Below are 52,371 nucleotides of genomic sequence, written 5' to 3' on the forward strand. Positions count from 1 at the left end.
TTTCGTTGATAATCCTCGGATTATCCTTGATCAAATTTCCGAAGTCATCATCATGTGCAAGTGCAATGAAATTGGCATGGTCGAAAAATACCAAAGTATCTTTAATGTGATGGATAACAGAAATAAAGTCTTTGTGATCGCATAAAAGGAACATATTTGAACTTTGACATATTACAGTCTGTTGTGACGTCATAATGAGTGATACTCGATTACTCGACTCGAATCATTTTACGTGATCGAATCACTCAGGTACTCGATTTCGCCAGTCCTACTCGCGACCCAAGTCTCGCACATCAAAAAGAATTCAATTTTACTATTAGTAATTAGAAAGGGATTTCAAATCGGGAGGCATTCTTTCCTCTGGGAGTTACATTTGTACTGCGTGTCTACACTCAGATTGTAAGGGTGAGACTATTCGGTGCCGATAGTGTCGATCGGACATATCAATATCGAAATTTTGGCCGACGAGTGACGATTTTGGTCAAGGTTTTATCGCCCCCGATCTTTTTGGCACTGGACTTTGCCCAGCCGTGTATTGGCCAAAACATCATGTCTTCAAGTTTGCCAGCGCGGGAAGGATTGGGCTTGAAATAAGTGTGTATCATATTTCCGCACCCACTCGTTGCACATCCCTACATTAACGCATCCCAACGGTCTCAGAGGGTGTTTTCCAGAGAAACCAAGGTCGGACAAATCTTATCATTAATTCAAACCAATTTGTGTATCACTAAAGTTTGCGTATTTTCATTATCAAGCCATATTGTAGTAACGACTTCTATACGTATCGCGCTTATTGGCTATAAGTACCCAACACAGTGACCTCGAATATGTACAAACCAACCACAGGATATCGCGCGATGCGAGACGATTTTTTTTTTGTTGCAAGAAATTCAACAAATACTGCATACATTATTACGTATTACATACTATTACTGGCTGGTGCCGTCGGGACCCAAAATTATACCCTTCGCGACCCATGATTGGGTGGCTACCCATATACTTTGACAAACCCCGGTTATATAGGACTCAGCTTACATAGAACTATGGACAAAACGCGTCATCATTATTGCTTGTATATTTAAAAGTCCTGACACAACGCAAACTCTGTGACGTATGAAAGCGTTCGATAAGAAACTCGCCACCAAAGTAATTGTTTGCATTAAGCTTCTAAGTTCGGAAAGTTGTGTGCGAGACAAACAAAAACTCGTGGCAGCATCAGACAAAAATACCTTGGTAAATTTGGTGAAGGATATACAGACATCGAATATACTATTGAACACTTGTATATTGTACTATACATTTGTACATCAGTTCTCTGTATCCTAAATGTACATTTTCTGTGAGCGGAATGGATTCTGTATACGCTGCGGCAGAAATCGATGGAAAGTCGGAAAGTCGGAAGAAAGATATAATCTGCCTTTCCCAGAAGTCATGTATGGTGATACACACATATATATACACACAAATATACATTCTGAGAGAGAGAGGGGTGACAGAGAGATACTGTGGCGGTATGTTTGCTTACGGTATCGGTCTCCTCATTGCCTTGTCGTGAGAAAGGTGGCGCAACGGGTACTTGGAACGTTAATGGAAAAATTTAGGCTTTAATAACATGTATATGATAAAATATGAATACCAAATCTGGTACAATCTAACATAGAAACCTTGGTTTTCCCACGGTAACATTTTTCTGGATTACCATGTCGATCCAAGATTGCTTATTAAAATCCAGCCCTGGAGCATACGAACAAGCTATTAGCAAGTACGCAAACAATACACTCTCATCAAACACACGTTTATCAGATTAAATGATAGCGACAATGTATAGCTATACACATCAAGATTTCGTCTTTGCTTAGTCCCATGAAACGTCTCTTCGCAAATAGAAATAGTACCCATCGCCGAAATTTCCACACTTAACCCCAGCGTTCATCCTGCATTTTGCAGGAAAAGGAATTCAACTTCCTCATACCATATAACTTAAAATTATAGCTATTATTATTTCCTTGAACTTGTTTCGCACAATTTTTACAGTTCAATATAGTCGGTTCATTCTTGCGCAAACATATTTGGCGCCAAGATGCATTGACATGCGTCACTTGTTAATTCGGTAGGAAAACAAAGAAATTATCTTTTCAGGAATCGGATATACCAATACAGAAACATGTGTTCATTCCCTCATAAGTTAATCAATGTATATAACATAAATTGTAAGGAGCCGGATCCGAGAGCCACTGATAAGGAATATATAGAATATAGATTAGAGGGGCGGATTTTTTTCTTCTAAAATTGGATATACTTCACTACATGAGTGGGAAACGTGAACTAACTTTGGCATTGTTGCATCACCATTACGAAGTTTAGCTTCTACAATCGCAGTCAAGGAGGTCTATGAGGAAATTTTTGTTCTTAAAAACTGGATGTTCATAATAAGTGTATAGCACGAGATCATTACTTTGATTTTGCGCCTATATAGGATTAGTGTTAAGCTCTGTGAAAGTTTCCCGACAATTGTATCAAATATATAAAATTTATATATATACGCTTCTTCAGCTTCATATTAATTCTCGAGTTGATCAATGTGATGTACAATTGTGCAATGTGCATCGCGCATGTGTGAAATCGAGATAGGCTCATGAAAATATGAATTGTCGTTAACAACATCGCGTTTTCACAGCCTACTTAATGAGCACCTGGACAGGACAGTCATGAGTGAAGAACTAAACCTGCTACCTTCTCTCTCATCGTGGGCTTACAAAACAATGCCAGATCCCGAACCGGTAGTCTATTCGCCGGCAATAGACTATATCCAAGGTGACGGCGGCCCAAATTATGCAGAGCGTCTGCAACCGCCTGTTTACACCGGCAACTTCTACGCTGTGAACTCCCGAGCTGCAGATGTAATCAGATATGACGAATACGCTGAGAATACGAGATGCAAAGAATTTATATGCCTGCCATCTTCTTGCGCCGAAGGTAATCTCAAAGTTGGCTATTTGTGATTGGTCAGAGATTCGGCATTACTCGCGAAGGTGTAGGCTTAGGCTACATTATTTTCAAAGTCACTGTTTGCCGGAGGCGTAGGCCTAACCCACTGCGTTAAGGCAAGAAGTATGGCAAGAGGAATATAGATATTTGAGGTTGGATAAAACTGATCAAAACAAAAAATATTGGTTAGGTCAGAATAGTTTAGCTACTATATCTCTGCGAGCAAAACCCTAAGCCCAAGATGTGCCAGGCTGAAACTTTTGCGGGCCATAATGTTTGAATAATGTCGTGACCTCACGAATTTCCGTTGTGTCGCAGTTAAAACGAGTGACGACTCGGTCATTTGTCTACCAATGTAATATAATTTTCAGGAAATGCTTATGGCTTCAGTCAATATACCGATCACAATCACGAGGAATGTATTTTGGATCCAAAGTACAATGATGACAATTCATGGGACGCAGAGTATCAACATCTTCCGATGGAGGACGCGCTCTTTGATAACTGTGAGTGTGAGTGAACGAAAACAGGGCACCGTACAATGCACTGCATCGTGGGCATGGGCATTCTCACCAAATCGCCTGTTCTGAATGCGCAATACATACAGGCCGTTGAGCTTTCGACCGCCGGAATTGATTAAGTCGCTCCAATACCCCATAATTTTTTGCTTGTGTTTTTTCTATCCATGATTCGACTTTTATCGTGACTTTATCGTATTATGTATGTTTCAGCATATTGGCAATCCAGCATTGCAACGAATGAAGACGATTTGCATTCGCTCTCAGATGATCATGACCGGGCAAAAAAATTGACAGGCCAACAAAGAATCGCCGCAAACAGGCGAGAACGTCGAAGGATGAATACTATAAATCAAGCATTCGAAGCCCTGCGCTTGCATTTACCTATACTTGAATGTGAACGAAAGCTGTCAAAGGTAGGTTTCGCAAAGGCAGTATTGAGCTATGTTTCAATGTCTGCCAACGTAAATACTGGTTAGGTTATGGATATATTCATGAACGTCATCGATCGAGAAACTCGTGGAACTCGATTCCCATTTGATATATACCGTGCAGGGTAGGGTAAGCTATACCGATCGCCATTTAGCAATTCTCAATCCAGGGCTTCATTATGCGTGCGCAATAAATTATGAACTTGATTATTAATATCTTTATTTGCCTCGCCAATAGGCTTGTGATTGGCTAGAATAAAGCCATAGATAGCCAGGGAGGGACATCTAGATATCCCTGGTCAAAATGACAGTCAACACTCAGCAGCGTCCGCTGATTTGTCCGTTCACTATAGGCTGAGGTCACTGTAGTCATATTTGATGGCTCCGTTATTACGACGCTTTTCACTGAAGCTCAGAGAAGAACCCCGCATAATGGCATGTAAATCGAAAGCGAGATATAGGAAAGAAGACAGTAATCTCTTTTTGAAATATATCCATGATGGGATTAGATCAGTGTGGATTCTATATTGTTAGATCGCACGTGGTCGTTTCGGCATCTCTTTTTATTTCTATCTCGTCTTGTCTATCGTGTTGTATATCAAAGCGTCTTGAGCTATGAACATAATTATCGCTGGTTGTAACAACATTAATTGCTAGTTCCACTTCGAAATCCTAATGAATAGTATATTCATATTGAAATGAACCCGAATTGGAAAGAACATTTTTGTTTGCAATTCCCCACTAGTTACTGACGGTTACACCTGACGAGTGTCAGCCGAAAATATTCCGGTTCATTTCAATGTGAACATACTATGCAATTGTATATTCAAGTTCTGCACCTCCAAGAACCTCTTCGAAATCGGGAGCGTGTATAATCTAGTATTTAACGTATTGACTTAACTTAGGGCTGGGCAAAATTGAGTACCTGAGTGATTCGATTCTGAATAACGTAATATGCTTCGAGTCGAGTAATCGAGTATCACTCATTATGACGTCATAAAGAATGTAAATACGTCAAAGTTCAAGTATGTACCATTTATGCTATCGCAAAGAATAAAATGCCTGTCATTCATCTAATAAATGACACTATGATATTTTTTCGACCATACCGATTTCATTCCACTTGGTGACCATGTTTTGGGATAATCATGACTTCGGAAATGTGCTACGTCCAGTAACCTTCGTAGCTTTGTACCCTATGTTTCGTATGCTAAGATACCATCAATCAAGGTTTCAAGGCTTAACAGTGAAAATAGTATCGACACTATGATTCTCGTTGATAAATCAACTTTCAGTGGCGAGAAGCGTATAATTTCAGTACTCGAAAAAAACAACTTTTACTACTCGACTCGAATTATTAAAATTGATACTCGATTCAGATTCGAGTACTCGAATCATTGTGCCAAGCCCTTCTTATTACCACATCCGTTGCAACAGTGGCGGGATAGCGCAGTGGTATTAATCCGCAGCCGCAACACCAATGGGTTGCGGGTTCGAGTCCGCCCGGGTCGACTCCAGAATTCCTACCTGCGTGTTGGAGGTTTATCTAGGCTACTCCTCGCCATCTCTTCTGCGCAATCGATGTCTCACAAAAAGCCTGGAAGTGGGCCGTGCTAGAAGTCGGCAGATACGGAATCAAAAATGCAGATAATCGACCTGGTGTAAATGACCATTGTAGTAGACAAACACCATGAATACCCCAAAGAAACAAACATCCGGCACACATCATCTGAAACGATTATTCGTATCCTCCATATCATCCTTTCTGTATAGGAGGTTTCAACAACGTCTGACTAGTATTTTGAAAATAATATAAGCACACAGCGGTCCTTTTAACAGAACTGAGGCGTTGAATAGCATCTTGATTTACAAATAGTCGATAATTCACCTCTGGCCGCAGCCTGCAACCGATATCAAGCGTTTATTGTATTGTAGGCTGACACTCTGAGAGTAGCTGCTGACTACATCAAATTCATGTCGCACATTCTGGCTACTACTGCACCCAAACCACCAGAACATGGCGGAAGAGGTGACATGCTCCGAATAATTTCAAAAACTAGATCAGGTAACTTTGGATTTACTTGTTATAGTAGCTGAAATATAACTCTACAATCGGATGGCAATAATGACGAATGACTTTGACCTTCTGTTAAGTTAAAGGCGAGGAGGGCGCACAAGACCCGGACGGCGATGCCGAAACCGGTTCCGTGCTTCTAACCTGGTCGCGAATCTGCAAACAAGACAACTCCGTCAATAGGAATGGAAAAAGGAAAATTCGAGCACGAATATGGAGGCCCGAATTTCCCTCGAGAGACCACGAATACCGCGATATCCTCCAGTCACAATCCTATTCACTTGGACAGAGGTTCGTGGCTGATACATGCGAAGAACCGCCCAATAAAATTCTGCGTTTGCAGAACATTGCTGTCATTGATGATCGTTATGCTCTCCACACAGACCATGTTGAAGACAAAATCAATTTCATTCCGTCGCAAATACCGATTTCACAAAATGAAAAATATTCTTCAACTGTTTTGTTAGAACAACTGCGGTCTCCGTGTCATGCAGATTATCAACATCGTCTACCGGGATCTTCCCATCTCGAGGATTCATCGTATTTATGTTACAGTCCCAGTTCAATTCAACCCACGAATGTGTGTTCTCAAGATGTATATTGGCCTGTCACTTCATGTCACACACAGCTCGGTGGCGCTGATATGATTCCAAATATAATTTCCACCCAAACAAATATATTTCCTGCAGAAGATCAAGATTGCTTTAGCAGTAGCACAATTAATGCTGATGTTCTCCCACAATTCGTGTACCATGGTTCTCAACCTCTATGTCATCCTACTCAGACTACCAATGTTCACGAAATGAATATTACAGCATTGTAATTTGAAACGGTTACAAGCTTTGTTATAATATATGATATTTTTATGATTTTTGTCTGTTATAAAATCATGATTTGAATTTGAATTGTTATTGCTTGGTGGATTTCTTGGCTCAGATGTTTTTGTGCTTTCACAAAACAGCCTTCGGTTGTTTCCGGCTTGGCGCAGAGGCTGCACTCCTGGCTGACACGATAGCGAATCAGATGCCCATTGTCCAATTGTCCAATCATTCAAATGAATCATTTGAAATGATTTAAGTTTTATCGATGCATACATTTCAAAATTAAGACATTATGAAAAGGCGGAGAGGTGTAAAATGGAGAACGGCCAATAGTCCAGTTTCGAAACAACTATGCGGACTGCAAAGGTGCAGTGCTATCGGTACGTGCCAGATCTTGGACTGTGAGTCATGGCCGGGAAGCATACGTAGTTTCGTACGGGGCGTCCTCCAGCATATCTGTTGTCCACCCGCACGTGTAAATTCAAGGAGTTAATAGATACTATAGTGTTTACTGAGATCGTCTGTCTGAGGTCGCTGCGTACAACTATAGATAACTAACCTACGGATAGATACGCAACACCCGTCGTCACGCTTGCTTGCTCGAAGGTCATTATCGCTCAGCAATCTGAACGCAACATAATGACTCATCCCATAACTGACTACCCGAGCGCCCAACATATGTAAAGTTGATCTTATTTGAAAGCTAACGTCGCGCTGTTTCTGAAAATATACAATAAAATTTCATCAAGGCAATGGAATCACCCCTAAATAGCCTTCAAAGTCTGAAAATCGGCATTGTTCTAGCTAGACCAGAGGCGGGCAACTTCTCCGGTCGGCGGGCCTGATATGGGAAAATGAAGTGCTTAGCGAGCCGGATTATAGAATCGATACATCAATCGCGTATCTATCCACCTATACAAGGAATAAATCGTATTCAATGTAAACGTCAAGTTTAAAGCATAGAGATCAAAAACAATATATATATTGACTATAACAGGGGCGGGCAACTTCTCCAGCCGGCGGGCCGGATATAGGAAAATTATGTACTCGGCGGGCCGGATTGCTGAATCGATGCATTATTCGCCCATTTATCCACACATACAAGGTGTAAAGAGAGAGAGAGATATATGATATTCTTTTTCGCCTGCACCATCGAGATGCTTTGACGACGGAGTTGCGATACGGCCCCATGAGGTCATCTAGTCTGCGCCCCCGTTTTTTTTCTCCTCCATGCTATCCGTGATTGCTGAGCGCCTAGCAGGATAGCTGCGGATACCAATTTTCGAGTCTTTGGTATGACCCGGCCGGGGATCGAACCCACGACCTACCGCTCGAGAAGCCGGACGCATAACCGGACGCATAACGCACTATCTCGCTCGCATTTAATGAATGTATTTAACGACAGCAATGTCACTTCGAAGCCATTTCTCGCCGATAATGACGAAAACAATGTGAATTTGAGAACAGCATCGTCATACAAGCGCCGCCATGTCTGCTTCTCTCTGATTAATCAACACACGCAGCAATCACTAATTAAGATTTCAAGGCGTTCGATAAGCCCAGCACCCCAAATGTACCAAGATATCAATTCATTAGAGCTGAATAGATGACGTGATAGCGTCGTTGTTCAACTGTGGGGCCTATTTTATCTCGATATTGAATTCATGCGGATCGCGGCTTCTACGACATTTGAAAAGTGGCCCGTACATCGTAAATGCCGATAATGCAACTCTTTCCGTTTCGACGAACTTACGCGTAAGCTCCATTCTCGCACGCTGCGCATAGTGCGCAGCGCATACATGTATTGTATATAATAACATACAGTCACTAAAATTTGACGTAGTAATCAAGTAGCGGGGAATCTCGGCAGACTGTAGCCGCGGGCCGCATTATCATATAAGACGGAAAACTGTCCGCGGGCCGGACAAAATCCCTTTGCGGGCCGGATCCGGCCCGCGGGCCGTATGTTGCCCGCCCCTGGACTATAATAACCTAATGTAGGGGAGATGTGGTATTATTATTATTATTAATGAGGAGTTTTAAGTGGCGCGTGTCGCCGTTTCCGGCCTTGTGCACCACGGACAAAATATGTAATCAAGGATCGAGTTTTCGTGCTCTGGGACATAGTGTTAAATTTCAAACTATTTAAACTTTCAAACTATATATACAAGTTACATGAAATAATAAACTCGGCGACCGGCGTAAATAATTGCGGCATAGTAAGTAAATTGGTTAAAGTAAACGGTACATTGAGCGTAGTACATGCGTCGGCGGGAAATGTTCGGTGAAAGTCATATTTTTCGCAATGCAAGAGTATGTGGTCAACCGTGTCGGGGACGTAACACACATTACAAAGGGGGGAGTCGGCGCAACCTATTTTGAATAGGTGTGCCGCCAGGCGACAGTGACCGGTTTGGAGGCGAAACAGGATTTTTTCAAATAGGCGATTTCGGCAGGAATCTGGCGCCTCTGTTGCTATAGATGGTCGCAACATCCGGTAGTGGTGCCCTCTCTCCTCTGCAGTGAACTCGGCCAGCCATTTTTGGTCTCTGCAGAGCTGACGGGTGACCGCTTTTGCCTCTGATAATGTTACGGTTGGGATATCGATACCGGGTTCCCGCGATTGACTTGATGCAGCCCGAGCTAGTTGGTCAGCCTTCTCGTTGCCGTCTATTCCGGCGTGACCTGGTATCCAGGCAAATGTTACCATGCTACCCGTGGTCTTTATCTGTGAAAGAATTTCAAATGAGAGAGATATTTCCTTATGCGGCTTACGGGTATGCGGGGATGACAACGCCCTCAGGGCCGCCAGGCAGTCGGAAAAGATCACATAGCGTCGATTTGTGGAACTGCTGTGTTGTAATATCCACATCAGCGCGAAGACTATAGCTTTCAATTCGGCTGAGAATGAGGAAGATATAGTTGGGCAAGCCCGATTATAGCAATACGAATATTCTGGGATGAAGACCCCAAGTCCAGCACCATATTCAGTCTTTGAACCATCAGTAAATATATGGACGTGTTCGCCGAATCTTTCAAAGATAAAGTCTAGACATCTACATTTGATGTACTGGGGTACATCCTGTTTCGAGACTAACCTAGATAGGTCGATATCAACGCATGGGATCGGTAAATCCCACGGAGGGGAAGGGGAATCGAATCGCTCGATCGCCATGTTTTCAAAACAAGCTGACTTCGTTAGCGTGTTAAAAGTATTGAATCTCGGATTTATAACACGATATATTTCATGCCACGAGTCTTCGATAATGTGCCGAGATGAGTGGCTGCTCGCTGGATGACTAAGCAGAAGACATCGGTAGTTTAGGCTTAGGTACCTATGGCGAATGTGCGGAGGCATTTCGCAGGGAGATGTGGTACCGATGAGACACTGGGATAGGGAATACTTGAAAAATGATATGTGATAATCCCATGAGTACAGTACGAAACTTTGTCTACAATGGCATGCTGACAGAATCTTTCCTCACCTGCAAATAACTTCGACCTGCGTGACTTATGGGGTCTGACAAATGATTTACGTTTTGGAGGGTGTAAAATAAATTTGGATTGACCTATACATTTTTCTATATCACATTCCAGACTAACAAACCCGCAATACTTTTTGACGTGAAGCATAGGGTTTGTAGCAGGGTTTATTTTGGCACATATTTTTTAAATCAATACCATCCTCGAGTGGACTATTTTCAATTCAATTACAATATTTATAGGGTGTGGGACCTATATGGTACCATAGCCAAATCAAGCAGAATAGTTGGACCAACTAATCACTTATCAACATAAACACGCCTACATATAGAGGCTGTAGGCTACATCATAGTTACCTGCAGTGTTTTACCGCTATTACGAGGTATTTGAAAGTCAAAATGTCGATTTCTGGGTATTATGTATGTGGCATTAATTTTGTAGGTTTCGGCGGAAATCAAAACGTGATTTTATCCCAACATTTGAGTTGATATAATCTATTTCATTCTCGAAAGTGGCGACCAAACATTATTCATATTGGCTTGCTTTAGCTCAGATTATAATACACATCAAAACATCTTGAAAATTTTTAGTTTTGAGCGTTTGTCTCATAGATCCCATGGTCGTGTACAGGGGGGTCCATGATACCTTCGAGCAACAAATTTTAAACGTTTATAAATATTTTTTGAAAAGGAGGATGTCCATGTAAATGTCCGCGATCGGTAGAGCTTGTAATAAAGTGTTGAGACAGCAAAAGATCTGCTATTCTCGGCTGAAGATTTGAGATCCAGAGATCATTTTTCAATTTTTGATGCATCGCTTCGCTACCACATCTCCCTACTTCAATGGCTGTTGAAGTCAATCAAACATCTGTGGTGGATCAGAGTTGTCAACAAGTTCTTTGGACTCTGACTACGTGTCGGATGTAAAAACTCCAAGTAACGAATGCACGTAAACATCAGTTATATTGGAACGCAGCCTAGTCATGTTAAAGTTCATGGTTTGAACAGTGTTTTAAAAAAATGCCTTTTTTTAAAAAATGTGTTTTTTTAAGTTGTAAAATTATGCCATAATTGTGTAAATACTTTCCAAAAACATATTGTATGAGCCTACGGACAATTACCACGCGATATAGCCAACGTATATCGATATGGAATGGTTGGAACTCTCAAAATAGTCGGTTCAACAGCAATAGTACAGACATCGCCAAAGGAGCTACATTTACCCTATGTTTTCAATTGTCAATGTCAATCCACTATGGCGTCACAATTGAATATTAGTGACAACAAGCTTTTTAAAAAAAGGGTAAAAACAAACATGTTTTAAACGGGTGCCGTATTGTTTGAAACATGTTAGTTGTATTTGATTTTTGTTTTAAATGCAACCCTACATGTCACAGAAGGCGAGATCGATAGGTCAGGTCGTTGTCCACAATGTCCAGCAATCTTGAGGACGGACTATAGTAGCCTATTCATTTAGTAGAAATTGCTTATATTTCGATTTGAATTTGAAATGTAGACATGGCCGTCGACTGTCGGCTAGCCATAGGGGGATACTGTTACACACGTCAGGCCCGGCATATTTGATAGAGCAATGATCTTTTCGGTCGATCATATGATAATTGGACGACGGTGGACGCGCGTGTGTCGTACTTGTGCGCTTGAAATATTGAAATATTCTGGGTAATGACCGCAGTGGAACTGATACATAACTTGTTGATTTCTAGTTGACGCATATCTTTTATGTTTAGGACATCGAATCTCTTCACCAGTGACTTGCTGGACGGACATGGACAACCAGGCCCCTTTGGGCCCTGGTTATGATACGGAGTAGGCTACATTATGTTGTGGTTTTTGCAGTGGCTCGAGTGCAGTGTTACTGGCAGCCCCCCAACAGAGGATGCCATTGTAACTTCGATTGGATTAAGGATCTGAAGAGTATCCGAAGAGCCCAGGTTGGCATGCAGCGTCTAAGGCCGTAGAACAGGTCACACTTTGGTGATAATTTAGTGTCCAGTGACTGAATATGACTCTTCCGGGACATGTTCGAGTCCAGTAAAATCCCAAGGTCTTTGGCATTTTTCGTGTTCTAAATGGTCTGACCATGCAGCGATGTTAACGGTTAGTTTTTTTTAAAAATTACCGTCAGATTTTGAGGCGTTTATGCAAAGGTTATTTTGGGTTGTCCACTCATGCACTTTGAGAATTTGGTCAGGGCATCCAACTTTTCCATCGAAGATGCGGAAGAGAGGAGGTGAGTATCATCGGCGAACAGTGTGGTGCTCAATGAGGATGTTTCAAAATGTCTTTGACATATAAAGTGAAGATGACCGGTCCAAGTACTGAATCTTGGGCTACGCCACACGTCACCAGATGAGGAGAGCGCACGGTGTTTGAGACCATTTGTTGGCGTCCAGTGAGGTAACTTTTATGAGGTCAAGTTGTGCGCCCCGAAACCCGTAACGCGCCAATTTCGAAATGAGAATATTATGATCTACGCCAGAACTGGGAAAAGTGTGGCCCGCGGGCTAAATGCGGCCCGCGAAACTATTCTGCGCGGCCCGAGAAAGATTGCCTGGTATTCAAAACATAAAACTTGCTTTTTGAATGACTAAAACCATAGGCTGTATCAAATGAACAGGAAATTCGTTTAGTATGAAGCCTGTTCAATAATATGACACGTTTACGCTGCCGATGTACCTGGCATACGTAATCCAGATTCAAAATAGGGGCAATGTGACAAATCATGAGTAGCATTTGAAGTCACAAGAAATCGCTCTTTCCGTATAGTTTAGATCAAACTTTCCTTGTTGACATTGTCACGTTAAGCATTATACGGTATGCGTTTGAATTTGCTACGTGATATGTTTCCAAATCCCTAATTCGTAAAACAAGTCAATCAGTGCTCGCAATTACTATATGACTCGTCATATATCTATCACGCATAAAGGATTAACGGGCATGCAAAAAGAAAGAAAGCCGAAAACTGAAATTCAAAGAAGATTTAGGTTTAAAATTTAGAGTACTAAATATTCGCATACTGGAGGGGTAAAGCCATCCTTTCGGTTTTCGCCCAGCACGTCGCCGAGATTAAGGATTTTAATTAAGGTCGGTCTTATGAGAAAAGCACGAAACACCCGGTCAAGGGAGGGCGAAGTTCAGAAAAACTGCAGGCAAGAGAGCTAAACTGTATCATGTTTAACATTATTTCGAATTATGACAGCAAATAGATATTTTTTTTATCAACCGTCACTTTATCATTACCTAATACATCAACACATTCACTGATCAGCATTTATTAACAATGTAATTTAGAAATAAAATTAAAATACGCTGGAGAATATAGCTATTTTTTTTCACTCGGCTCGCCAACGTATATTTATTTTTCTCATTTGGTCCGCGGAGGAAACTAATTGCCCACCCCTGATCTACGCAGTAAAACGGTTTTTTATTAGATCAAGAAAAATGCTACACCCACATTTCGCTTCTCTGAGATATCATAATATTGTTCAGCCAATGTTAAGAGGGCATGTGAGGTTTGGTGTTTGTTTCGTAAGTCAAATTGTTGAGGGGAAATGACAGACATTTGACGAGGAATGAGGATAGGCAGGGGGGAGCTATTTTTCGAATACAATCCTGATGCATAGGAGAACGGATATCGGACAGTAGTTGGTGACATTAGTTCTATCCAGGGCTTTGGAGCAGCCGTAAATTTAAACTGCTCCAGCTCCAGCTCCGGCTCCGGAGCTCTCTTCTATCATACATTAGCTCCGGCTCCAGCTCCGGAGCCGCATTACTACCACTGCTCCGGCTCCAGCTCCGGCTCCGGCTCTGAAATTATCGAATGGACCTGTCTATATCAGGGGTGGCCAACCCGCGGGCCAGATGTGGCTCGCGAGAGGGTTTTGCGTGGCCCGCGAGGTAATTTCCTATTATATTATCGAAAATGAATTGCTCAGATTGTGAACTTGCAATGCCAACCAATAATTACAATTCTGGTTGCGACACTTGGGATGTTGATGACTAAAATATCAGTTCCGACGCATTGGCAGATCCAGGGTCCAGTCACATTTTCAGTAAATCGCCGTGCATTACAATAAACTAAAATAGTAGCGAAATTTTTCTTCACGCTTCGCGTGCTAAAATTTTCACACGATTTCTTGCTTGGTAAGCCTACCCCCTACTGAAAATGAAAAAACGCCTAATTTGCCCGATTGAGTCTAACTGTATTCGCAATTACGGGAGAAAGTCCTTTCGCGTTTGCGCTCGCATTAAGATCGTTGACGGTGAAATGTATAGGCACAACATGATTGTCGCATATTATCGGAGACCGTCGATATCGATGTGACCAGACGCCGAATAGTCGTGTCCTTGCAAACTGAGCCTAGCGGGCGGTATACAATAGACCCGCAATACTCAAGTTATAATATGATTGACCTGGTTTATTTATAAACTTAGAAAATTTTGCCCGCTTGGCGCGGCTAGTGGACCGCACACTCGTTCGTCAATTGCATGTTCCCCTTTAGCCGAAAAGGTTGGCCATTCCTCCCAGCAAACACAAAACCGTAAAAGGATCATCCGGGATCATCTCGATTAGGTTCTGATTTTCTAAGTGTCGAGGGAATGTCCAAAATACGTAGTAGGATGGTCTTGTGGTTATATTCAATCAGAATAAATTCATACTCGGTGTTGTTCCATCTCATGCATTAGGCTTCGTTATATCCGGTAGTTAACCTAATAATGCAAATTTTCTATCTCTCGCTGGTATGACTAAAATACGTAGAAAGGATGACTTTGTCGGTACATTCAATCACGATGAATTCCTATCCGGTTTTGTTCGATCTCATGCGGTAGCTTCGTTCTATCCATTAGAAAACAATGTTCTCCCTTCGTTGTATTGCGTGAGAATGTCACCGGTGTTGTATATTCGTGTTGTTGCTCTAAGGTCGAACAGTTTTGTTTTCTTCTTATATATATGATCTTCATTATATATATATTCGCTCTTTCGGTAATCTCGCATGTTCAACGAGTATGGCTGATAGTTTTATTCAAAAAATAACTAAATAAGTGAGATGTTGTACGTTTAGGAATATGATTATCGATGCGTGACTTCTAGAATATTTCGGCGATTCAAATTTTACGTCATCGCGCCGGACAAAGATTTGACGCGCAACAGGTCGCAGCCAGGCATAGTTCGCTCTTTCTGTATGGTAAATGCCGTAAATATATAGGAATTGTGACTGACTGAGGTAGCGGGTTAAAGGTATATACGCAGTAGCATATAGCTTATGAGGTATTTCGAATTGCCTCTAGTATATGACGCCTAGAGCTGTTTGACTTTCTGCAAAACAGGTGTAGACAACTATAGAAAAGTTTCAGCTTTTCCAGGCTAGAATTAGAGCTAAACCGTTTTTTCCGAATTAGATTACAATTATAATGCTGGCATTTCGCTCTAATTTAGTGAAATTAGACCACTATAATTATCTAGTTGTCCAAGTCGCTTCAAACATCTGAATTACCGGTACCTATACCTACGGTATATCATAATATTTATGCTTGAATTTTCTAGGTATATAAGTCATATAGATATACATACCTGTAGAACACTGATTCGTGATTTTATAAAAGTTGGTGCAAGAATGGACATTTTCAACTTGATGTTGATTAATGGAGCAAAATTTGATATTTGAGTGCAATTATACCTCGAATCCAGTGACAAGATTATTAATCGTTGAAACCAAACGCAGCTGGTTTATGTTGGCCCAGAGAATTAGGCTAGCCAGACCATATTGATAGAATATGATCACAGTAAGATAATATTTTCGGCTAATTTACATGAACTTTCCAACATTTGATTTGATATGTCCGCTAAAACAGTTGTTATTCTGCTTTCGAATAAGACCTAAATTGCTGATTTCAATGGTAACTGTGTTTGTCAAAGGCTGTAAAGGTAATTTCTTTTCCATGTTAGATGTTTGTTTGTTTGTTAGTGGTGTTCATGGTGATGGTTCGTCTACACTGGTCATTTTACACCAGGCCGGTTCTTATTATTATCATTCCGTATCTGCCCGATTACCAGTGAACTTGGCACTTAGTGAATTCGGCCGCACAAACTCGGCACTTGGTGAATTCGGCCGTGGTAGGTCTCGTAGCGGTACCGGTCACCATGATTGGTTACTGGAATGTTTGCCGGTGAACTTGGCACTTTGAGTGGTTGTCAATGTTGTACGGGGGTCAGGGCATGCGTAGATCACACAGTCACGGCGTGATTAGATCACAGATTGCGTAATCGCGGGAAATAATGCGACGCTCTTCACTTGGTGAACTCGGCCCTTGGAGGAATTGGCACTAGAACACCTTCGCATTAGAAATGCATTTGATATGAATGAACAGTATCAAAAAGGAAATTTGAACGTGTCGTGGCTCGCGGTAGATCTCGTAATCTTGGGATCCTTCAACCCTGTTATTGAGACACCCTAAATCCAGAGTGGAATCGTCTCTCCAAAGGCAAAAAATAATTTATTTTGACTTGATCATGCGAAACATTTGTTGATGAGGAACACTGGCTTGTCGTGATCGATAAACGAAGAAGCGCCGCTTGATCTTCCACAGTTTCGATCTCACATACAACGCCAAGATCCATCTTCTCAAAACTTACACGACACTGGCCCGTCACTCACGCCATCGATTCCAAGCAGACCGCGCGTGGTCGGTATATGAGCGCTGCGTTATTTCCCGCGGCTACGCAATCCGTGATCTAATCACGCCGTGACTGCGTGATCTACGGATGCCCTGACCTCCTTACAAGATTGACGAATCACTTGATAATACTATTATTAGTTTAATAATTCATATTAATGACTGTTAATACACTTCATTACACAATTTCCCGAGGGCCGAATTCACCAAGTGCCGAGTTCATCGGCAACCATCTGCCCACTTATAGCACGGCCCACTCCTAGGCTTTTTAAGACATGGCTATGCGGATCAGACGGCGAGGAGGAGCCTAGATAAACGGCCAACACTTCGGTAGGAATTATGGAATCGACGTGTCAGGCTCGAACCCGTAATTCATTGGTGTTTAGCTATAATGGAGGGTACCACTACGTTACCTCGCCATACCTTGTAAAATGGGACCGTAGCATTTGGCATTTCGTGTGGCAATTGACTTTTGTGTGGAAAATTGTGTTCGTTTTAGAAATTATCCGAAACTTTTATTCCGCCATAGATTGTATATGATAAAACGAAGCCACTCACCACAAAGGAGGATTTAAAGAAGTTTGATGACATATTGAATGAAAGCAAAAGCCTTTGCAAGAGATGTGGTATGTTGTATCTGTTTTTTTATTTTCAAATGCCTGCCGATAGCAGACGGTATATATAAACGTAAGATGTGGAAGCTATCAAGGTGTTATGTTTATCATTTTTAGAAATTCAGTCAGTCAAAGTGGGCGATCGTATTGCTTGGATTATATTTAGGCTTATTTTGGCATCTTTGCGATGCAACTCTGAACGTGGACGGTCATGAACAGTCAACTAATTCTGTTCCTATATTGACATATCAGACATTTGCACTCGTACCGTTGGCGGCGACAATATTGGTCAGTCAGCAAAAAGCATCATGAAGAAGGTTGCCAGTCTGGTGAAATTATAGCAGAGTCGGAAAGAATGGGAAATACGCTTTCATCAACCTCCATTTGAACAAGATCACATATAGTAAGAGACATTCATGATATGCTGCAAATGTCACTGTGTTCTTTGTCTAGTCACCCCACTCATGTAACTATTGAGGCTTCATGCCAGGGTTGTAACCAAGTCACAAGGCTCCGAGTCGCAAGTCAATCTCACTTTTATAGTTTTGACTCGAGTCATTTTCAATTCACCACCGAGTCCAAGTCAGCGAGCAGAGGGCCGAGTCCGAGTTATGGTATTATGACTCGAGCCAGAGTCATTGTGTTAGCTGCTCAGTTTCCAATTTAAGTCTTGTTAAACCAACTTTTTATATATTTTTTGTGATATCGAGTGGGTCGCATTTATAATATACGAATTTTCCTTACTTTTAGCAGTTTCTGGCCGCATTTTCAAATACCAGTATCAATAGACGAAATCCCAATAGCGATTTGCTGTACTATTCTTTGAAATAATCATGAAATGTCGGTCTTGGCCGTCCGAGTCTCAAGTCATGCGCAATGAGTCGAGTCATTTCAGTACTTTGAGAAAATGACCTGAGTCAACAGAAAATCTTGACTCGAGTCTTACAACCCTGCTTCATGCAATGAGCATTTACTTTGAAGATAAATAGTAATTAAATAACTGGTTGGTGGTACAAAATTTTAATACTGCTTTCAAAAGTACCTTCATGATAAACGTCATTGAAACCCGAAGAACTTTTCGCGTGCCTATTAAAGAGCTACCGGCACGATAAAGGAAGCAAAACAGAGTTGAATTCAAAACCAGATGGAGAATTATGACGCATTAATGTCGAATTTAGAAATAACATCAATGGAGCCAGAACACAGCAACAATGCAGTGCATAACAACGGTTGCGTAAAACAGTATGACAGCGTGACGCAATTCTTTAATTATTTATTATAGTGGTGCCCACCGTAAATATTATTTTATTAATTATCCGAATTTTTCGATGGCAATACCTCCGCTTCCACTTGTTTGAATCGAACCAAATTTGATGAACATCGTTTCTATACATAACCTAACACTTTCATGGGGTGAACAGAAAATTTTCAAATTTTTTTCATTTATTTTTACATAATAAATAGAAACTTTCTTTTCCTGTAGCAATGCGGCTACTGGTTGGAATTGAACCAAATTTGGTGTGTAGGCTTGAATTAGGTAACCTAACAATTTTATCAAGTAGCCAGAACGATTTGAGAAAAAAGTCATTTTTTAAGAGCCCTAATGTCCATGTCAGAGAAACGTTTTAGGGTAGGCCTACTCACATGTCTCGCAGCGTTCTCTACATAATTGTCAATTGCGATACAAACTGTTCGCTTGTATTGGTTAAGCCATCCAACTTCGAATTGTAAAATGTTGGGAGTCTTGATATCAAATTTTTGAAAGGTGCACTTTGAGAAGATTTCGGAATCTGTCAAATTATACAAAAAAATTTAGCAAATTCTTTGACATATTTCATCCATTTGGGACTCGATCAACGGAAAAGAATTAGTAATTATTTTATACAATATATTGTATTTGTAGTTGAAGTATAGTAATAATTCTTATGGTTACCGCACTTGTAACGATTCACGGCCATAAATGGAATAATTAGAATGATGTAACTTTCAAATTGTCATGCATTTTGCAACAACATTGTTCTCAATTTTCAAGGTGCTGGCCATTGGAGGAAGAATCACCCTTAACCGAATGGCAACGGCTACAATTTTCGAAAAATTTTACTTCAATTTTCAAAATCGAAAAACTGTGCCTTAATGGGATTGGAGCCCGGTAAACAAGGTAGCGTTCGATTCAGAATTTCAACGCGGATCCGATTGCGCCACTCAAATCATTTCGAGCTCTGTGTCTGGCCACTTGTATCAAGAGCAAGCCGTGAAAACGTTGGTTGGAAACAGAAATGCTAAATTGCGGACCTTATGAACCTTAGTATAGGTATTCGACGACCATACAGTCTGGTGTATTGTATAGGCTCAGAATTCATCGTTCTAGAGAGCCCTGAGTCGACGGTCTACGTCTAGCAGGCGCTAATTTCGAATCAAAACAATGCCTACCGTCTTAGTCAGCTCGCGGCAGACCGCCGAGAGAGTGAGTCATGGCGCGTGATTCGCGCGCGTATGGTAACTTCGAAGGCTTATAACTCTAACTGTTGTGACCCTATATTAGTCATTTTAGTGTTCGTAGACGGATATTTACAGTCCATAATGATACCATGATACCATAATGATTTACTGCAAATGCTTATCATTACTACAACGTAAAATATATATCGATGTACGACAGCTCTTTGTATACCCAGACGCACGCTTTTGCGTAGGTATAATCGCTGAGTAATATTGTATGTATTCCGAATTATACTTTACCATTAGCCGTTATTTAGAATCATATAGACAACAACAATTCACAGACACAATCTATGAAGGTGTATGCCTATTAGAACACGATATATTTCACGTTATGTGACGGGTATTCAGCCATGTGCTTGAGGCGGGTACGGTAGTCTGACGGAATTCGCTTCCCGGTTTTCAAATGAAACCTTGAGCGGTATAGAACTAACTAGTATAGTTGCTTTAGCACAATATAAACAGAAACTGACAATCGCTATTCATAGCAACAAACTACAGCTGGTTATGACGAATAAAACCAACTAAACGACAGTGTATATGGCGGGTATGAGGAACGCGCGTGTCTGCGAAATGATGCTTCGGCGAATATTTTTGTCACGCGGCCTATCACATAGCTTTTGATCAGCTTAGATGTAACTAATATCAGATATGAAGATATGTGTGGACTTGTATGGACACTAGCTATTGACATAATGAAACAACTATGCCCGAAGACGGCTAGAGCGAAACACACAGAACGTTATCTGAGAGTGGTCAATGACGCGCGAATTGCCGACACAGTGTATTTTACAACATATTTATCTACGGTGTTTGATATACGATTTTGACGTCTACGATATAATAAATATCAAATAACAAGGTATCAATGAACTTGTACGAACAATATCTATTCACAGAAATGAACAGCAACGACCTAGCACGATTAATATGTAATATATCGTGGTTTCAATTACGGCACTCTTCCCTCGTACCGGCATGTCGAAAAATAGACACGCCGGTGCGAAACGGTTAAGCCGGGAATTCACGATCCGGAAACGCGGCCGACTGTTTCTCTCCTCAAGAGGAAGGAAGAGAAAAAGGGAGCAGAAATAGCAAGAGTGTGACAAGTCGCGTCCATTCGCTTTAATGCGTATTTCCATCCGCGAAGCGCGAAGTAGTAGGTGGGAAAATTAATGGGCGTTTGGTTAGCGCTTTATAAGGTTGACTCCAGCGCTGTATTTGCTAAATGTTGCGGTGAAATAGGGGTGTTGTCATTTGGTATCAATATTGACTAATAAAAGACCATTTGTTAGTGGTCATGGATTTGTTCAGCCAGTATGCAGTAATTTCTGATGGTCACTTCCCGGGCTTCTGTTCTCTAACCCCTCATGATTGTTATTCTGCTTCTAGTAAGACTGTCGATTCTAATGTTTTATCGTATCATTTGTCGGAGGTTTCGCTCGCTTTTTTTACAACGTTTTGCTCTCTGCTAGGTCAATTACTGGCTGAGTATCACTATAGCCTAAGAAACTGCACTAATTCTCATTTTAATGTCTTGCTGGTTATCTTGCTGTCAATTCTAATAATTTGTTAATGTCTATACCAGTGCCGCCACTCAAATGTTTTGTTCTCTGTACACAATATTGTTAGGTCTTCAGCTTTCCAGGCAGAGTATCATTCCACTTTCTAGACTTGAGTATATATCTCTCCAACTAGCTGCCAAATAACTGATTCATTTGGATTGTTGAATTGATCATTTTTGACAGAATGTGAAGAAATTTTAGTCAAGAATTCTTTTTGTGTTAGTGGCTGTTTTCAAAGATTGCTGAAGTAGTCATCGTTGATCTTGATAATCAAGTAGAAGTGGCGATTGAAGTCAGTTCTCTAGTCATATAATAATAAAAAATATAATAATAAAAACTTGAAAACTTGAGTGGAAATAGTCCAGAATCAAATCCATTTTAGTAAGTATGGGTGAAAAAAATGTAGGAGTCATTCGTTACTCGCTACCTCTGCCATTTTCGCAGTACGAATGTCTTGGCTAATAATCGTCATTTTCATTTTATTTCTACAGGGTGTTGAAAAGAAAACGCCAGAGGGATTATCATCATCAGACGATGAAACCTTCTGATTACTGACTGTTCTCATAGTTTCATTCATTGCTACTTGGCCCTACAAGTAATTTCGTTCGTTTCATTTTTTACACCGGCATTATTTACTTGCCAATTCGTTTTGAATTAAATTACCGCAAATGTGATTAATATGTAGTAGATAATGTGGTGTGTGTGTACGCAGCCGTGATCAGGTTATGCCCAGTGGTAGAAAACAGGTTATTATATCAGGATGTTCTTTTAATGTAGGATCTACATTCTACTCACCATGTTTAAAGGCTGTAGCATCTGCATAATATTTACATTATTGAAGGACATGGAAAAGACATTGAATTGAGTCGACACAAAATCCCCCTTTCTACGACCTGCCGAGATCTAATATCTACTATATCGGGCTCGGCTTTCTACATCTTTGGTCTATACTGTGTTTACTGGGCTGGTCTAAATAGATTACTAATCTACCCATAGGTTAGTTATCTATACGGCCGTAAACCTAACTTTACGCTGATTGGTCAAGAGACAATGGTCATGGATACGGCGCAGCAACGGAGGACGCTGCATTTACCTAAGCCTAGTTGGCACTACGATGTATTCCTATAGCCGTATAGACTGTATAAAAACGACAAGATTACAGGTAAATGTTTATTTCTTCATCAATAACAGAATTAGGAAATAAAATAAAATATTTAGTAACATATACTGATATATAATGCCGAAATACTGCTGTGTTTATAAATGCAGTGCCACCAATGATATATATACAATGATTGGAAACTACCGTGAGCTCTGCGTTTCAGCGTGTTCCTGGTCACGCTTCATCGCATACACAGTTGTGCTGTAAACAAAGGCTTCCTCAGCAATACTTCTTTGAGGAACTCGCGATGATATATAATTCATTGAGTATATTTATCAGTGGCAATTAACGTTAACGTGTTGAATAGCTTTAAAAGCGCATTTCTTTCTCGCGTCTGGCATTTTTCTTCTGATTATGCTAGCGGACCGCTGCCATATAAACGTTGATTCACGTACACGTACTTCGTACAGTCGTACACCTAGTTCACAAGATAAATTTCGCGCGTCATGCGCGTATCGTAAATCCAATTCACACATTGACGACTCGCAATTATACGCAATTCCCGTGATGTAGCCTTGTGACGACCAACGAGGCTTATGTTCACACAGTCGTGGTCGTTCAACCTTTGTTGCGAGTGACCAGAGGTGGTCAGTAACGAAGTACTTCTACTTTTTGAAGTACTTGAAGTAGATTTTGCCTACTCACACTACTTTTTAAGTAGTTATAATTTTAGACTACTTCTACTTCTACTTGACAGTTTTTAGTTTTTTAGGCAAAAATAAGCGTAGAATACCTACTTACTTGCTTGTGAACCACCACTTCTACTTCTACTTGAGTAGAAATTCCGGCGTTACTTCTACTTCTACTTGAGTAGCGACGGTGACTACTTTGACCACCTCTGCGAGTGACACAACCTTCATTCCAACTTGCTAAATCAATAACATTATATATAATTAAATATCAAGCAGACGTAGTTTTTAAAGGAGTAATTCTAGTTATTTTGAGTATTCGAGTAGGTTTGCCTACTTCCGCGGGTGATTGTTTTCATACTACTCACCAAACAAAAACATCACAACTTGTTTTTTTCCGGGGATATCTAGATCTCCTGAATTTTGAAGGGTTTTGAAAATAGCACGCACATATTTAATGGCCATTTTGCGGCAGTCACTAAGCTTAACCCTGCAATTTCAAAAGTGACTATTTCCAACTGACTCAGAGCGAACAACCAAATCTACTTTTAGAACTTTTTAAAAGTACTATACCGATTTATATTTTCGCTACTTTTATTTGAACCTGAGTAAATCATTGTAGAAATACTTCCACTACTTCAGTAACAACGCTGCATACATCACCCACCTCTGAAAAAAGTCACCTATCCATGATCATTCCACAAAATCTCGATGCCTTACAATACAGAATTGAATTTTCAGGATTCCATCATGTTATGTAAAGAAATGAGGAAGATACATACACTTCACAGATATAGAACATTTACGAATACATAATTTGATCCTCAAATCCCTAATTCATGTGTATATGACCGAAATAATGATGCAGGCATTTGAAAAAAAGTAACATTAATATGCAACTGTACAGAACTAGACCAATGCAAAAATAACCATGAGGACAACAAAAACAGTTTATGCCTGATTTGTTAAGCAATAACAGTGCTAGATATCAAGTTTTGTCATCTTCAACTTGGGAAAAGTATTTGGATGATGTCCTTAATAATGCAGCAGTACACTCGCTTTCGTTGGCACAAGAATGGCCAAATACGACCCGAATGATGCCGTATCTACTCTTGATGAAATCTGCCTTGTTTAGCTATTTGTCCATCTTTGCTTGCTCTTGCCCGAATCATTGGTAGGATGGGGAACATTCTTTTTCCGTAATTTTATATGATATCAAGGTGTCACCAAATTCATTAATATCTGTAAGTGCAGAATAAGGATTCGGCTATTTGACCGTACTTGTCCATGGTTAGTAAATGCATAAATGGTTATCGAGACTCAAGAATTTTTTGGTTTCCCAAGTTGCTGTTCCTTCAGCACAAGAATCTATCCATTTTCGCATTTTAGGCAAGAAATCATTTTCCAGCCAGTCCAAGCGTGAATCGTCTGGACTGCAATATGGCTTCAAGTTGGCGTTGTAGCTGAACTTGGTTGATGTATTCATAATGTCGAACCACTAGTAAATACCGGCAAACCATGCAGAAGCTTCTTAAGCCTCACCTCTCCTGCTCGCATAATACGCGCAATACTATTTTAGAGAGAAGCTGAGCTGCAAAAATCTCCCACATGTTTGCCAAGCTTTGCATACGAAAATGTGCATCCGTCAATTTGCCGCATCTCAATTTCGTCAGTTCAAACAGCCGTAAAATGCCGCCATCGAATAAATTTACCATCCTTGTTGAGAAGTTTCGTACCACCAGTGCGGCTGGCGTAGAGGTTGTTGCGTACGCTCTTGGAACATCTTGCGATTTGCACTGAGTCCATCAGCAACAAACGCAGCTACCCGAAATCCACAATCCTCCAGGATGCCGACACATTTCCAGAATATATGCCTACTCGAAAGTCGAAATGAAGCCACCGACTTTGTTGCGCAGTATGCCAAGGGTTTGGAAACGGACGTTACCAGGCCACTGGCATAAACTTGAAGAGCGTGTGTAGCTGCATGGTTCATCATCATCTACAGGTCTCGACTCCCCAAGATCAACGAATCCTACCATTCCGTCTTTCGTTGTACTGAATACAATATTCTCTTTCACTGAAAATGCAAAAAATCAGAAGTAGTTAGACACATGAAACATCACCGTGAACAGCATTGCTGAAATATTCGCGATGAAGTTTTCGACACAGCTATAAAGTAATGAGAACACAATCTAGCCAATTTACAACCAAATTCAAGGTTGGAATTGCTCCAATTTGCAATTTGATCGATTTGTGTCCTATACGCAAGAGCAAATGCATGGACATTAAAACAAAACTCGTTTCATCAGCTTACCAGTCAACTACCATGCGAATAAAAATATATAGCCAAGGTAGCCCACCACTCTGTAGTGCTTATGCAATGATGAAGAGTAGGCTACAGTATAGAATCATTTCCTCACCTTTCAACAAATCAGATGACGCGAATGAAGTTCGCAAATCTTTAAATCGTCTTTTTTGTACAATTGATCCCGCCACAATCTTGACGCATGCTCCTTATAAATTTCTCAAGGTTTCCCGCCCATTCATATTTGGCGGTGGCGCCAGTACAAAAACGTTTTGCTGGAACTTTAAACAAATGCGCATTGGCAGAGGTTTTAGCACACCCTGGTATGCAACACTATCTCACATCTGACGCAACCAACTATTCATCAATCAACTATTAGTGAGAAAAAAGAGTTATACATATTATAGTAGCCTTCAATAAAATTGCTTTCTGTTAAATGGGTCTCATCGAATTTTCAGGTTGGCCACCCACCAGCAATAAGATTACTCACAAAAGCATCTTAATCAGTTTCGCTTTCAAGATATCAGATGGCGTAATTGATGCTTAAAAATGTTCGAATCTCAATCTGTCCTAATTTTCCAAGCTTTTTTACGCTCATCCACAGGTGCAAAAACCTAAGCAGCTAGTCAGTACCTGAATATTGCGCATTGGCGGAAGTTTGATTAGACCTTAGTATGCAGTACTGTCTCACTATGCTCGCAAAACCTGTTAACAATCAACCAACAAACGAAAAAAACAGTGGAATAACTGCCAGCAAAGGTGATAGCAGTACTCCACCACGGTCAACATTACTCAATGAAGTGTATGCAGTCAACCTTATCCGCGCACACGCTGATTTCGGCGGGAGTAAACCTTACAGCGTTAGGGGGCGTGGCAGTTTCCAATCATTGTATATATATCATTGGTGCCACTAATGGCAATGAACTGGGTAAGAAAAGATCTTTCCATTCATTTCCTTCCAACGCAAAGGACAGGAAGGCTTTGGAATGCAGAGTAAGAAGGCAGGACTTCAAGCCTACTTCCACAAGCTTCATTTGCTCCTCATCGCCGACCTCACTGCAGTTGCAGTGACTTTAAAAGTCCAGAAATCACAGTGAGCCGAGCTGCAAGTCGGCAGCAAAAGACCCGATGAATCGCGAGCGAGTGCATGGGAGAGTGGAAAGAATGTCAAAGACAAGAAAAAAATGCATTGATCAGTCCAAATACTGTCAGGTCGTGGAGTACAAAGCCTTGAACAGGCTAAAAGCACCAATGTTGTGTACAATGAAAATTTGGTCCTACCACTTTTGCAAGGAAGATTTTGCTGCTAGTGCATTATAGATACACCAATACAGTTTAGAAAATCACGTCTCAAGAGAGGTGCGATTCCTAGTCACAATCTCCGTGGTGAAGCAAAAATGCGCGCATTGCAAAAAGGCGGACCCCGAACTCCATGCCGTGTCAACTGTCTTCCTCCAATGTTGTGGATGCTGCTCATGCAAATCCTACAATGTCATCTGGTGATCCTGATATATAATCCCCATCGTGTAGCCTTAAAATGGCATCTTCAAAGCCATCACCTGAATCTTAGGGTTAGATGCCAACAGAGTTAGTCATATGCAGATTAGCTACCTTGCCCACAGAACATCAGAACAGCGAGAATGTGCAGAATGGGGTAAATACATAGGGCTCATCGACTCACAATAAGTAGCAATTTTGGTAGGGTTTTGGACTGCTTTGAGGGGACCAAGACAGCAGGTACTCCATATCCACCATCTCTTTTCAAATCACTTCAAGGACAGTACAGTATAGGAACAGGGATTCAATATTGCGGGGGTCATCGCACGAAGAAAGGCCTATTCAAGACTACTATGTAGCATCACTCATGTGAATGTAGCAAAGATTAGTCTTGTTCTAAATTTACCATGTGGATGTCTGGGTGCTTCACCTGATTGAGGGATTCTAGCTGAGCAGACCTCATCTGCAGTTGTTGTGCTTGAGGTAAAGTGCCCCTAGAAATATCGTAACAACACAGTCGATGAGTTCATGAAATATAAACTTGGGCAGAAATCACAGAAAAACAGTTTATATTTGACTGCTACTGGATAATTACAAGTAAATCACTCTTATTGGCAACAAATTCAGGCCCAAATGTATGCCACAAATAGTCCTGCCTTCTTACTCTGCATTCTCGAACCTTCCTGTGCTTTGGGTTGGAAGGAAATGAATGGTAAGATCTGTTCTTACCCAGTTCATTGCCATTGGTGGCACTGCATTTATAAACACAGCAGTATTTCGGCATTATATTTTAGTATATGTTACTAAATATTTTATTTCCTTTCCTATAATTCTATTATTGATGAAAAAATAAACATTTAACTGTAATCTTTTTGTTTTTATACAGTCCTATACGGCTATAGTAATACATCGTAGTGCCAAACTGCCAACTAGGCCTAGGTAAAGGCAGCGTCTTCCGTTGCTGCGCCGTATCCATGGCCATTGTCTCTCGACCAATCAGCGTAAAGTTTGGTTCACGGCCGTATAGTAATAGGCCTTTTGCAGGACTTCGATCACGTGACTAGGTCGCATAGCAACCACAAATTGGTTAGCAAGCTACTTTCTCGCGCACCTGCTTCAGTGCTAAATATCGCATATTGTACTGTTGATTTCTGGTTGTAAACGTTTCGGAAATTTGTTGTAGAAGTCATCAGAGATTCACCTATGCTAGATGTCAATCATGTACAAAGCATTTAGAATGATATCGTCAGAATTACGCAGAAATCCATCGGTAACGTAGTCGTATTACGGTACTCAACTCCGATCATATGTACTTAAATTTATGCATTTGAAGTAAAGCGATTGGTTTATATTCTGGTAAGAGTATTTGTTAGTTCAAGCAGAACTATTTCTCTGTTGTGGAGCCTGATTTTGGATGGAAGATATGACTGAAGCAGCCGGGACCCGCAAGGATCAGGATATACTGTCTGCTGGTTTGGGTGCTGCTATAAAATCGCTGAACACATCGGAAGTATCTTTTGGGAAAACCTTCCATCAAGACTAAGCAAAGCAGTGCACTTTATTGTTGCCTTATACAATGCCGATCTTATTAGCACTACTTCACAACTGCGATTGAAGTGGATTTGGCAAATCACACGCGATTTTGATAAATAGTTGATGTCACATATGTGCGCTATTTAGCGAACTAAGGGAAGTAACTATCAAATAACTCTTAGAGCAGCTCAAACGCAGTGACAAGATCGGTCATCCTATACCCAGAGGTGGTCAACGTGGTCATTGTTATTGGGAACCGAGTACAAGTAATGCCTCAATTTATACTCCAGTACAAGTAGCACTAATTACTTCCTGGACATGTCCAAAGTACTTCAAGTGGAAGTAGAAATGAATTTCTGAAAATAAGTCAAGAAATTCGTTACATGAAGTAGAAATTAATGCCACGTGACAACTGTAAACATTTCATGTTGCATCTTCTTGATCAACGCAAAAGGGTGATGACACCACAAATATGTGCAATTTTCAAAAATTAATTTAGTTACCGTGGTACTGGGGCTATTTTGCCCAGTTGTTATGACAACCTCACGCTTGAAGGGGATGCAATCATGCGCCAAAGCTACTTTCTAGTTGACAAAATCCCCAACCTGACAAAAAAAGTACTACCTAAAAAGTGTCAAGTTGAAGTGGAAGTAGCCTAAACTCAAAATGACGCTAGTACTCAGGTAAAATAGTACTTCGTTGCTGACACCCTCTGTGTATTGGTTCAACTATCGAATGTGACTATGGAACGGAAACTCCCGTTTTCCCATTGTTAGGTCACGCTCGACTGAATCTAGCGGCTTTGGTCAATCGCAGCGCAACAATCGAACAATTTGCCTTAGATTAAATGGCATATCACACTTATAGGTACTCGACTTTGATAACAAAATTACTAGACTAATCAGTTAGTGGTAATCTTGAAACTTGCTACAGTGTTAGATAACATCATCAAGATATACAATTCGGAAGCTAGTCACTCAGTTGGGTATGCAACACAATCAAAATCCACATAGACCGATAGCGGCTTTTACGAGAAATCCGTTACGCGCTAGGCTGCGCGCACCTATATACTCGACATTGACAGCGAAATTACTGCCCTAGTCAGCTATAGTGGTGATTTTGAAACTTGCTACAGTGTTCGATAACATCTTCAAGATATACAATTCGGAAGCTAGTCGCTCATCTGGGTATGCAACCCAATCAAAATCCACATTGACCGATACCGGCTTTTGCGAAAAATACGCTACGCGCTAGGCTGCGCGCACCTATATACTCGCGTAAAATCTATTATGCGATAGCGCACTTTGCGCACACCTATACAATATACAAACACACGCAACTTCCAATGGGCATTTCAGCGTCGGGCATTACCGCTCCATGACGCTCCGAGACATATACAGACCGAAAACTTCGATATATATATACGTAGGCCTATACGCCTAATTGTCCATAGGCCCCTAAAAGGCTTGCACCGAATGTTCCTATCCTGGTAATCTGAACCCGACAAGACAAATGCCTATCCGCAAGGAAAATGTAATTGCCACTTGGCAGTGAAGAAACACCGATTTGGAATCCTGTCCCTCTTTTAGTTTTGTACGTTTGGGCGATTTCAACTTCTTTTGACATAGCTGACAGGAGGTCACGAAACCGCACGAAACATTTTTGCGCTATGCGCGTTTAGGCGGAGCAACGCGCGCCCCTAAACAGTAAAATAATTTTCGATGATAAGTCGCGGGAAACACGACCAACCGGTTGGGGGCTTCGCACGCCAGAAGTTGGGTTCATCACCCTATTGGAGGCCCAAGACCAACGTTTTTGGGGGCCTGCCGAAGTGCTGTTACGGTCCTGCATCCAACCTATAACTGCTGAACTGATTTTACGCAAAAACCGGGATTGCTTATAGATTTTGAAGGTGTTTCTATAGCGGGAGATGACGAGACTTCGTATCTATTATTCGGATTACGCGTTCTAACTCTGTGCGTAAGTTAAAGGCTCTTCCTACACAGTTGGGTTAGTAATTTTGTTACCGAAGTCGAGTATGTATTCTATAGGCGCACTTGCGCTTGTCGGTCTATGTTTATTTTGATTGTGTTGAATACCGAGATGAGCGACTAAATTTCGAATTGTATATCTTGATGATGTCATCTAACACTACAGCAAGTTTCAAGATTGCCACTAACTGGTTAGGGTGGTAATTTCGTTATCGAAGTCGAGTACCAATAAGTGTGATATGCCATTTAATCTAAGGCAAATTGTTCGATTGTTGCGCGGCGATTGACCAAAGCCGCTAGATTCAGTCGAGCGTGACCTAACAATGGGAAAACGGGAGTTTCCGTTCCATAGTCACATTCGATAGTTCAACTATAGAAATTAAACATGGAACGGCAACGACCGATTTTGCAGCTTCGTTCCGCTTCGCCGAGGCTGGAGTGGAGAGTGGATTTGCGTAAGCGACTGTAGGATTTCTGGCAATCCAAAAGCTATCTTCCCGAGCACAGAAATTATTGAATATGGTCTTGATCGAAAGCCACTGTTGCACCGATTCCGAAAATATAAATTAAAATAATGATCAGACACTGATCCACCTAGAATCCGTCCTCCAAGTCGAAATATCGGCATTGTTCGAACAATCAGAGAGTCGCAACGGGTCATTGTTATGGTCATTGTGTTGCGGTTACCCGATTGTTCTGAACAATGCCGATATTTCAGACTTGGAGGACAGATTCTAGGTGGATCAGTGCCTGGTCATAATTTAAATTTATATTTTCGGAATCGGTGCAACAGTAGCTTTCGATCAAGACCAGATTCAATAATTTCTGCGCTCGGGAAGATAGCTTTTGGATTGCCAGAAATCCTACAGTCGCTTACGCAAAACAAATCTCCTCTCCAGCCTCTGCGAAGCGGAACGAAGCTGCAAAATCGGTCGTTGCCGTTCCATGTTTAATTTCTATAGTTCAACCGTTCAACCAACTCAGAAACATCCTCTAAAGACGACGAACATTGTTTCTTTTGCATTGACTCCGTAATATTCTGAACTTATGATATTCTTTGATTCATTGAATTTACAAATAAACTTGGAAAGAAGTGCAATTTATTAATTTTTGTGCATTCGATACCCAGAGCATAAGAAATAGTTGAAGAAAAATGCATGTTAACCTTATCAAGTTCAATAACTGCCGAGACTCTTATGCCTGTGTATTTTCATCTACCTCCATAGCCAATTGTCTAGACAGATTCATAGCATCTACGGAAGAGCGCTTGTCTTGCTGTACACAAATGAAATATCATTTTCGAAGCAGACATCAACATCGGGAAAGAAGTTCACGACAGTTAGTCAGTGGCCAGATATTCTGCTGACATTTTCTGTTGGCATGAAACCACGCTGCCTTCTACTGCATGACCGAATTTTATGTGGTGATAATAATTGGCTCCAGGCTGAATTCTTGACGAGGGCATCATCAATTTCTCAGTTGCCTATGTTCGGCTCTCTTGGGATAATCCATCAGATCATTAATTCGTATACATGTGGTATAGCCATGTCTTGAAACTCAAGATATTTAAACTGTGCCAAAAAGTGAAGTAATCCAATCCAGGCAATCAATCAAGTAATCCAGGCCTCGGGACAGTTTGTTGCACCCTCAATTGGAGCTGATGATCATTTTTCTTTGGGTAGTGGCACTTGGCAGCATGACAGAATGATCAATAACTTGTAATATAGGTGTAGAGGTCTAAATATTTTGAATTGTTTAACTGAGAAGCCATACAATAGCATAGGATGTTTAATATATATATAGTATGTAGCACATGGCATGAATTCCTAACACATCAACGTACTGGCACTGGCAGTCATTGTCTCTAGGCTTAAAAATAGCAGTATCCTATATATATTGCAATCGATATCAATCATCAAAATGCTGCAATGATTACCAACTACCACTACAATACAACTATAGTATAGTATACTTACTATCCACACCTAACTTAATGCTGCAATAAATATCACGCAGTCAATGTCCTGCAATGTCGAATTTTGTGTCATAAAATCATATAGTTGACTACCAAATAACGGCTACAATGTCGATCATTTTGACACAAGGAGTTTACATAGTTCATGAATCGAAGACATCAAACATATTTGAATCCTTGCGCATTTCCATGACACTTGCGTTTTATATAAAACGTTTACAGCCCGAAAACGATAATATACTGTATCCGAAATACGGCTACGTTAACGACGGATTTCTGCGTAATTCTGACGATATCATTCTATATGCTTGGTACAGGATTGGCATCTAGCATAGGTGAATCTCTGATGACTTGTACAACAAATTTCCGAAACGTTTACAACCAGATATCAACAGTACAATATGCGATATTTAGCACTGAAGCAGGTGCGCGAGAAAGTAGCTTGCTAACCAATTTGTGGTTGCTATGCGACCTGGTCACGTGATCGAAGTCCTGCAAAAGGCCTATCTAGAGTCTGTCAGCCGTCAGTAACATCCGATGTAGCAACGAAGACATATAGGTGCCGCCGTGCCGGCTTGTGACGTCATGCTGAATACTTGTCAATTGTCGACAACATCATAGTTGCACTATAGAGTATGACTCATACTCATACTCTATAGTTGCACTAGAACGCACTTTACTCTATGCCATTGCTGTGCAGCACAGCATGTCAGGCCTGCTGTTCAATTATGATAAATCAGCAGATGTGGTTGTTGCATATATCTAATGTCATCTTATGAAATAGGTCGGAGCCGGAGCTACTCCTCAAATAACGAGCTCCAGCTCCGGCTCCGGCTCCGGCTGAATTTTATGTAGAGCTCCGGCTCCGGCTCCAGCTCCGGTGAAAATGCACGGCTCCGGGGCTCCGGCTCCGGCTCCAAAGCCCTGGTTCAATCCCCAGTTTTGTGTACCGGGACTACTCTGACTTTTTTTTAGATAGCTTAAGTAGACACCATATTCTATCGTGAAGTTGAAAAATTGGCGATATACTGTCCGATGTGCAATTGTGCATATAAGCTTATCCTTTTTAAAAACCATGATGGGATTTGGTCCATAGCCGACGACCTTGCGCGTGTTCAATTTGTAGATAGGCCTAGGCCTAGCTACTTCGACTTCGTCGTGGTCGTAGGTTCAAGTACAATAGACTAAGATGATATCGATCTCGTCTCCGTCCTGACATAGGTGCGCAGTGCGCACTACAAATATACGACACAAAGGGCGATTCTATCGAGTTAGTTAGGGGTGAGAATGCCACATGTCGAATTTCAAATGTCCATATCATCGCGTGCATATAATATGCTGTCCAACGGAAAAATAAGACTTCGTAGTCGCCACACCGGGTGAAACAATTAATGAAAATAACGGCATCTGGTTATATCGGGGTTGTAGGAAAGTGATGTGGAAGCAAGAACAATCTTCACTGACTGGGTGTATGATTGCATATGTAGAGTAAACCAAGACGTTGACAAGTCACATACAAAAGGCATCGATCGGCGTTGTCCAGCAATCTCAGCTGGTGTATTCCGCCTGTTACGAAAGTATAAATGATAAAACTTCACTTTCACTACTGGCATTACAGCAGGGTTGTAACCAAGTCACAAGGCTCCGAGTCACAAGTCAATTTCACTTTTATAATTTTGACTCGAGTCAAGTCGAGTCATTTTAAAATCACCACCGAGTCAAGTCCGAGTCCAAGTCATCGATCAGAGGGTCGAGTCCGAGTCATGGTATTATGACTCGACTCGAGTCCAAGTCAATACGTTGACTGCTCAGTTCCCAGCTAAAATCTTGTTAAACTCACTTTTTATTAATCTGTTTGGTGATTTTGAATGGTTCGCATATATAATATACTAATTTTCCTTACTTTTAGCAGGTTCTGATCGCATTCTCACGTGCTATTACCAATAAACTAAATCCCAATAGGGTGGTTACTTTACTATTCTTCGAAATAAGGATAAAATATCGGTCTTGCCCGTCTGCGTCTCGAGTCATATGACTTGGTTCGAGTCATGCGCAATGACTCGAGTCCAAGTCGAGTCAATACACAGATTGACTCGAGTCGAGTCGAGTCATTTCCGTATTTTGAGAAAATGACTCGAGTCAAGTCGAGTCATCAGAAAATCGTGACTCGAGTCGAGTCATGACTCGAGTCATTACAACCCTGCATTACAGGGATCTCTACAATCTACAATCTCTACACTGGCATCTACTGGCCACTGTCGCCCATTCTTTGCTGGCACCTAACGATTCCGAAGTGCTCCAATATGTACCGCCGAGCGGCTCTGTATGCAAGCGTTGCGTAACCTTGCCTGCATCTGATCAGATGTATTTGTTGTGGAATGGAAGAATAAGATCACTGCGGGATTGATTAAGTTATTTCGGCCGATTTGAGGTGGACAATTTCGGCGTTCTTCCGTAGCCATTCACCATTTCAGTTCCGAGAATCGGATAAATATGAACGATGCTGACTACGCGTTGGCTTTGTCACTTCAGCAACAGCTGTACGATGAATTCGGAGGGTCTAATGCTGGATTTCGGGCGAGTGAGAACTATCCTAATTCAAGCACATCGCAGTCTCGCTCAATCGTAGATTCAGAATGGGAATTATTGGATCCAAATCCTGACATCTTGGCTCTCTTTCAAGAATTCGACAAGACGTATTTTTGGAATAAATTGACCATGGTGGAGGTGAAATGGAGCAAAAGGATGACATTGTAAGTGCGGTATAAGTAATTATTCATTCGACTGTTGCTTTCTCATATTTACTTGTTTTCATTGCGAATATGTTACATTTTTTGCATTGCGAACGTGTTATATTATGTTATAAGTTTCATATTATAACCATCCTTTCAGGCTGTAGCTGACTTGATGATCTCCCGATCCCTTCGCTACAGCCTGGTTCTGAATTATATATACTTTGCTTTGTATTTATCTATCTGTGTATCATCAATGTTCATGGACCGAGTATATTCTCTCTCTCTCTCTCTCATGTTCACTTTTTTAACTATTTTTGAGAAAATAGATTATCATTTACAAATATACATGCCCATGGATGGCTTTTGTTATATTATCAGATGCCATCGTTTTCTATAGCGGTATAGGGTTACCGTACCATATTTTGTGAATCCGAAAAGAGGACACTTTCTCAAAATTTTCAGACAAAAAATATGACTATAATTCAACTCCAAATTGACCCAACTTTTTACTTGAATTTAGTGGTATGGTGTTGACTAAACAAAACTGGTCGTTTTTCTTGCCCTACTCCCGAAAGACCCGCTGGACTGTTACTTGAGTGCTGATTTCCTATATCTCAGTCCAATTTTTGCTTACATTTCACCAAAATTTTCAAAAAAGTCAAAAAAGCAGACAAATCCTCATAAAAGAGGACGTATGGTAACCCTACTATAGCCTGCTGCTCGTTCTGTGAATATCATATTGGCAGTAAAGATAGACGTTCAAAAATCGGTTAATTAATCATTACCAAGCACGATCATCTTCTATACATCAAATGCCGACGCCTTCTGTATTTCATGATTGATGAAATGAACAAATCTCTCTTACACTGCTGTTATGCTATGAATTCATCGATATGTTCAACATTCAATGCTAAAATTTTTAACTCGTTTCAATGCGTGTACTTTGTAACCGCATCCAATCAATAATTTGGTGTCTGTAAAATTTGTCTGTCCACATTTTTATTTGCGATTTCACATAAATTCCCGCTCTCTCTCCCTCCTCTTTGTCTTCGAGGCTATTGTGACTTGCTTATTTCACCGACATTTATTCTGTATTTACTCATTTAGTGAGCAGTACTGCTGCCAATGAAGTCTGTTTCACTGCTTGTGATTGTCATGTATGGGATGTTGCAATGTGACTGTATTAATGTACATTTTCAGATGTGCCGGACTTTGTCGCTACGAAGGATACGGAGGACTTTGCTCGATATCCCTTAGTCAACCATTGCTCAAACTCCGTCCAAGGAAAGACTTGGTAGAGACGCTATTGGTAATTATCGTGTGGCATAATCGGATTATTTGAAATGATTCTGTTGAATGACTTACTGTCACATTTGTCGTGTTGTGGATGCTGAAATTTCTCAAGTCATTTTCGACTAGTGAATCAACATCTCTTTTAAAAATGATATTGTGATGAGCCTTTTTTTAATAATCCATAAAATCAAAGTAAACGTAGGTGGGTGAAATTCGCTTTCAAAATGTAATGCAATAGATTTTCTACCGTAGACCTATTCCTGGTATTTAGTGAGGTGATTTTTCAGCATGAAATGATTCACGCCTACCTTTTCGTCACACAAAACAACCGAGATCACGATGCCCACGGTCCGGAGTTCTGTAAACATATGAGACGCCTAAATCAAGCAACCGGCTCCAATATTACTGTAAGTGAGTTAATTGATAAGGATGTCAGCACTATGAAGTAATTGATAGACTGTGCTATGTCTTATGTCTTATCTGTCTGCTTGCATGGACTAAATACCAGTAATAGTTGCTCAAAATATTGTGCACTAGTATCATAATTTTTTATATTTCTCCCTAAATTGCGTTGTGCCACACTTTTGTTAAGCGACCCAGATATCAAAAACGCTGTGAAATGACCTACCACACTAATGTACACCAGTCCAGTAGTTGCAAGACTAAGGTGACATATCCTCTCATTAAGAATAACAGTTTTCATTTGCGATATCCACGGCTATGGTTATTATCCCCTTGACCCTAATCAGAGCAAGGCGATGCTCACCGACTAGTTGTGCAATTTTGTCAAAAATATTCATCTACGGAGTAGGCTAACCATATGCACATTTTAGTGTTTCTGTCTTTTATCTAAGCTTTGCTTAAAAGTATCATTTATGACATTAAATTTTGTGCCCTAGGATTCAAAATATCCAATTCCAGTTGAAATTCAAGATTTTCCCTTTTTTGACTATATTTGTAGGCCAGGGTCATGCTAATCAGACTACTAATTGTTCGATTATACATATTCATCTACTCAAGACACATAATGAATGTACAAAGCGATTTCCAAGACACAATACTATGTAATGAGCTGATAGTAAGATGCCAAAACGACCAGTTTCGGTCTGGCATATCTGGCATCCATCCGATGTATCATATATCACAACTACCTCCAACTCCCTAGGGGAGTTCTTATCTGTCTTTTCATAGAATGATTGTTGTGTTTTATCTGATGAAATTCGTGATAAGCTGTACTGGCTTGAGTTAATTGGATTAACCCAGTTCTGGGTATGCTGTATGAATAAGAGTTTTGTATTGATGTTCCCAAATATTTCCTCTGCCAGTGATGTGAGGTACTCCCTGCTGCTAGTGCTAGTATGCTACATAGAATGCTGCTCTCTGGACAAACGTGAGTAGGTTCTCTGTGTATACTCTGCTGATATTATGAAGTATAAACAGAGAAGGAAAGTACAGATATAGATGGTTATCATGTTGTTGCCAGAATTATGTGCTGTGTAATTGCTCATCTCTCTGCCACTTGACCTAGCCTATATTATTGTCCTTTAAGATATACCACAGTTTTCATGATGAGGTGAATGAAATGAGGAAGCATTGGTGGAGATGCCAGGGGCCATGTAAATCACAACCTCCTTATTTCGGCTACGTGAAGAGAGCCATGAATCGAGCTCCTTCGTCAAAGTAAGTTTGATATCGCTGCATAGTCTTGTAAAACTCCCAATCTAATTGTTAATCCATCAGCGATAATTGGTGGGCGGATCATGAGAGAAAATGTGGCGGAAAGTACGTCAAGATCAAAGAACCGGAGAATTATAGAAAAAAGGAACCCAAAACTGCAACCGGAAAACAGAAGAGTGAGTGATCTCAAAATCTGATATTTATATCCGTGCAAAGATAATTCATTTTCACTCTTAATTATAATTGTATGTGCAATTGTGCATTTTTAAATAATGATTGTTGATATATAATATTCTTTCCAATTCTCTACCAGTTGCTGACGATTAGCCCTGACAAGTGCCGGTCGAAAATGTTTGGGTTTATTTCGATATCAATATACTATTCAATTGTATAAAAGAATTTAGGACAAAAATTGTATTTCTACCCAATCACAACTAGACGTATCAATTTCTAAGACATGAAAAAACTACGTCGAGTGAAAGTGAAATGACTAGTCAAGAATGTAGTTTCAAATAGTAGATGTCGTCGGCGAGTGTCAGCTGAAAATATTCGATTTCATTTCAATAATTCAATATGAATATATACTATTCAATAGTCAAAAGAAGTCTTGTGTAAGTAACCTACTTGAGTAAGTAGGCCTACTCTGAAAAAGTAAGTGCGTTACTCAATTGATATCGTGAAGTTAATTTTCTCTGTGGGGAATTAACTTGTAGTTTGTTGACCAACCATGACCAATGGTATTACAACATTTCCAATACAAACAGTCCGCTCATACTGTCAGAGTCATTGATGATACGTTTTTTGCGACAGATTCGCCAGACATTTCCAAGTTCCTCACGCAACCGAGCAAGCCTCCGGCAAAGCCAAGCTTTCGCGACAATTGGCAGCTTGCGAAAAACGACAAGGCAGGATCGTCGGGACATAAACTGGGAGGCAGTAAAACCACGACGGAAAACGGCAGAGGGATACCGACAGCTAGTCGACTTTTAGCAGGAGTCTCGGGCCATGTCACGCAGCCGATAAAAAGCGTTAATAAGCATGATTCTACGGCGGGTGATGTTATAAATAAATCGGAAAATAGTCACAAGTCAGCTGTAACTACCGCGAGGGCAAACACGCAAAACAAAAGTACCGCAAATGTTTCAAAGGCGGAAAACGTACACGGCAGATGGAACCATTTGTTTACTGTGAAAAGGCGGGAAAATCGGCCGGAAAGCAATTTCCGCGAATTTCTTCGCAAGGCAAAGAAACGCAAAAGAAAATCGGTCAGCTCGGGAGCGCCTGCTTTTGACAGCATCCAGCCTATATTGTGCTTCAGCAAAAGAGTGATTCGGTTTGTAGACGCAGACGACGAAGATTCTAACAAAGAGAACACTGTCCCCGAGCCTCGTAGACACACCATTGTAAAGCGCGAAGAAAACCCCGTACGTTCAGAAGAAACCGTAACGAACACTGTCCCTGAGCCTCGTAGGAACACGATTGTAAAACGCGAAGAAAACCCGCTACGCTCAGAAGAAACGGCAACGAAAACTGTGAAAAACGAGCCTAATATTGTGGATGAGGACGAGGATTTGTTCTGGCAGGGAATAACTATCGACCTGGACGACATGAGCGATAACGACGACGTGCTTGACGACGAATTTGGCTGCGCCGTCGATATGCTGGCGGAATACGTAACAAAAAATTCTCAATCCGACCCGAGTGAGAGTAAAAAAATGAAAAGTGAACTCGAGGATCAACCGTCAACTTCGTTTTCTGTCAAAAGTGGAGGTGTTAACGGAAAGGTAGAGGCGCCTTCGGATTGTCACAAACAATCGCTGAAACGACTTCCATCGTTCTCCGATGATGTGGATGGTTTTGGGTGCGCCCGTGAAGATGCTAGCCATGCGAAAATCGTAAAAACTGAATTTGTAACCGGTTGTGACTCTGAGGAGTTTGATTTTCCCGTTGTTAGTAAAATTACGAAGCAAAATACTTCGTTCCGAAGTGGAAACTTTTCCTCGAGCTCAACGTGCAAGGAAGAGAAACCCGGAGATCCTTTTGACGTGCAACGAAAGGCTAAACGTCTCCCGTCTTTTAGCGATGACGAAGACGTGACGTTGACTCAAGTTTGGGAGCGTCGCAATCGAGCGAAGGTGATAAAACTGGAGTCCCACTCGAAACCTCACGACTCTGCTTTGCCGACTTCCAGTAGGAACGTAATTCCAAGCCCTGCGCGTGATGGGATAGTGAAAGTAAAAAAAGAACAACCGCCTACGATGTCTCCGAGACTATCGTCAATTACAGCAAATACTTCATCTGCCCTAAATGGATCCGGTGATAAGTTTGAACCCTCAAACAGTCGTGATCTCGATAATACGATTCCTTCAAAGCACTCTCGAGTCTCCTGTCCGATCTGTGGTGTCTTCTGTTCGGCAGAGACGATCAACGAGCATGTTGACGATTGTCTTTCTAACGGAACGGCGTCCGGACCGCGGCCTAAAGACGTAAAATCCGAACCCGGATCTGCGACCTCAGATCCGCCGCGCAAAAACAGCGGCATCGCATCTGACTCAATGTCCGGCGAAAATGCGTCGTGTTCGCGAAATATTGCCGAAGAGACAGACGATTATTTGGACGAATCAGTACCGCGGCTTAGTCTACCGTCTGAAAACGCTAGCGATACGTCGCACGCTTCGTGCCCCATATGCGGCATTCTGTGTCCTGCCGAGACGATCAATATGCATATCGATGATTGTCTGTCCTTGAAAGCCATCAGCGAAGCTAACTGGGACTGAGGGCGAACCTGATGTGGAATGCGGGCTATCATTTTTAGGGCTACCCGGCATTTGAGTAAAGTTTAGCATGCCGCACTTGAGCATGTGACTTTATAACCCTTGAAATAGGCCTTGCTCCGAAAGTTACCCTGACCCTCACCCTTGCCGCAACCTTACCCTAATCTAGCCCAACCAGGACTTGAATTCACATGCTCCAGTGTCACATGCTCGTATGTCTAACAGACCCGTTTTTAGACTCTACTCGCCAAAAGTTATCACTTTCGCTCAGTCCCCGTCATGGCATGATTAACTTCTGGAGTGCAAATACTAGTGTTTGTATCGTCAGGTGTGGCTATTCTGACGTGGGATGAGCGCTAGAAATATTTTTAAAGTGAGTGCAGATCTTAAGATATAGGCAATGTATTTTTGTAGTTTCGGTTGCAACATTTCACAGGCTAAATTAGATTAAGAACCCCTGCTGTACCGTGTGCTGATAGTGACATCTGCTAAGCTATTAGCGCGCGACTGCCTTACTTTATCGTGCGGTTGCGCCAAAACCGCTCATAATAGTTTCTGTGCTCTTTGCTGTGTTTCTCCTTTGTCGTTTTCCTGCCACGTTTTAATGATTTGAATCGCTTGAGGGCTTCTTGTGCAATAGGCGTCACTCGGAAATCCTTCTGTAACGTACCTCCCTTCGCGATTCAATCTTTTTCTTCCTGTGCAGCTTATGATTTGTATTCGTCGTTCATGGTACTTCTCTATGTAGCTTCGTTTCGTAAGGATTTTGCGCTTGTCTGGTCAATGCGGCGGCTGTTTCTATTTTTCGTTTCGTTCACCCGGGTACCTACGATAACTAGGCCCCGGTTGAACTTTTTGCTCACTGCTTTCTTCAACCGATATGGTTTTGTTTGCACGATGATTCACTTCTTGCAATAAATTCTTTCGCTCGATTTGAAAAACCGCAATCGTTGTTGTTGCATTGTAGTTAAAATAGTGCTTAGTTCTACCCGACTCAGTCGTTAAAACAGTACCAAATGGTCGAAAGACAGTCCCTCACCCCCCAAATTTTTCACTGGGACTGGGTGAAGTTGCCTCTTAACGCCACGCCACGATTGATCACAGCTGCAACCAGGGATGTGGAGTCGGAGTTTCGCTGAATTTTTTTCCTTAGTGGAGTTGGAGTCTCAAAATATATTTACCACTCGTCGGAGTCGTGATTAAAATACTGGCTGGAGTCGGGGTTGGGGTTTGTGAAAATGCTCCTCGTCCTCCAACTTCATTATTACGAAAGCAAGTGCTTTCAAAGGTCTCTTAAAATCACTAATAATAAACCAAATAGGAATTGTATTTACCAAGAATCACTGCTATTAGTAACGATACTGATAAAATTAGACATTTGCAAATTGCAAACCCGTACGCCTGGTAGATTTTTTATGTTAGACATCTATGCATTCTTAATATTAATTTCGTTGTTGTAAATAATTGATTGGTTGACTATACCCACAATTCGCTGACTTACTACTTGTAGTGCAGCGGTTCTCAACCGGGGATCCGCGGACCCCTAGGGTCGTTTTCTGCGGCCCCCGTCGGCATTTTGGATTTTCAAGTATTCGACAATATTTAACCGCCGCATTATTTTTTTAGATTTCAGAACTTGAAATTCGCCATAAAACTTCTCCAAAAACATTACCCGCTGCTTATCCATAACTCAAAATTGTGATTTGGGGCTGGGCGCGACCTTTTGCAGAATTACTCGAATTCAGACCAAATGGATGATAAAATAAAAATGACTCGAGTAGAGTCAGGTCAAACGTTACTATCAGAGAAGGACTTGTGACTCGGAACGAGGTGACTTGGTATACAACCAAGGACGCAACAAAATATCAGGCTGAATATATCAAAAGGTCGTGGCTTGCGTTGTGTAACGCATAGAGATAAGCAGGTCGGTATGGGAATGGCAACCATGGCATTCTGTTTTTCCCATTGATGTATTGTTAGTTACATCCTGCGTCATTTCGGGTCTACTCTCTTCATTCACTCAGAGGTGGTCAGTAACGAAGTACTTCTACTTTTGGAAGTACTCAAGTAGTTTTCCTCTACTCCTGGTACTTACTCAAGTAGATCTGATTATTTCTACTTCGTAATATTTTGTGATCTACTTACTTACTTTTCGCTACTTTAAGTTTGTCAAGTAGAAGTAGTTTAATCCCCCAATACGAAAGATAGCCTGAGGAATTTCGGGGCTGTTTTCACGAAGTACCAACATTTAATATTCATAAAAGTCAAGTAAAGCCCAGAAAGTTTGTTGTGCTTCGCGCACAGTAGTTATGGAGTGACAATTATGTTTTCAACAAAGTATCAGTGAATGTAATTTAGGTACCGGATTGCTTGGTTCCGCTCACCCGCATTGTCACCCATATCAAATATTTCCTCACAGTAAATATGGCCCACCACAACGTTTGAAACTACCGTTTCGCAATCTGGCAATTACCTATCATTTCGTAATCTAGCAGCCCATGACGTGTCCTGCTAATCTGGATAGTCTGGCGCTTTTTTTAACGTTACACCTGTTTTCTCAGATCACCTTTGAAGCTTTATGGATAGGGTTGGGACTTCGGGATCAAATTTGAAATCCCGGGATCGGGATTTTCCCGGGATTCTCGCTTCTTAATCCCGGGATTTCCCGGGATTGGAAAAGTATTGAAATACACATACAAGCTACACAATAGGGCTGTGCAAAAACAACCTTTTTTCCTGAATCTTGCTGGGTACGTTATAAAATCGTCAAGTTGCCTTAAAAAACGACGCACACCAAATTTGAATTCATTCCAACCAATATTCGCGGGTTTCGTAGAGTTTGAAAATTTTGAATTCAAAATTTTTTTTTTTCAAATTTTTCTTCCAACCCCATGCAATTGTTGGACTGTTTTAAAAACTATGCAAAACAAATTTGACTCAATTACAAGTAGGCTTTGGACTTCGGGATCAAATTTGAAATCCCGGGATAGAGATTTCCCGGGATTTTCGCTCCTCAATCCCGGGACTCCCCGAGATTAGAAAAGTAGTAAAATAGACATACAAGTTACACAAATAACATTTAGTCCTTGTGATATTGAATTGACGCAAAACATAAGAGCATCAAGAGTATCATCGTTTAGATCAGGGATCCGAAACTCCAATTTTACCGCGGGCCAATTTCGTAGTTTTTGATGACGCGGCGGGCAGCAGCATCAAATAGGGGTATAATATGTATTTCCCAGTACGCCTTTTTTGTCGGACCTTGCAGATTGGCATTCCATACACATTGTGAAAATGTAATACAATATTGTAATATTCACGGTTGCCACGAAAAAGTCATATTTTTCAATATTTTTTAAAAATATTGTTGTGCTTGGCATAATTTGGCGACATAAAGGAGTTATATAGACAGTTAGAAACCATGTGAGACGACAAATGCATCGTGTCATCGTAAAAGCTGTCGCATTATAATTTAGCAGCTAGTGGACGTTTGATGTGTGATAGCGATTCAGGTTTTTGGAGTGGTTTCAGAACGAAATTTCAAGTTCTCAAACCCGAAATCTGAAATTTTCGAGTTTAATATTGTAGAATGCTTGAAAAGTCAAAACGCCGACGTGGGCCGCAAAAACAGTTCTGGCGGGGCGCGTGTTTGGGGCCACTGTTCTAGACAATCAGCCGAGTTTGTGACACTGCTTTATTACCAAAACAAGAGATATGGCGCTACATAAGCCTTGGTAGATGCTGTTCACAAATCCCGGGATTTCATCGGGACCAATCCCGGGATCGGGATTGCTTCAAATCCCGGGATCCCGGGATCGGGATTTCCCGGGGTCCCAACGCTATTTATGGACAAAATACATGAAATAAATTTTCCACTTTTTAGAAGTGGTATTTGTATTTCACTTTTAAATCCGAGTATCATACTTTGACTTCTAATTACTTTCAGTTCTTTTGTCTGCAGAACGTACATGTTGAAGCATAAAAACAAGCGTAGTAATGCCTCTTTTTTCCGATAAGGCTACACCAAATATAACTTTTACGATCCACAATATTTGTTATTAACGTATACTAATCGCGCAAAGCGTTGAAACCGTATCCGATACAACTCATCCACATTGCTCTTGGCCTAAACTTGGGGCCTTACAAGTTACAATATGGGGTAGGGCGCCATGCCCCCATATTCTTTAAAACAGGGTCTTCTAGTAAGCAAAGGGCTAGTATCGCATTTTCAAATCAATACTATAATTTGAATCGCATTATGCGATAGAATGCTTATTCTGTCGAAAATTAATACCTCCTGAGATACATCAATACAAATCAAGCTCTCTGCACCTTCCGCATAGCTCAATTTGTAGCTTTTGACAGTCCTTGCGAGCGAATTAAGACTGTTTTCAAAACTACTTACTTAAATTTTTGGAAAATTGCATTTGAATTTTCGAAAACTGCAGTTTTCAGCGTTATGCTATTGAGAATTGTGACGTCATAAAAAGGATTTAGCAATCATGCTTTGATGAAAAGTTTGGAAAATATTTCAAGTATGACGAAGACCATTCCCTATAGCAGTGGTTCTTAAAGTGGGGGACGCGAAAGTATCTGAAGATGGCGCGAAGCTGCAGTTAACTGAAATTTTTCGCGCTTCGCGCGATTTACCTCCAGCTCAGGGAAGGTCCGCGAAGAAAAAGTCGAGATCCACTGTTGTATTGTGTTTCGTTCTTCTAGCAAAGAGTCGCTAAAGACTCGCAAACGGAAAGCTGAATTTTCTGACCAAACTTTCGAGCAAATAATTTTTTTAAATTGGCAAGGTATGCATGCTCTTCAGCGTCATGCGAGAATGGGCCTAAGTTGAAATGCAAAGAATCTTAACAAAATACGTTATAATGAAGGGAATATTGTAAAACATGAAAAAGGTTCACTGTGCAGAACCTACTAAGATTCGTTTGTTAACGCGAACCTCAAAATTCAAGAGCTTCACATACAAAACGCGAACCTCACGTTGACACCATCCCTAATAAAAACCACATACGTCCGATTGGGGTGTTGTGCTGTTGGCAGCTGGCCGAAACAGTCCTCGTCGAGATTGTTGGCAAAGCGGTTTTGTGGAATTATTATTATAGGTGACGTTTGAAAAGTCAACATGGACTTCAGCATTGTGGCATAATATGGCCCGAGTCGTCGCTAGTTATCGTTTTCATTAATATATAACTTTAATAAAATGTAGGGTTTGAATTGGTAATCTTACGTCACGTGACGCCATAGGTTCGCGTTCACACAGAACCTTTCAAAAAGGTTCGCATTCACACGTAATAGAACCTTTCAGGGGCTCGCACCATCCCTACAGCAGTGTTAGGATCAAGTCACTGCAACCTTTGGATCGAGTCAAGTCAAAAGATTTCAAGGTGCTGGCTCTCTTCAAGTTATGGCATCTAAAATTTTATGGTTTCGAGTCAATTTCAAGTCATCGCTGAAGTTTTCAGCAGTGTTGTCTGATTTTAGTATGTGGAATGTGAATCCAAATGTACTGCATATAATTGAATAAGGCTTGTCCACGTCGAACTATAGACGAATTGGTACTATGCCATTTTTAAACTGTTAAAGCGATATGAATCACCGCTGTTATTTATGTTAATTGATGCTCCATTGCTCCAATCGTTTATTGAGTGAAATGCTGCATGACGGCTATCAGATGGCACCGACCGCATATTTGTGTCGAGATGAAATAATGTTCGAGGCGTTCGAGAGTGTAAGGAGTAATTTGTTACCCTAATATCGTCGAGATTGCCCAGAAAGGACCAACTTTAGTTTTTATGTAGGCCTACCCAACTTAATCATTTTTGTAATGATATTATAATGCTGGTGTGCCAGAGCTGTTTTGACTTTGATGTTGCTGCAGACGGAACTAATGATGTCGAAAATGGAATCAAGTAAATATAGGGTCGTTATTGACCACTTGGTATTGTGAAGTAAAGCAGTGCTTTTCAACCTTTTTGAGCACCCTCGGCACATTTTTTGGCACCTAAAATTTCATCCGCACAAACCAACCGAAAATTCTTATACAAAAATATAAGGAAGATACTTAACAATATTCTGCTCAGATGTGCAAAACATAGGCAATCGGATTAGGCCATCAGTTGTCTCATTAAAAAGACAACTGTTTTCCGTCGATCGTTTTGATTTTAACTACTGTGCGCTAAAATCTTTTCCGGTCAAATTAGTTGCTGTGTTTTGTACAAGAACTTCTATTGCTTAGACGGCCAGGCCATAAGAACCATCCATCACTCCCGGGATTTATGACATAGAGACCGCTCAGACAAGGGTTGTTTTTAAAACAAAAATCAATTTAAAACCAACATGTTTAAAACAATGCTCTTATTCAAATCATGTTTTCATTGTGTTTTTTTTTCTAAGCCATGACGTCTCACACATTCAATTGTGGCGTCATAGTGGAATGATATTCACGATTGAAAATATAGCATGAAAGCTCCTTTGACCAAATACGCTTCCAACCCCTGTCATATACGGACCAAAAATATATTTAATCAGGACTGTATCGTCTTGCAGCATTTTTACGGTCGGCGGTCATCATCATCAGAACATTCATTCTGTACCAATGATCTATATATCTACGTACTATAGCTGTTTAACTGACTATTTCGAGGGTTCGAACCCTCCCATATCGAATACGTCGGCCAGATCAGGTGGTGGTCCTCGTCCGTAGGCTCATACACCATGTTTCTGGAAAGTATTTACACAATTATGCATAATTATACAACGTGAAATAAACATTTTTTTAAGAAGGCCTTTGTTTAAATTAATAAAACACCATTTGTTTTAAATGCAACCCTATACGCAACAAAGCTTAACGAAACATTTCAAATTAGGGTGAATTATTTTCCTCTACTCGTCGCATTTGTACAGTAGGGTTGCCTTTAAAACGAACGGTGTTTTAAAACACTTTGTTTAAAACATGTTCTAACACTACTATCTCCGTGCCTCGTGCTAATCGAATCGTTATTACGAAAATATGATGATTGTTCAGAGAAAGAAAGCAGAAAGTTAACTTTGCGTTATTTTTCCCGCATGTCGCAGGCTCAGAATTGCTGAATGCTGATGCACTGTATGCCTGCCACTATATCCACTTTCAAACCAGACTTTTGTTTACGTAATAATTCACTATGGATGGTGCGAGATGAAGTTATTGTAGAAGCTACGATTAATGGTGCGTCGTAAGTCGAACAAGTTTTGACAATTGCGTCGCAACGACAGAAGTTAGGGAGCCACTGCACTTGAATTTTATATTCGGTTTACTTGAACTATTCCACGTCACCAAACGTAACACTCCCATTTCTTCAATCGCGCAAGTGCGTACCATCCCACAGGCTGGAAAGAGTAGAGTATTTTATGACTCGAAAATTTCCGTCAAGTCCGGAATCATTCCATATTTTTCATACTGCAGTCAATTAGGTCATTTTAAGGGAGTGAACCATGTCAAGTATTAGGGATGGTGTGAACGTGAGTTTCACGTTCCCGTTCTGTATCTGAATTGTGAACCTCAGAAATTTAGAGATTCACGTTCACAAACGAAAATTGGTAGGTTCTGCACTGTGAACCTTTTTCGTATATTGCAATTTTCACGTCATTATAACATGTTAGGTTGAAATTTACTGCATTTCAACTGCGGGTCACTCTATGCACGGCGCTGGCATCATAAAAAATCAACACTGAACGAGGATGTAGGGTTACTTTTAAAACATACTTAGTCTAAAACAAAAACATGTCTTAAACAGTGTTTTAAACAAAGGCATTTTTAAAAAAAAATTCAAGTTGTATAATTATGCCGTAATTGTGTAAAAACTTTCGAAAAACATGTTGTATGAGCCTACGGACGATGATTACCACCTAATATAGCCGACGTGTACGAAATGGGATGGTTGGAACCCTCAAAATAGTCGGTTAAACAGCTAGAGTACGTAGATATAGATAATTGGTATACGGAATGAATGTGGTGATGATGATGACCGTAGCAAGCGTACGGATTTCATATGTTTATTGTATCATAAAAAAAATCCGTGCGATCGGGGTGTTGGCTACTGTATAACTTGTTTATTGGTTAATATCGGTAGCAAGTATAGAAACCCGTTTTACACCCTGCTCAATATCAACGCAGCAACAGCAACACTCAGACGCCGAATACATTGCCTATACCGTTAAGGCGTAAGCTTATATTCCCTGGCTAGTGCTCGTCGAAATCGTAGGAAAAGCGACGAAAGATATTGATTTTATGGGATTATGATATCATTTGATTTAACCAGTTGATACATTTGGCGACGTTTAAAAAGTCAGTATGTACTTCAGCATTGTGGCATTATGTGGCCCGAGTATAGTCGCTAGGTATCGTAATATATCACTTCACTGAAATGTAGGGTTGGAATTGGCAATATGAAGTCACGTGACGTCACGAGGCTCACGTTCTCGTTCACACAGAAATTTTCAAAAGGTTCGCATTCACACGAACCTGAACCTTTCAGAGGTTCACACCATCCCTATAAAGTATAGTCATTCAGAAAACGTGACACGAGTCACCCCAATACTTATTTATGGGTATATGTCGATCAGCATCAGTGATGAGCGGATAGTGCTTTTCGAGACTCCGAATCCCTCCGACTCCGAAGAGCTCAATCCCAGACTCCGAGATACTCCGATTAATCTCGTCAAGTATCCAAAACAGTGGCAAGTGTGGTACACTTGGTAATGTGCTTTAAACAGCTTCTTTGAGGTACAGAACTTCAATATACAATTGAATAGCATATTCATATTAAAATGAACCCGAATATTTTCGGCTGACACTCGTCAGGGGTAATCGTCAGCAACTAGTAGAGAATTCGAAAGAACAGCGTATATCAACAATCGTAGCACAAAATATGACGTCACCAGCACGAAATGTCGAATACGAGAGCGTTCAATGTACTATTTTTAGATGATACACGAACTCTTTTTGTTGACACAGCCTTGGCTGGTGTATTTTGATAAAAGTCGACTCCAAGGCGCACAAATGAAAGTGTGAGCGACCCTTTCCGAGTATGCGAAATCTGTCGTCTCGATAATTTTTCGCACAGGCGGGATTATCCAACAAGTGTTTGCCAATTGCAGAATTTATGGCCTTTGATTGGTCCGCATCAATCTTGAGCGGGTGAGTTAAGGGTGAGCTTTTCCTCGAGCGTGTTCTAATGAATCTAGGGACATGCTGATTTATGCGTTCCTGCAAGCGCTTTGACGTTCTTCCCACGTAGCCACAATCACAGTGGCACTTAAATTCATAAACTACATTGCTTTGCTGAAGTGCGGGTAGCACGTCTTTACGTGTTGCGGGGAGCAGTTGCGTTGTCGTGAAAATCACGTTGGTCTTCACTGTGTCGTAACACTTATTGACCGCTGAAATCAATTGCTTTTCAAAGCGGGTGGAAATAGGCCCTATCCAAGGTAGATGGATGTAAACATCTTTGGTTGTTCGTTCGGTAGGCTCTGTTGACTTTTCTGCATTGAAATGTGTTACTTTCCTCTCTATGCCACGGTTGATGACATGTTCAGGGTAACCGTTATCAAGTAAGATTTTCCGGATATTGTCAAGTTCTGAGTTCAGTTTATTACCCGAACATATCATCAACGCTCTATGCACGAGGGTGCCTATGAGGTTGATTTTTCTGCGGCTAGGACTAAATGAGTTCCAACGAAGGTATTGGCCAGTGAATGTCGGTTTCCGGAAGATTGATGTTTCAAATTTATTGGTATCATGTTTTTCGACTAAAACGTCCAAAAATGACAATGAGTTATTTCGTTCTTTTTCAATTGTGAATAACAGAGCCGGGTGAAGCGAGTTTAAGTGAATGAGAAATTGATCACAGTCTATCTCATTTCTGAAAATGACAAAAGTATCGTCTACATAACGTCGGTACAACACCGGTTTGACGGACCCTCACCCTTAACTCACCCGCTCAAGATTGATGCGGACCAATCAAAGGCCATAAATTCTGCAATTGGCAAACACTTGTTGGATAATCCCGCCTGTGCGAAAAATTATCGAGACGACAGATTTCGCATACTCGGAAAGGGTCGCTCACACTTTCATTTGTGCGCCTTGGAGTCGACTTTTATCAAAATACACCAGCCAAGGCTGTGTCAACAAAAAGAGTTCGTGTATCATCTAAAAATAGTACATTGAACGCTCTCGTATTCGACATTTCGTGCTGGTGACGTCATATTTTGTGCTACGATTGTTGATATACGCTGTTCTTTCGAATTCTCTACTAGTTGCTGACGATTACCCCTGACGAGTGTCAGCCGAAAATATTCGGGTTCATTTTAATATGAATATGCTATTCAATTGTATAATGTGCTTTACTAAATCAATGTGATAATACGGTTGGCCTCATAGTATTGTCTACTCTCCAGTAGGGATGGTGTGAACCTCTGAAAGGTTCAGGTTCGTGTGAACGCGAACCTTTTTAAAAGGTTCTGTGTGAACGCGAACGTGAACCTCATGACGTCACGTGACGTCATATTGCTAATTCCAACCCTACATTTCAATTGAGCGATAGCCTATATTAGTGTACTGTACACGATACCTAGCGACGACTCGGGCCACATAATGACACAATGCTTAAACACATATTGGCGTTTGAAACCTCGCTATATGTATCAACTGAGGCAGCCAAATGATATGATACTCCCATAAAATCAATATCATCCGTGACTTTGCCGACAATTTCGACGAGGAGTTGCCAGTGAATATAAGCTTACGCCTTAACGGTCTTCACCAGACCGGACAATGAATTCGGCGGCTGACTATTGCTACATTGGGCAGAGCGTAAAACATGTTTCCATATTTGGCACCGATATTAGGCTACCCCACAAGTGATACAACTGTAGCCAACACCTCAATCGCACGGATTTTGTTTTAATGATACAGTAAACATATGAAGTCAAGATTGTCTGCTAGATTTATCACATCAGAAAGCGATATCAATCTCATTGATTGGTTGAATAAGCATCTTTCGCTGACTACAGGTACTGCACGTCGCTCGTGATGTTGTGTGATTGCGGGTCAAGCTCACAGCA

The 52,371-nt window shown here is 40.9% G+C and overlaps 2 protein-coding genes and 2 long non-coding RNA genes across 4 annotated transcripts; all 4 read left to right on the top strand.

The window, feature by feature from the left end:
• The first annotated feature begins 2,257 nt into the window (after window positions 1-2,257).
• LOC145441791 (uncharacterized) lies at window positions 2,258-8,422 on the top strand. The gene is made up of 5 exons (XM_080319733.1): window positions 2,258-2,976; window positions 3,360-3,494; window positions 3,720-3,922; window positions 5,873-6,002; window positions 6,092-8,422. Exons 1-5 carry the CDS (start codon window positions 2,709-2,711, stop codon window positions 6,832-6,834), a joined length of 1,479 nt encoding a protein of 492 aa, XP_080175859.1. The 5' UTR covers window positions 2,258-2,708; the 3' UTR covers window positions 6,835-8,422.
• An 8,757-nt stretch (window positions 8,423-17,179) lies between these two features.
• Window positions 17,180-18,138, top strand: LOC145441792 (uncharacterized). The gene is made up of 2 exons (XR_013915893.1): window positions 17,180-17,636; window positions 17,877-18,138. It is a non-coding gene; the product is annotated as an uncharacterized LOC145441792 (long non-coding RNA).
• Window positions 18,139-21,141: 3,003 nt separating this feature from the next.
• Window positions 21,142-22,366, top strand: LOC145441793 (uncharacterized). Its single transcript, XR_013915894.1, has 2 exons — window positions 21,142-21,286; window positions 22,180-22,366. It is a non-coding gene; the product is annotated as an uncharacterized LOC145441793 (long non-coding RNA).
• A 12,661-nt stretch (window positions 22,367-35,027) lies between these two features.
• Window positions 35,028-42,206, top strand: LOC145441794 (uncharacterized). Its single transcript, XM_080319734.1, has 6 exons — window positions 35,028-35,533; window positions 36,716-36,824; window positions 37,096-37,215; window positions 38,358-38,488; window positions 38,549-38,661; window positions 39,296-42,206. Exons 1-6 carry the CDS (start codon window positions 35,274-35,276, stop codon window positions 41,260-41,262), a joined length of 2,700 nt encoding a protein of 899 aa, XP_080175860.1. The 5' UTR covers window positions 35,028-35,273; the 3' UTR covers window positions 41,263-42,206.
• Window positions 42,207-52,371: the final 10,165 nt, after the last annotated feature.

The sequence above is a fragment of the Botryllus schlosseri genome, chromosome 6, assembly GCF_051294905.1.
Source record: "Botryllus schlosseri isolate E-star chromosome 6, Bs_hap1, whole genome shotgun sequence".
In the NCBI taxonomy this organism is placed as follows: Eukaryota; Metazoa; Chordata; class Ascidiacea; order Stolidobranchia; family Styelidae; genus Botryllus; species Botryllus schlosseri.

What these genes read in the sequence shown, in the direction of transcription:
- LOC145441791 (XM_080319733.1), top strand. Translation starts at nt 2,709, where the DNA reads ATGAGTGAAGAACTAAACCTGCTACCTTCTCTCTCATCGTGGGCTTAC. An exon ending in GCCATCTTCTTGCGCCGAAG is followed by an intron (nt 2,977 to 3,359) that starts GTAATCTCAAAG and finishes TATAATTTTCAG; the next exon opens with GAAATGCTTATGGCTTCAGT. An exon ending in GGACGCGCTCTTTGATAACT is followed by an intron (nt 3,495 to 3,719) that starts GTGAGTGTGAGT and finishes TGTATGTTTCAG; the next exon opens with CATATTGGCAATCCAGCATT.
- LOC145441794 (XM_080319734.1), top strand. Translation starts at nt 35,274, where the DNA reads ATGAACGATGCTGACTACGCGTTGGCTTTGTCACTTCAGCAACAGCTG. An exon ending in ACTTGGTAGAGACGCTATTG is followed by an intron (nt 36,825 to 37,095) that starts GTAATTATCGTG and finishes GTGATTTTTCAG; the next exon opens with CATGAAATGATTCACGCCTA. An exon ending in AATCGAGCTCCTTCGTCAAA is followed by an intron (nt 38,489 to 38,548) that starts GTAAGTTTGATA and finishes TTAATCCATCAG; the next exon opens with CGATAATTGGTGGGCGGATC.